Source organism: Aegilops tauschii, chromosome 5, assembly GCF_002575655.3.
Source record: "Aegilops tauschii subsp. strangulata cultivar AL8/78 chromosome 5, Aet v6.0, whole genome shotgun sequence".
In the NCBI taxonomy this organism is placed as follows: domain Eukaryota; kingdom Viridiplantae; phylum Streptophyta; class Magnoliopsida; order Poales; family Poaceae; genus Aegilops; species Aegilops tauschii.
The window spans coordinates 422,411,197-422,483,285 of NC_053039.3; the positions used below are offsets into that span (position 1 = coordinate 422,411,197).

The following is a 72,089-nucleotide window of genomic DNA, read 5'->3' on the forward strand; positions in this document are numbered from 1 at the left end:
CTGGACCGCGCCTCCCACAGCGCGTTGGTGACCGGTGAGTGGTACATCCCGGGCCACAGGCTGAGCGGCTTCCGCGCCGACCCGCACGCGTCGATCGCCGCGCTCCCGCCGCGGCCCCCTCCGCCGCGGAGGTCGGAGAACACCTTGATCGGGGAGTCCATGGGCGCCGGCGCCGGCTCCTGGCCCGACGGATCCCCTCCGCCCGACGACGACGACGCGGCTCTCGATTCGGCCCGCGGGACCCGGTGCGCGGACGGTTCGAGGAGGGGCGGGGAGGAGGTGGCGCGGAGGCGGAGGGTTCTGGAGAGCAGCGACGTCGCTGTCGAGGATCTCATGGCCATGGCGATCCCGAGGCGGCTCCGGCCATGTGGGAAGATGACGGAGGTTTGATGGCCAGTGGGTGCGGCCAAGGTGCGGTGGAAAGTAGGACGGACACGCCTAAAGCGGAGCGAGCGGTCGTCGGGTCTATCCTGGCCGTCGGATCTAGAGTGTTGTGTGGACTAACTGCGGAGAACCGTTGGATCTTCCACGGTTGGCTGTGGCGGGCTGTCCAGAAAGCACCGGTGCCTTTCATGGTGGGTGAAATGGGAATTCTCTCTTGGGAGATCGAGGAAATTCAAATAGCTAACATGGACAACCAACTCTTTCATTTTGTTCCCCAAAAAAACTCTTTCATTTTGTGAATTTTTTAAAAGATGCTTTATTTGTTGTTTGAACTTTGTGCATCATAATACTTAATTTTGTATCGAAATACTTTGTTCATGCTACTATGTGCTTTATAACACGGAGTATAATAAAGTTGGGTGTTTTGTAACGCCCGAATAATTAGTCTACAGTAATCCCACGCTAATGGTGCCACGTCACCACGGTTATTTTGCTAATCTACCGTTAGGTCAAACCGTTTAAAAATTCAAATTCAAATTAATGTCAACGATAAAAGTTTTTCAAAATTTAAAACAAAAATGTTCGGGAGGTGCCATAATTGCATAAGTAAATATGATGTAATAAACACATTTTTATAAAATGCCTAGATAAATTAAAATGATTTAAAACAGAAAAGAAAATAAATAAAAGAAAAGAAATTACAAAACAAAAAAAAAACCCCTGGGCCGTGGCCCAACTAGGCCAACCCATCAGGCCCAGCCGGCCACCCACTCCCCCCCCTTATCCACTCACCACCCCGCAAACCCTAACCCCATCCCACGATCCCCACTTCCCCCCACGTCTACCTCGTCTCCCTCCCAGCGCCGCCACACACCCAACACCCCCAGCACCAGGGCAGGCAGGCCAGCGCCCGATCCCCATGGCCTCGCCTCCCCCACTACTCTGCTGCGAGCCGAGGCCACCCTAGCCTCCTCCTTCTCTCCTACCTCGCGCCGCTCCCTCTCCCCGCAACCGCCCAACCGCGCTCGATGTCGCGTCACCGTGAACCCCATGGCCACCGGCCTCCCTAAGCAGGCCGACGCTTCGAGGGGCTGCCCCTCGACCTCCTCGACCTTCACGCCAACGCCAGCGAGCAGGAACTACACCAAGTCGTCGCCGTCGTCTCTTCTTCAACCTTGGCCGTCTCTCCGATCCCCGTCAAGCCGCTCGCCATCGACGCCCTTCAACTACCTCGACCCCGTTGCCTCGCCTCCTCACCTCCTCCTCGTCCCGAGTCGAGGCCGCCGTTCCGGCGCCGCGCCCTCGACCCCGTCGCCCTGCCGCACTTGTCGCCGGCGACCCGGACCGCCTCCCCGTCTCCGTCGATCGTCCCCGTCCTCCTCCCCACGGGTCGCCCCCGAGCCTCGACGCCCATGTGCCCCCTGCAAACGCCGGTGAGGCCCTCGGCCTCGGCCTCCCCTTCCTTTCGTCCGCGGTCACCGCGCTCGTCCACCTCGCGCCCGTGTAGTCCGCTCGCCTCCGCCCCGTCTCTACCTTGCGGTCGAGCACGGCCGCGCCCCTCGCCGCACGCGCTCCGGCACCCGCTCACGGCCGCCGCCACCCTACACCGTCCCGCTGCCTCCCTGCTCCACCATGGCCGCCGCCCCAATCGCTCCACCCGTGGCCGTTCCCCACTGCCGCCTCCTGCCCCGCGCACCTCGCTGCAGCCGCCGGCGCCCGACGCCTCCACTGGCTTGGGCAGGCGCCCAAACGGGCTGACGCCCGCAGCGCCCAGTCGCCCAGTGCCCGCTAGGCTCCCCCAGAGCCTATGACACATGGGCCCCACGCCCCCATTTAAATAAAAAAGAACTAGAAAATTAATTAGAAAATATTAATTAATTAATTAGATAATTAATTAACTTAATTAAATCTGTTAAATTAACATAATGACTTAATTAAACTAATTAAACCTGCTTAATTAGTCTAAGACAATGACGAACAGGCCCAACTGTCAGTTTGACCGGTCAATGGTCAAAGTTGACTGCTGATGTCATGATGACGCCAGCAAACACTATTCTGGATAATGTTGATTAAAATAATTAAATAAATCCTAAAAATGATTTAAATCTTTTAAAATTAATATAAAATAAACCGTAGCTCGGATGGTACATGAAAGTTGCTCAGAACGACGAGACGAATCCGAATACGCAGTCTGTTCGTTCACCTCACGTCCCTAGCATAGTGAACCTGCAACATTTCACCTCCGGTCCATCTGTCCGAAAACGTGAAGCATCAGGAATACTTTCCCGGATGTTTCCCCCCTTCGCCAGTAGCACCTACTACTACGTTAGGTCACCTCTAGCACCGCGTAATGCCATGTTACACTTTGTGATGCTTTGATTGCTCTATTATTTATTGTATTCCCCCTTCGTTACTTCTTTCCGGTAGACCCCGAGACTGTCGGCGACCCCCAGTTCGACTACGGTGTTGACGACCACTCCTTGCCAGAGCAACCAGGCAAGCCCCCCCTTGATCACCAGATATCGCCTATTCTTCTCTATACTGCTTGCATTAGAGTAGTGTAGCATGTTACTGCTTTCCATTAATCCTATCCTGATGCATAGCCTGACATTGTTGCTACAGTTGTTACCCTTACCTGCTATCCTACTGCTTAGTATAGGATGCTAGTGTTCCATCAGTGGCCCTACACTCTTGTCCGTCTGCCATGCTATACTACTGGGTCGTGATCACTTCGGGAGGTGATCACGGGTATATACTATATACTTTATATACATGACACATGTGGTGACTAAAGTCGGGTCGGCTCGTTGAGTACCCGCAAGTGATTTTGATGAGGGGGCTGAAAGGACAGGTGGCTCCATCCCGGTAGAGGTGGGCCTGGGTTCCTGACGGCCCCCGACTGTTACTTTATGGCGGAGCGACAGGGCAGGTTGAGACCACCTAGGAGAGAGGTGGGCCTGGCACTGGTCGGCGTTCGCGGATACTTAACACGCTTAACGAGATCTTGGTATTTGATCTGAGTCTGGCCATTTGGTCTATACGCACTAACCAGCTACGCGGGAACAGTTATGGGCACTCGACGTCGTGGTATCAGCCGAAGCTCTTCTTGACGTCAGCGACGGAGCGACGCGTGACGGATTGGACTGGAACGCCTGCTAGGCTAGGTCTGCTTCCGGCCGCCCTCGCAACGTGCAGGTGTGCAATGGGCGATGGGCCCAGACCCCTGCGCGCATAGGATTTAGACCGGCGTGCTGACCTCTCTGTTGAGCCTAGGTGGGGCTGCGACGTGTTGATCTTCCGAGGCCGGGCATGACCCAGGAAAGTGTGTTCGGCCAAATGGGATCAAGCGTGTTGGGTTATGTGGTGCACCCCTGCAGGGAAGTTTATCTATTCGAATAGCCGTGTCCCTCGGTAAAAAGGACGACCCGGAGTTGTACCTTGACCTTATGACAACTAGAACTGGATACTTAATAAAACACACCCTTCCAAGTGCCAGATACAACCCGGTGATCGCTCTCTAACAGGGCGACGAGGAGGGGATCGCCGGGTAGGTTTATGCTATGCGATGCTACTTGGTGAACTTACCATCTACTCTCTTCTACATGCTGCAAGATGGAGGTGGCCAGAAGCGTAGTCTTCGACAGGATTAGCTATCCCCCTCTTATTCTGGCATTCCGCAGTTCAGTCCACTGATATGGCCCTTTACACATATACCCATGCATATGTAGTGTAGCTCCTTGCTTGCGAGTACTTTGGATGAGTACTCACGGTTGCTTTTCTCCCTCTTTTCCCCTTTCTATACCTGATTGTCGCAACCAGATGCTGGAGTCCAGGAGCTAGATGTTGGGTAACGTAGCAGAAATTCAAAATTTTCCTACGTGTCACCAAGATCAATCTAGGAGATGCTAGCAACGAGAGGGGAGGAGTGCATCTACATACCCTTGTAGATCGCGAGCGGAAGCGTTCAAGAGAACGGGGTTGATGGAGTCGTACTCGTCGTGATCCAAATCACCGATGATCCTAGCGCCGAACGGACGGCACCTCCGCGTTCAACACACATTCGGAGCGGGGACGTCTCCTCCTTCTTGATCCAGCAAGGGGGGAGGAGAAGTTGATGGAGATCCAGCAGCATGACGGCGTGGTGGTGGAAGTAGCGGGATCCCGGCAGGGCTTCGCCAAGCGCAAGCGGGGAGGAAGAGGTGTCACGGGAGGGAGGGAGGCGCCAGGGCTTGGGGTGCTGCTCCCATGCGCCTCCCCACTATATATAGGGGTGGAGGGGGCTGGTTTCTTGCCCTCCAAGTCCATTGGGGCGTTGGCAAAGGTGGGGGAAAGAAATCCCATCATTTCCCTTCCCCACCGATTTTTATCCCCCTTTTTTAGGGATCTTGATCTTATCCCTTCGGGATATGATCTTATTCCTTCTAAGGTGGGATCTTCGTGCGCCTTAACCAGGGGTGTGGGGCTTGCCCCCACTACCCACGTTCATGTGGGTCCCCCCATGCAGGTGGGCCCCACTTCGGAACCTTCTAGAACCTTCCCGGTACAATACCAAAAAATCCCGAACATTTTCCGGTGGCCAAAATAGGACTTCCCATATATAAATCTTTACCTCCGGACCATTCCGGAACTCCTCGTGACGTTCGGGATCTCATCCGGGACTCTGGACAACTTTCTTTTAACCGCATACTAATATCTCTACAACTCTAGCGTCACCGAACCTTAAGTGTGTAGACCCTACGGGTTCGGGAGACATGCAGACATGACCGAGACGACTCTCCGGTCAATAACCAACAACGGGATCTGGATACCCATGTTGGCTCCCACATGTTCCACGATGATCTCATCGGATGAACCACGATGTCGAGGATTCAATCAATCCCGTATACAATTCCATTTGTCAATCGGTACGTTACTTGCCCGAGATTCGATCGTCGGTATCCCAATACCTTGTTCACATTGAGCTCATTATGATGATGCATTACCGAGTGGGCCCAGAGATACCTCTCCGTCATACGGAGTGACAAATCCCAGTCTCGATTCGTGCCAACCCAACAGACACTTTCGGAGATACCCGTAGTGCACCTTTATAGCCACCCAGTTACGTTGTGACGTTTGGCACACCCAAAGCACTCCTATGGTATCCGGGAGTTGCACAATCTCATGGTCTAAGGAAATGATACTTGACATTTGGAAAAGCTCTAGCAAACGAACTACACGATCTTGTGCTATGCTTAGGATTGGGTCTTGTCCATCACATCATTCTCCTAATGATGTGATCCCGTTATCAATGACATCCAATGTCCATTGTCAGAAAACCATGACTATCTGTTGATCATCGAGCTAGTCAACTAGAGGCTCACTAGGGACATGTTGTGGTCTATGTATTCACACATGTATTACGGTTTCCAGTTAATACAATTATAGCATGAACAATAGACAATTATCATGAACAAGGAAATACAATAATAACCATTTTATTATTGCCTCTAGGGCATATTTCCAACACTAGAGATCCCGAGGATGATTCTACATGGAGTTCGGCTTCGAGGAGTAGTTAGGAGGTCCCAGGCAGGAGGCCTTGCCTTTTCGATCGTTGCTACTTTTGTGCTAGCCTTCTTAAGGCAAACTTGTTTAACTTATGTCTGTACTCAGATATTGTTGCTTTCCCTGACTCGTCTATGATCGAGCAATTGTATTCGAGCCCTCGAGGCCCCTGGCTTGTATTATGATGCTTGTATGACTTATTTATGTTGTAGAGTTGTGTTGTGATATCTTCCCGTGAGTCCCTGATCTTGATCATACACATTTGCGTGCATGATTAGTGTACGGTCAAATCGGGGGTGTTACAAGTTGGTATCAGAGCCAACTGCCTGTAGGAATCCCCCTTTCCAACTCCTTGGCCGAAGTCGAGTCTAGTCATTGAAAAACTTTTACTAACATGGCTGTGCGGCTTACGGCCCCACGTCGCCATTGGGTGGTAGTAGGATATTTTATTCCTTGACCTTTACTCTGGGACTCTGAACTCCCTTCTATTCGGGTTAAATGATTTTGCTAAAACCTAACTTTAGGTTCTCGAAAATACTTCCTCCCGGAGAGCCCCTTTAGGCCAGATGATCGCCTGCTGCACCAGAAGATTCTGAAGACACTCTCTGATGCTTTCCCGAGACCCTTGTGCCCTTCGCCGTTGCGATCCCTACCACCGATAAAGCTTTATGGATGACTACATACTTTTGTCGTTCATACCTTCCTCCCCAGTTGCCCTTGTTATTACAAGGTGCCCTCAAATACTCACAGATGTTCCAAGCATCCTTTATGCTTACTACCCCGCAGTTCCTTGCCGCATGAATACCCCTACGAATAATTCTTCACCCTTATCGAGGAACTGTTCATTACTAGTTGATCATATGATCCACAAGGTACATTGATATACTATCCGGTCTTCTGGTAATTCTCTGCCAGCTGTTGTTGTGCAAATACTTGTCTGCTTGCATTATGGTTGCGTTCCATATGTCTAGCAATATTCATTAGTATCCCTTGTCATCGTCGTTTTCAGCCTTTGATTTGATATGTGGTGAATGCTCGCAATCCTCAGTCAAAATCCTAGAATTCATCCTTCCGGATCAGACGTCATTCTAAACATGAACTGGTTCTCGACCAACCGAATTGCCGTTGGTTGTACCTTTAAGTCTACTCAACTTATCCATCCTTAATCAGAGCGTCTGCTTCTGATTCTTCGTTTTGGAAACCATAAATTCTTTATATTTAAGCATCAGATTAATCAGGTGATTCTTGAATCTGATGCCTCTGCATTCTTTCTTCCTCTAAGTGAGTACCGATACTCACATTAGCTCCGTTGCGGATCGCCCGATCCATTGTTGGATTGTTATCCGACAGTGTCATTCATATTCAATCACCTTGTGAGTCATTCCCCTGATACATAGTGCCTTTGGTAAAATTGTATCCTCTGCTTGGCCAACCATGCTTTGCTTTCGAGCTTGTGTATTTACTTTTGAAACTTGTGGTATATGTTTCTAAGATGCCCCGATGGGTTGAACCTATGCCTTCCCTAATCCGTGTGAACCCGAAAGATTTCACGGGTCATACTTATCTGGTATTGCATCAGGTAAAAACTTTCAACAACTAATGTCATTTCCGAATACGAGAGGTGAATGAAAGGTTATGCGTTGAACAAGTGGGAGTCGACCTTGAACCCTGTGTTCATGCCCATGGACACGATGTATACCTTATCATGGAAGCTTCTCCTAAAATAATTATCCCCTTGTTATAAGTTCATCTTGTATCTGTGGACGTGGTTCCGACCATGTTTCTCCTTGATTCCATTTCTCGTGCTAGTTTGAGCACTTGTCTTCTGCAGAGCAATACCCTAGCCCAACCTCTACTTTGATCTGTCGTCTATTACCCCCCTGGTATCTCGAGATTATCATGGAACTACATAACTTCTTATGAGTTCTTCATCAAGTGCTACATTCTCACTGATTACAATATTTCACGGGCTCTGAGTTATTAAACACTCAAAGACAATGATAACTGAATCGAGTTCGCACCACGATTAAATAACTCTTGGTAACCTTCATTACTTATGAATTTTAACTAGATCACGTAAGTCCTAGCCTGCTCGGCTATATCATTATTGTGCTAAATTTTAACTGTGCTACCTGGTCCTTCTTTCCGGAGCACAATTTTCGACGATGAGCTAACCTTACGTCAATCTTCCTCGTCATATAATTTCTCCTTGAACAACAAACTTGATTTCGAGTTTGTGTCGTACCCATGGTTCCAATAACCTTTTGCTTCATCATTCCTTTGACTTGGTGTCATCGCCGATCGATTACATCTTCTTGAAAACCTCTCGACAAATTTGTCGTGATCATTGTCAACAATTTGACTTCTTCCAAGTTGTGTGTTGAAATTCATGATGAGAAAGACCATCCTTGCCCTCGATGATTAGTGTTATCATCGACCACTCTACTGCCTTCCCTCCAACACAAACTTGTTCGTGTTTTGTGTTATACCTTGAGTTCCTTGCTATCTAGCATTTGTTCTTCTTTACCTTGGAGTATTACCATCTTTTATGTCAAGGATGTTGTGAGGACTGCTCCACCTCTTAAGGAATTCTTGGTATTGTGACACTTCTCACCCTCACCATTCTTTCTTGGTCCCCGTGTTGATTCTAACCGGGATACCAACACGTGAACCATGTTGCTTGGATTCTGTACTTCTAGCAACCCTATTGCTTTGAAGTTAATGGTCGACATTTCATTCTTAGACCATTGGTTATCGAATCACCATTCTAACATTGATCCTGCTACCTAAGCCCATATTTCGGGTGCACCTTTCAACCAGTGATTAATTGTGTATGTTTTCCTCGAGCACACACCATTATGTCATTTGCTCTGACTAATGTTATCTCCTTGTTCACATAATTGTGGAAATCCATCTTGTCAGAGATCTCGATGAATTGTCGCTGAGACCTCAGCCACCTCCTCATCCTCTCCTTGGTTTAATTATGAACTATTGTTTCAGGAAACCGCTCCCATAGTTTATTTCCCGAGAATCTTGCAATGTCATTTCATCGATTTGTGTTGCACCTTTTCTTCTCGGACATCCTGAGTCTGAGGTATCATGACACCAATCGGATCTGAATCTCGGTCAGATATGATGGTTGGGACAACTTTCCAGGAGTTATGATGTTGGTCCTTTGATGACCCGGTAAGGTGGTGTCATGCCGAGTACACCTGGCCGGAGGACCTATTGTTATAGTTTCCATCTTAGCAAGGTTAACCATTCTTCCATGAGGAAATTGTGAGACTTATTCTATAAGTTGTTCCTGATGAATCCTTTGTATATCCAAGTCCGACCTTTGCTTGAAGACCATGTCAAAGCTATCTCGAAGCATGTCTATGGTACTCCGATTTTCAACAGGAATATTTGAAGCCCAATGCTAAATGTTTCCTGCTCAATTATCCAAACACCGCCGTATGGGTAATGTCATGAAAATTCTCTCCCGTACCTAAAAGAGTTTTCTACATTATATCCTGTCATGGATATCATGCTCTGCTTGTCCTTGGGAAGGATATACCCTTGAAATATGTGTTTAAACACATTTTCCTTTCCATTGTTCTGTTTAATCTGATAATCATATTTTCCTTTCCATTGTTTGGTTTAACCTTTCTGGTGATCTATATGATCTAAGCAGTAGTATTCTCCTGCTTATGTAAACACCTCGGTGTACAATTCTGTCAGTAAGACCCTGTTACTATTGTCGATGACATTCCGGTAACCACCGATGGACGAGAACCTTGCCTATTGGTCCGCCTCGTTCAACGAGCAGGAAAATGGTTCTCTTCGTCCCTCGCCCTTGGTATCGACGTTGTTGCCGACATAATCGACAGGCTACCCTCTGACATGCCTTGCTTGCATGATCACGCAAGACGTCTTCGCCCTTCCTACTTTTAACCCACATGGTGGGCCCATAACCCACAGTTCCACAGGATCGAAAACTGACTCTCCTATACAACCCTGTTTCTAATGGTTATTCCCCACGCTTGGCTTCGTATTTAATTCATGGGCCACCTTCCTAGTCATCTATTCTGGTATCAGGCGCAATACTATTTCTCGTTGCTCTGGACCCCTTTCACACTTTGTTCAGGCATCGAACGATTGTCTACCCGCTTAAACTTCTCATGGTACCTTCTTACTGGCTCTCGATATCTTCTTAAGTTTCAATTCGAGAGTTACTTTCCGCCACCTTCCCCGATGTTATTGACCAGTTAGTCAACCTTGCAGAGGTCTGTTCTTCCGGAATAACCACCCTTATTGTTTCGTAAGTACGATGGAGTTCCCGAAAAAAGGATGTCGACTTCATCATGATGATCTGAAGTAGAGAAATAAGGACATCGACGAAGCGGGTCGACTACTTCAGGGAGAGCAAAAATGAATGAGAAGATCCATTAGGATGTCGTAACCAAATCTTTCCCCTTGCTCTACCCCTTAAATCTCGGGACGAGATTTCTTGTAGTGGAGGAGAATTGTAACGCCCGGATAATTAGGCTACAGTAATCCCATGCTAATGGTGCCACGTCACCACGGTTACTTTGCTAATCTACCGTTAGGTCAAACCGTTTAAAAATTCAAATTCAAATTAATGTCAACGATAAAAGTTTTTCAAAATTTAAAACAAAAATGTTCGGGAGGTGCCATAATTGCATAAGTAAATATGGTGTAATAAACACATTTTTATAAAATGCCTAGATAAATTAAAATGATTTAAAACAGAAAAGAAAATAAATAAAAGAAAAGAAATTACAAAACAGAAAAAAAAAGAGAAAACCCCCTGGGCAGTGGCCCAACTGGGCCAACCCATCAGGCCCAGCCGGCCACCCACTCCCCCCCTTATCCACTCACCACCCCGCAAACCCTAACCCCATCCCACGATCCCCACTTCCCCCCACGTCTCCCTCGTCTTCCTCCCAGCGCCACCACACACCCAACACCCCCAGCACCAGGGCAGGCAGGCCAGCGCCCAATCCCCATGGCCTCGCCTCCCCCACTGCTCTGCTGCGAGCCGAGGCCACCCTAGCCTCCTCCTTCTCTCCTACCTCGCGCCGCTCCCTCTCCCCGCAACCGCCCGACCGCGCTCGATGTCGCGTCACCGTGAACCCCATGGCCACCGGCCTCCCTAAGCAGGCCGATGCTTCGAGGGGCTGCCCCTCGACCTCCTCGACCTTCACGCCAACGCCAGCGAGCAGGAACTACACCAAGTCGTCGCCGTTGTCTCTTCTTCAACCTTGGCCGTCTCTCCGATCCCCGTCGAGCCGCTCGCCATCGACGCCCTTCAACTACCTCGACCCCGTTGCCTCGCCTCCTCACCTCCTCCTCGTCCCGAGTCGAGGCCGCCGTTCCGGCGCCGCGCCCTCGACCCCGTCGCCCTGCCGCACTCGTCGCCGGCGACCCGGACCGCCTCCCCGTCTCCGTCGATCGTCCCCGTCCTCCTCCCCACGGGTCGCCCCCGAGCCTCGACGCCCATGTGCCCCCTGCAAACGCCGGTGAGACCCTCGGCCTCGGCCTCCCCTTCCTTTCGTCCGCGGTCACCGCGCTCGTCCACCTCGCGCCCGTGCAGTCCGCTCGCCTCCGCCCCGTCTCTACCTTGCGGTCGAGCACGGCCGCGCCCCTCGCCGCACGCGCTACGGCGCCCGCTCACGGCCGCCGCCCGCTCACGGCCGCCGCCACCCTACACCGTCCCGCTGCCACCCTGCTCCACCATGGCCGCCGCCCCAATCGCTCCACCCATGGCCGTTCCCCACTGCCGCCTCCTGCCCGGCGCACCTCGCTGCAGCCGCCGGCGCCCGACGCCTCCACTAGCTTGGGCAGGCGCCCAAACGGGCTGACGCCCGCAGCGCCCAGTCGCCCAGCGCCCGCTAGGCTCCCCCAGAGCCTATGACATATGGGCCCCACGCCCCCATTTAAATAAAAAAAAGAACTAGAAAATTAATTAGAAAATATTAATTAATTAATTAGATAATTAATTAACTTAATTAAATCTGTTAAATTAACATAATGGCTTAATTAAACTAATTAAACCTGCTTAGTTAGTCTAAGACAATGACGAACGGGCCCACCTGTCAGTTTGACCGGTCAATGGTCAAAGTTGACTGCTGATGTCATGATGACGTCAGCAAACACTATTCTGGATAATGTTGATTTAAAATAATTAAATCAATCCTAAAAATGATTTAAATCTTTTAAAATTAATATAAAATAAACCGTAGCTCGGATGGAAAAACTTTGTACATGAAAGTTGCTCAGAACGACGAGACGAATCCGAATACGCAGTCCGTTCGTTCACCTCATGTCCCTAGCATAGTGAACCTGCAATATTTCACCTCCGGTCCATCTGTCCGAAAACGCGAAGCATCGGGAATACTTTCCCGGATGTTCCCCCCCCTTCGCCAGTAGCACCTACTACTACGTTAGGTCACCTCTAGCACCGCGTAATGCCATGTTACACTTTGTGATGCTTTGATTGCTCTGTTATTTATTGTATTCCCCCTTCGTTACTTCTTTTCGGTAGACCCCGAGCTTGTCGGCGACCCCCAGTTGGACTACTGTGTTGACGACCACTCCTTGCCAGAGCAACCAGGCACGCCCCCCCTTGATCACCAGATATCGCCTATTCTTCTCTATACTGCTTGCATTAGAGTAGTGTAGCATGTTACTGCTTTCCGTTAATCCTATCCTGATGCATAGCCTGACATTGTTGCTACAGTTGTTACCCTTACCTGCTATCCTACTGCTTAGTATAGGATGCTAGTGTTCCATCAGTGGCCCTACACTCTTGTCCGTCTGCCATGCTATACTACTGGGTCGTGATCACTTCGGGAGGTGATCACGGGTATATACTATATACTTTATATACATGACACATGTGGTGACTAAAGTCGGGTCGGCTCGTTGAGTACCCGCAAGTGATTTTGATGAGGGTGCTGAAAGGACAGGTGGCTCCATCCCGGTAGAGGTGGGCCTGGGTTCCTGACGGCCCCCGACTGTTACTTTATGGCGGAGCGACAGGGCAGGTTGAGACCACCTAGGAGAGAGGTGGGCCTGGCCCTGGTCGGCGTTCGCGGATACTTAACACGCTTAACGAGATCTTGGTATTTGATCTGAGTCTGGCCATTTGGTCTATACGCACTAACCAGCTACGCGGGAACAGTTATGGGCACTCGACGTCGTGGTATCAGCCGAAGCTCTTCTTGACGTCAGCGACGGAGCGGCGCGCACCGGATTGGACTGGAACGCCTGCTAGGCTAGGTCTGCTTCCGGCCGCCCTCGCAACGTGCAGGTGTGCAATGGGCGATGGGCCCAGACCCCTGCGCGCATAGGATTTAGATCGGCGTGCTGACCTCTCTGTTGAGCCTAGGTGGGGCTGCGACGTGTTGATCTTCCGAGGCCGGGCATGACCTAGGAAAGTGTGTCCGGCCAAATGGGATCAAGCGTGTTGGGTTATGTGGTGCACCCCTGCAGGGAAGTTTATCTATTCGAATAGCCGTGTCCCTCGGTAAAAGGATGACTCGGAGTTGTACCTTGACCTTATGACAACTAGAACTGGATACTTAATAAAACACACCCTTCCAAGTGCCAGATACAACCCGGTGATCGCTCTCTAACAGGGCGACGAGGAGGGGATCGCCGGGTAGGTTTATGCTATGCGATGCTACTTGGTGAACTTACCATCTACTCTCTTCTACATGCTGCAAGATGGAGGTGGCCAGAAGCGTAGTCTTCGACAGGATTAACTATCCCCCTCTTATTCTGGCATTCTGCAGTTCAGTCCACTGATATGGCCCTTTACACATATACCGATGCATATGTAGTGTAGCTCCTTGCTTGCGAGTACTTTGGATGAGTACTCACGGTTGCTTTTCTCCCTCTTTTCCCCTTTCTATACCTGATTGTCGCAACCAGATGCTGGAGTCCAGGAGCTAGAGATCCCGAGGATGATTCTACATGGAGTTCGGCTTCGAGGAGTAGTTAGGAGGTCCCAGGCAGGAGGCCTTGCCTTTTCGATCGTTGCTACTTTTGTGCTAGCCTTCTTAAGGCAAACTTGTTTAACTTATGTCTGTACTCAGATATTGTTGCTTCCCCTGACTCGTCTATGATCGAGCAATTGTATTCGAGCCCTTGAGGCCCCTGGCTTGTATTATGATGCTTGTATGACTTATTTATGTTGTAGAGTTGTGTTGTGATATCTTCCCGTGAGTCCTTGATCTTGATCGTACACATTTGCGTGCATGATTAGTGTACGGTCAAATCGGGGGTGTTACATGTTTCTTGCATCTTCGTTCTAAAAGTTTGGACAATTAAATGTTTGACACACCTTTTTTGACAATGTAAAGTGTGATACCACCTATTCAAAACCTGGAGATGGAAAAGATGAAAATTGAGTGGAAGTGTATTCAAAAAAGAAATCATGTGAATGTAAAACAACTTATAGAAATGATAGACCCAAAACCATACATTCATATTAGAAGCTAATCTGAAGGCCTAAAAATAGTTTTATGCTATTTAACCAAGATCGATAAAAATACAAAATAGAACAAATATTGTGAAAGTGCTCTTTCGATCCCAAGCTCACATGCTCCCTGATGAACAGTACAATATGTTCATCAGGGAGCATGTGATCTCGGGTTCAAAATACTCCGCGTCCCAAAATACGTGCTAATCTCCATGATCTTCCATAACATGTGCACACAACCTTAATCACACAATGATGCACAAGAGGAAATGAGGTGGATAGATAACTGTTTCATCAACGAGAGACTCGGCTCCAACTGCACGCTAATAGCCTGATACTAGCTAAAATGAGTGTTCAAAGAAAATGTAATCTGAATAATAATAAGTTGAAGATCATCAACGACATCTTGTCATGGCGTTTGGGTTTTAGCGCCTTGTTATCTTTTTATCTTTATGTGATGGTGGCTTGGTCCCTCTTTCTCTATTAAAAAAATTGTATGCCTTATATGTTTGATATTTTATTTTCTGATATTTGCAGTTCCCGTAAGAACATCTTAGTTTTGTACGCACATCACATGTGGCATTGGCCTTTCCTCATCCCTGTCACGTCGCCCGACCGTTATACGAACGCATCAACCTCACCAAGTTGCACTACACTGTCAATATTTACCGTTGTCTTCAATAAATATGATCCGAAAAGGAGGGCTCCTCTCGGGAGCATGACAAGGTGGCATGGATGTGGATGCTTCTAGAGAGCAGTGACATCGTTATCAAGGATCTCATGGACATGGTTCATCGCGGGTAAATCCCAGGGCTGTTTAACACATGTGGTAACCGAAAGTTTGATGAAGAGTGAGTGTGACAAGACCGCAATGAAAAGTAGAGCACTTTTTCCAAATGTGTCCTTGATTGGTTGGAAGTGCTCATCCTTCATTCGTCCTTCTGGTGTTGGGAGCCCTAGGTATTTGCTCTCGAAGGACGACGACACAACACCCAACGTTTCCTTTATACCCTCTCTTATCACCTCTGGGCATTTCTCACGGAAGAGGATGGAGCACTTTGCTTTCACTTAACAGTTGCCCTGTGCACCTCTGAAAAACTGTCAACACCCATTTTAGAGTCTCAGCTTGGTCCACAATAGCCTTGAAAAAGAGAAAGTTGTCACCTGCAAACAAGATGTTTGAAATCCCGCGGCTGTCCCTTGCAATTTTTAGCGATGTTAGGTTCCATTGGTTTATCTCATGGTCAATCAGTTTTACTAACCGGTCTGCCACGAAAAGAAACAGATACGGGTTGAGAGGGTCTCCCTGACGCAAGCCTCTGGATGGCACAAAACGTTCCAACAATTCTCCATTGCATCTGACTGAGTACCTCACAGACCAAACACACTGCATAACCCATGTAGTCCACTTTCCGCAGAAACCAGTTTTCAACAATACCCCTTCAAGGAACTCCCAGTCCACCCAGTCATATGCTTTGGCCAGGTCATGCTTTGGTGAGGCTTTCTTTCCAAATGAAACACGGACAACTAACCAACTAATGCATGTGCTATCGATTCGCATAGATTGGGTCAATTTGCACGTGCTCATTTCAATCGATGATAAAGATAATCAGGTGAACATTAAGTGCATAGTGAAGTCAGTGATGGTGATAGAGCATATAGTTAGTCACTATTTTTTTTGATGAGAACATCACAACAAAGTCAATACCTCCTGCAATTGATGTGATGGGTAATTAGAGGCTCGACCATACTCTATGACCATTACTGACTAATTGTATGTGATGCCCTCATAAATATGTTGGCAAAAAGAAGAGGCTTTATCACGGGAAGTGGAGTATTTGGTCCCGAACTCATATGCTCCCTGATGAACAGTAGAATAAAAAATAGTAAATTAAATAAAAAATGTGTTTTTTATAAACTTCAATAAAATTTTGTGTGCTTGCAAATATTTATGATGTAATCACATTTGTGGAAGTCGTGGAAAAAAATCTATGCTCTAAAAATGCTATTTTTGATAGCATTTTGGAGTACTGTTTTTTTACCATGACTTCCATGAATGCCATTTCATGATGAAATTTTCAAGTATACGAAACATTTGTTGAAGTTTTCAACAAAAAAATAGAATTTTTTGAATGTGTTTTCATTTTTTTCCCATTTTACTGTTCACCCCGAGCTCATTTGAGCTCGGGAGTAGAAGAGCACTTTCGCTCTATCACCGTATGGTACACTGTGAATTGTGCAACGAAAGGCGGCGGCATGGCACGATGTTATTCCCATAATAGCAACTATTATGTTTAAGGATAATTAGATAAATTGAAAGGTGACATTGCAAATGTAATAGCTTATGAAGTTCAAATAAACAAACACGAACATCAAAGTTCTTGCCCAATTTGGAAAATGTGACTAAAATCGCAGCGCTTCAGTGCTATCGGTACGACTGAAAGCAAATCCACTGGAATCAACGATGCTACAATGAGTTAATTTGACTAAAATGTAGTATTGCTAAAGTTAGTACGGGACGAAGAGGATGTGGGTGGTTCCGTCGGCGTGCACCATGGCTTAAAATAGTTTTATGCTTATAAACCAAGATCGATAAAAATACAAAATAGAAGCAAATACTGTGAAAGTGCTCTTTTGATATGGAGCTCACATGCTCCCTGATGGCAGTAAAATCCTTGGTGCTTTTTTGGATTTTACTGTTCATCAGGAAGCATGTGAGCTCAGGTTCAAACACTCCGCGTCCCATATATTGTTATTAAACTACGTGTTGATCTCCATGATCTTCCATAACATGTGCACACAACCTTAATCACACAACGATGCACAAGAGGAAAGGAGGTGGATAAATAAATGTTTCATCAACGAGAGACTCGACTCCAACTACACGCTGATAGCCTGATACCAACTAAAATGAGTGTTCAAAGAAAGTAATCTGAATAATAAGAAGTTGAAGATCATCAATGTCATCTTGCCGCGGCGTTTAGGTTTTAGTGTTGCCTTGTTATCTGTTTATCTTTATGCGATGGTGGCTTGGTCCCTCTTTCTCTATTAAAAAAATGTGTGCCTTATATGTTTGATATTTTATTTTCTGATATTTGTAGTTCTCATAAGAACATCTTAGTTCCGTACGCACGTCACATGTGGCATTGGCCTTGCCTCATCCCTATCACGTCGCCTAACCATTATACGAACGCATCAACCTCACCAAGTTGCACTACACTGTCAATATTTACCATTGTCTTCAATACATAGATCTGAAAAGGAGCGCTCCTCTCGGGAGCGTGACAAGGTGGCATGGATGTGGATGCTTATAGAGAGCAGTGACGTTGTTATCAAGGATCACATGGACATGGTTCATCGCGGGTTAATCCCAAGGCTGTTTAACCCATGTGGCAACCGAAGGTTTGGTAAAGAGTGAGTGTGACAAGAGCGCATTGAAAAGTAGAGCATCCTTTTCCAAATATGTCCATGATTGGTTGGAAGTGCTCATCCTTCATTCGTCCTTCTGGCATCGGGAGCCCTAGGTATTTGCTCTCGAAGGACGACCACACAGCACCCAATGTTTCCTTTATACCCTCTCTTATCACCTCTGGGCATTCTCGTTGAAGAAGATAGAGCAGTTGCTTTCACCTAACAATTGCCCTGTGCATCTCGGAAAAACTGTCAACACCCTTTTCACAGTCTCAGCTTAGTCCACAATAGCCTTGAAAAAGAGCAAACTATCATCTGCAAACAAGATGTTCGAAATCCTGGGGCTATTCCTTGTAATTTTTAGCGGTGTCAGGTTGCCTTGGTTTATCTCATGGTCAATCAGTTTTACTAACCCGTCTGCCACGAAAAGAAACAGATACAGACTGAGTATCTCACAGACCGAACACACCGCATAACCCATGCAGTCCACTTTGCGCAGAAACCGGTTTTCAACAATACCCCTTCAAGGAACTCCTAGTCCATCCGGTCATACGCTTTGGCCAGGTCAAGCTTTGGTCAGGTTTTCTTTCCAAATGAAACACACACACACACACACATGTTGACCGAGACAACCAAACCAATTAATGCATGTGCCATCGATGTGCATGGATTGGGTCAATTTGCGCGTGCTCATTTCAATCGATGATAAAGATAACCAGATGAACACTAAGTGCACAGTGAAGTCAGTGATGGTGATTGAGCATACAGTTGGTCACTATTTTTTGATGAGAACATCACAACGAAGTCAGTACCTCCTGCAATTGATGTGGTGGGTAATTAGAGGCTCAACCATACACTCCATGACCATTACTGACTAACTGTATGCGATGCCCTCATAAATATGTAGGCAAAAAGAAGAGGCTTTATCACGGGAAGTGGAGTATTTGGTCCCGAACTCATATGCTCCCTGATGAACAGTAGAATAAAAATAGTAAATTAAATAAAAAAATATGTTTTTTTATAAACATCAACAAAAGTTTGTGTGCTTGCAAATATTTATCATGAAATGACATTTGTGGAAGTTGTGGAAAAAATCGATGCTCTAAAAATGCTATTTTTATAGCATTTTGGAGTACTGATTTTTTGCCGTGACTTCCATGAATGCCATTTCATGTTGAAATTTTCAAGCATACGAAACATTTGTTGAAGTTTTCAATGAAAAAATAATTAGAATTTTTTGAATGTGTTTTCAATTTTTTTCCATTTTACTGTTCACCCCGAGCTGATTTGAGCCCGAAGCAGAAGATGACTTTCGCTCTATCATCGTATGCTACACCGTGAATTGTGCACGAAAAGCGGCCACACGACACGATGTCACTCACATAATAACATCTATTATGTTCAAGGATGATTAGATAAATGGAAAGGTGAACATTGCAAATATAATAGCTTATGAAGTTCAAATAAACGAACATGAACATCAAAGTTCTTGCCCGATTTGGAAATGTGACTAAAATCGCAGTGCTTCAGTGCTATCGGTACGAATGAAAGCGAGTCCTCTGGAATCAACGATGCTACAATGAGTTAATTTGGCTTATCGATCTAAAAAGGAGTATATGTAGTATTGCTAAAGTTAATAATGATGGGTAGTTGGTGGCTGGATCCTTCGGTGTTCTGGGGTTGGCGGCTCCTGCTGGGCGTTGGTTCAGCCGGAGTGGAGTACCTCGATGACTTCTTGGCCATTTGCAACAAAAACAGTCCGGCTTCGACAGTGGTGTGCAGCGGCCTCGTAGAAAGAAAAATCTTCTTCCCAAGAATCTGGATGTATTTTCTTGTTAAAGTTCTTTGTACTCTCTCCTTTTCGGTTTATAAGCCTTAACTCAACTTTTTTGTTTTTCCAATTTAGAGGGCTCATCTCCATCTCATTTTTAATTTTCAATGCGCATTAAATATTTGCATGCAAGAATTAAAAAGGAACACACCAACATATGTAATGTTCCTACTCATCTAGTGGTCAAGCATGCATGCATTGTAATTAATCTCAATTAATGCATGAGTTTAATTGGGGTAGTTTTGTAAAGTACGAGATACATTCCTCCACTCACAAAATGCCTTGGTTGATGAGATTTGAGATTTGAGCCCTATAAACCGGAAGGGAGGGAGTTGTTTGTAGTGTTGGTGTTGACCGGCCCATTTGAAATTCCTTCGATATAAGGAAAAAAAATCCTGGAAACATCTAAAACAAACCAGGAAATCGTGGTGTCTTTTTCTGCAGGGAAGAAACGTGGAGATATTTTTACAGCGTTCTAGGATCCGGGAGCATACAAACATAATTCAAAGCTGCTGTCGAGTTGATCGAAATCGGAACAAAACCTCGGCCAGATAAATTAACGATTTCACCACCATTTGTTTGGTTTAAACTATTTTTGCAGCTAGTCAACAATCGGCCGTTGCCATCTGCCAAAAAAATCAACTGTTGCATCAGATATCATCAAACCACACAACCACAAACCTCAATAGTCTCGAGTTCTCGAGATCTTTTTTTCTTCTTCTGAGAAAGTGCTCGAGATCATTTTCCCACGCGATATTTCGAGAGGAAATCGGCGATGTTGCGGTCGGAGCTGCCGCCCTCGCTCACGGCCGCCTTGGCCTTCTCCCTCCACTCCGACGCCCTCCTCCGGTACTCCTTGCCGCCCATCACGTCCCTCACACACCTCTCCACCTCCCGCTTCCTCACCAGCCCGCCGGAGGAAAGGAGGGGGAGCCACCGAGCACTGCTGGCTCGCTGGGGTATCTGGGCCGGCCTGGAGTGAGGAGGCCCAGCCGGGCTCTGCTGCTGCTCGACTGCCCACTGCTGCTTTCTTTTCTTTTCTTCAAATAGAAAATGAAACAAGAAAAGCACATAGAGCTAGGGGAGGTGTTGGGGAGGTATAAAAATATGTCTGGGGTGCTGGAATTATGGAGGATTTAAAGAAATTGCTTTGGGCATTCTTAGAGGTAGAAAAATAAATCAAGTTTGAACTAAATTTAAACTTGGGCTATTTTTGAACCTAACCAAATCAACTCCAAAAGGACTGGAATTTTGCAGAGAGGTTTAGGACAAGATGCTTGAATATTGGGGAAAAGATGAACATTAATGGAGTAGGTAAAAGGTGCACTTGCAAAATGAAAGAAAGGAAAGGAAGGAGAAGTGGTGATGATGCAAGATTCATGCATGTAACATGCAACAACATAATATGTATGAAAATCACACCATGCACATGATGGGGATGGAATGCAAAATGACAAGAGGCACAAATGCAATATGACAAGGTGAGCATGGCAATGAAAAGAATAATCAACATAACAAAACAAGATGAGGCCAAACATGATAGAACCCACAAGAATTGGATGAAGTTCAAGTTGATATATTGCCCAATTGGGACATGTTACATCTGGGGTGTTACAAATCCGTTTTTCCTAAATTTGTTCTTCGCTCTCCTCGTCATCTTTTTCATCCAATGAGCTCATAGTTTCATCAATTTCTTTTTCCATAGACTCTTGCAAAATATTAGTCTCTTCTTGGACAACGGAGAAGTCCTCAATATATGGTTTACCATAAGCATTGGAAGCATAGTTTTCAAAGCAATATTTAAGTATGGCAAAATTTTCAGATTCGTAAAGAGTAGTATCATACTTTTCAATCAAAGTAGCAATTTCATAAGCACCCTTAAAAGCAACAAATTCTTCAATTTGTTCAACATCATAGTAGTTATAAACACCCTTAGCATAAGAAGATATAATTCCATTATCCGTAAACTCACATTGGAAAGGAAGGTGTTTTTAGGGTCTTCGGAACAACAAGTAAAATCATGTATTTCACATAAATTCGAAGCATAGCAATACAAACTATTAATATGATGCCATGAAAGTTTCCCTTTTTGAGATCAGCGGTGTCGCACAAAATGAGCATGCTCATCTAATGATTTGCCCTCAACTAAGCTAGTTGGGGTTTGAACACGAGCACATAGGGATCGAAGATGGTCCAAGTAGAAAGCTTCAGTAGGATTTTGGGTGGTTCTTCAACCATTGATTTAGTAGGTACAACAATTTTTTTGGTACTTTGCGGTTCCTACCCATAACTAAAGATAGAAAACAAAAGCACAAAATAAAAACTACTTAGTGATAAAGCAAACAAGTACACATGAGAATATTCACCCCACGCTATTGCTCCCCGGCAACGACGCCAGAAAAAGGTCTTGATAACCCACAAGTATAGGGGATCGTTTGTAGCCTTTTTCAATAAATAAGAGTGTCGAACCCAACGAGGAGCTAAAGGCAGAACAAATATTCCCTCAAGTTCTATCGACCATCGATACAACTCTACGCACACTTGATGTTTGCTTTACCTAGAACAAGTATGAAACTATTTTGCAAGAATAAAACTACAAGTACTTGCAAGAATAAAAGCATGAATAAATTGCAAGATAATAAAAGTGGATAGCTTTTGTCAAACAAGAAAGTCATTTGTCCCTAGGTGATCGATAACTAAACCGGTAATCATTCTTGCAATTTTATATGAGGGAGAGGCATCAGCTAACATATTTTCTCTACTTGGATCATATAAACTTATTATTGAAACTCTAGCAAGCATCCGCAACTACTAAAGATCATTAAGGTCGAAACCCAACCATAGCATTAGGTATCAAGTCCTCTTTACTCCCATACGCCATAACCCCCAAACTCGGGTTTATGCTTCTGTTACTCACGCAATCCACCATAAGCGAATCATGAACGTATTGCAATACCCTACAACGGGGATCCCTCCATTTACGTGAGACGGAGGGCACCATAGGACAACACCATAATAAAATATACAATCATACCACGATCACGATTAACACATAGGACAAAACGGATCTACTCAAACATCATAAGATAGCCATAGATCATTAGGAAATAATATATGGAGTTGAGCACCATGTTTAAGTAGAGATTACACGGGGAGAAGAGGTGTTACACCGCTGCATAGAGGGGGAGAAAATTGGTGTTGACGGTAGCAAGATTGTTGACGTAGATCATTATCACGATGATTGCCTCGGCGGCGCTCCGGCGCCACCAGGAGAGAGGGAAGAGAGCCCCCCTCCTTCTTTCTTCTTCCTTGGCCTCCCTCTAGATGGGAGGAGAGTTCCCCCTCTGGCCCCTCCGAGATTGGATCTCCCTCTCTGTTCTCTTTTGTTTCACGTTCTCCAGATCTGGCCGAAAACCGTTTCTTGTATTCCCGGAGATCCATAACTCCGATTGCGCTGAGATTTTAACACGATTTTTTTGGATATAAGCTTCCTTGCGTCCGAAATAGAGCCCCAACCGATGTACGAGGTGAGCACAACCCACCACCGCGCCTGGCCCCTGGGCGCGCCCTGGTGTATCTTGGGGGCTGTGGGCCCCCGTTTGCGTTGATTCCAAGTCCCAAAAATCACATATATTTCAAAATAATTCTTCGTAAATTTTTATCGCGTTTGGACTTCGTTCGATATGGATATTCTGCGAAACAAAAAACATGCAAAAACCAGGAACTGGCACTAGGCACTGGATCAATAGGTTAGTCCAATAAATCATATAAAATATTGCCAAAAATATGTAAAGTTGTACAATATTGGTATGGAACAATCAAAAATTATAGAAACGACGGAGACGTATCAGGCAGGGAGGAGCGCCGCGAGGCAGAACGTGTCTACGTTTATTCTCTACATACCAGTTCGATTTGGACGGCGGGTTGAATATCTAAAAACACATAGGCTTTTTTGCAAAAACGCTGACGACGTACGACCGGAAGCACTAAGCGCTTTATTATTAGGGAAAGTTTAAAAAAGATATAGATAAAAAATAATAACATCCTTTTAAATCCGAGTCGTCAATCTTTATGACGTGCTACATTCGTCCTAATTTATTAGTCCCCTTTGTAATTTGTGCTAAATTTTGATCAAAGATTTAACTGACAAAATGTTAACGCATGTCAAAAAAAATTATATCATTGGATTCGTATTTGAACATAGTTTCTAATGATATAATTTTTTATGACATGCATAAACATTTTGTTAGTTAAATTTGTGATCAAAATTTGATACAAAATACAATGGAACCAATAAACCAGTACGGAGGTAGTAGTAGTGTTGATAGAATAATTACTCCTCTAGCTAGGTCCTTCGGAAATCTAAATGCTCCAGCAGATCTATGGGGCCGAACACGTTGCTAATGGGCCAAGATGAGCACATACACACATCCGTCTTGGGGCGGGCTTGTCTGAATTGAAACGAGGCAAGCAGGCCTACCTCTAAAAAAAAAGGTATGCAGGCCTAACTGAATCTATAGCTGGCCAAACGGGTCGGGCTAGTTGGGCTAGCCCGATAGCGCGCAGTCACAGCACGGCCCAGGCACGGCACATATCTGCAGTCGACAGATATCTGCTCCTTTTGCTACCCCAATCTGTGTTGAGGTGTTGGTTCCTCTTAGTCGTCGGTCGTCTAGGGTTTCTGAGCCGGGGCAAAGATCTGTGGCGGCAGGGAAGGTGGTGGTGCGAGATCTGAAGTGCGGAAGGCGGGGCTGTTGCTGTCGCAGGCTGCGGGGATGCGTGGATGGGCGCATGATGTTTCATTGAGAGAGACGAGGGAGCGCCTGATTGGCCAGTCAATGGAGGCTCTGTCGAATGCAGAAATCTTGGCCTCACTGGAAGAGGAGGATGCAAGGAGAGCGATAGCTCAGGAAGCCAAGACTGATCCAAATGCCTACCAAGTGTGTGATCAGGAGGAGGATCAGCAGGAGCTCCTCTTGATGCAGAATATGGCGGATGATGACGATGAGTATGTCAAGTGTGAAGCAGCAGCGCCTAAAGAGGCATATGATCCAGCCTTTATTCTTGAGAATGACACGATGACGCCGAGGATCCTAGCGGACGCCGCTAAGGGGGAAATCGGCCTGGCTGATGAGGTGGCTGTGGCGACTAAAAGTGGACAGCAGAAGAAGAGAGTTAATCTGTCGACTGAAGAATTTTTGGCGTTACTGGAGGAGGAGCAAGCAGGAAGAAAGATAGCCCAGGAAGCCAGCACTGGTCCAAATGCCTACCAATCCTGTGCTCAATCGGATGATGATTGGTCTGATAAGGAGGAGCAGCAAGAGGTGATGGAGCTCCTGAAGCAGAATATGGCGGATGACTATGATGAGCGTGCCAAGTTTGAAGCAGCAGCGACTGAAGAGGCGGCTACTGAGGATGAGATAAGGATGATGAGGATCTCTGAGGAAGCGACTGAGGTAGCTGCTGAGGAGGAGATGATGATGATGGGATTGGGGGATCTGGCCGAGGAGGACGCTGAGGAGCTGACCAAAAGTGGAGAGCAGAATAAGAGGAGGAGGAGACGCAATCGGTCCGCTCATGACATGATGGTGGAAGCGAGAGACAAGCAAGGGAAACGTCCTCAGGAAGCCTTAACCGATCCATACGCCTACGAGGCCCGTGGTCACCGCATAGATTGGGACTGGATCTTCGCCAGACACTACGGCCCCTTTGACCAGATTAGTAAGTGTCTTCCTCTGATCATATCCTAGTTTGGCTGTCTCCTTTTACTAGCATACACCAATATACATCTCCTATTACCATGTCACTAACAGCACACTTATTTGCCATGCAGCGTCCATCCCACCCTCGTGTTTCACCCACCATCGCTTCCCTAACCCCTATGCCGAGCCACAGGAAACTCTTCAGATCTTCTCGATCAAAGTTGGAAAAATAAAGGAGCCCCTAAAGTGGCCATTGCATGTTTTTGGTTCAGTAGCTGTACGGGATGTGATGGATCACAATCGCATAATGGTCTTCCATCGGGAAAGGGAGAACTGCCAAACCCTCATTAAGAAGGTTTGTATATCATCCCTGCTGCTCCATGCATACATATGTCTAAATTGGTCTGTTCTTTCAGCTAACTTTAACATGATAAGAGTAGGCATATATGATTTAAAACACAAAGCAGTGCCTTCTCCTTGGGATGCATCAGTATGAATATGAGATCATGCTTAAATTGGAGTTGCTCTAACTATAGTTGCAACTAACTGCTAACTCATGTAGATGTGGGCACATAGATGCATTAGCTTGCAAAGTATGTGCTATAAATTTGATGTATGAAATAAATGCCAAACCATCGCCGAGGAGCTTCATATTCGCCGTGTATGAAATACTGTATGCTCTGCTCTTCAGCTAACTTCAATTATGATCAAATATTAGCGTACAAGTCTGATTGGTCTGAAGGTTCTAGAGATAATTCTGTTATGGTTTTCGCTTTATTTACCACTTCTCTGGTATCAGATAATTTTTTATTTAGCTTGCTTCCATTAATCGTGATGCCTCTTATGATTGAACAATCTTGATGCCTCTTATGATTGAACAACCTTGCTCACCCAACACAAATTATTAGCTCATGCCTCCTGGCTGATTTTGCTCATCTCAAGTTAATTTTACCCTTGTGCCTGCAGTAAGTTTCTGATTAAGTTTAGGAACAAGCCCCAGTTGAAAAGTGGATCATGTATAGGTTGACACTCATATTTGTCAAAATGCTGTGGTTTGGGTATATTTGGATATTGATGGTCCCAGTCTTATTATTATACTGAAGCATTGCTATTTATGCAACCATATATTGCTTGCAGGATCGTTTTCTTACGCTGACAGGTCCTACCCGAGGAGTTGTGGTGGATGTACATCCTACCTATATTGAGGTTGATCTGAAAGTAAAGGGCGCCACTGAATTGGAGGATATGGATTTAAGCTATTTAGTAGTCAGGTCTATGCCATGCAGCCCGTCTTATCGTGCTGTGCCTAGCAAGCTTAGCACATTGGAGTTGACATATATTCGGTTGCACAACTGTGTGGAAGCCGCAATCAGTGTCAAAGTCAAAAAGCATGGGTTATGGCCTGGCTGCAGGGGATTATTCACTGCCAGCACAGCTAGTTACGAAGACATGGAGATTTTGTTGCTTGCTTTTGAAGGTGATAGGTTGCCGGTTGATGCTAGTAGAAGGATTGAACTTTCACGACGTGTGGTCTGTGTCGAGCTTCATCAGCCTGAAGGTAAGCTAGTATTTTCGGCGAAGGCACTGCATGGTAGTGATGAGAAAAATGTGAGGAGAGTTCGCAAGACTTTTACTCCCAAGAGAGCTGGTAAAAGCAAGGAGAATATTAAGATTGGTTCCTGTGAGATGGAGGTAACTGTCACATGGTCCCTACTTCCCAGTTGCAAGTATGACTATGATAAATCTTTGGAAAGAGCTTAAGGTTGCCTTCCGTGAGGTGATGGTAACTGATAAAACCTTTAGACGTGAAGTATGACTTAGATTCAGGCGTGACTGGCTTTGGTATTGTGTTATGTTAGTCCAGTGGTACTGCAGTGGACGGTTGTCAAGTGCAAACCCCTGTAAACTTGTCTAAAGTGATCCTGTTTTGTACTGATGGCACTATTATGAGTATGTTTAGTGCTCCCTCCGTTCACTTTTGTAAGTCCTTTCAGACAGCTCAAAATAGGTTGTTTTGCACATTGTCTGAGATGTCTTCAAGGTCTTATAAAAGTGAACAGAGGGAGTAGTATTATAATTGCTGCGTGTATTGAGTAGCTTATATTCGTTAATGGCCATATGTGCCTTAGAACGTTATTTTGATGTGACGGCACAGCAGTCTCTTCCCGTTCAAATTTATTCGCTTCTTTATTTTATGCATGGCTAAGAAAGCGCCGAGTGAAAAAGAACTAGGATTCCTTGTCCTTAAGCGGTGATGCACCTGTAATAGTTTCTCGTTTGCCGATTCATAACGTCAGGTTTTGTTGCGGACCCATCGATGTTGTCTGCTGGGACGTCTATGAGAAAGATGCTGATGAATTCGTTTGGGAAGGTAGAACTTCTGAGCCGCGGAAGAATGCCAGTTGGTTAGCAATAGCGAAGGTCCACATGTTTCGATGATTTAGCCCTAGTGCACTCTGATGAACATGAGGCCATGGTTGAATCATGATTGAAGAGTGATGGTTTTGCAAACCCTAGATTAATTTTATTGAGCAAACAGATACTCCCTCCGTCCCATAATGTACACTCGTGCCAAAAAATGTCTTACACGGAGGGAGTAATTTCTTATTTGATCATGCCCGACCGACCGATGGGAGAGATTATAGAGGTGCATGTCAAATTTCCAGCAGGGTTTATAAGTGAAATTCGTACAGTTAGGGTGAAACTTAAGGTGCATATATGAGACTAGATGTGCTTTAGCAAATCCGGAAAAAGAAAAATCAACTGCTGCATCAGAGATCATCAGACCACACAGACAACGACCCCAACGGTCTCGAGCTCTCGAGATCACTTTGCCACGCGATACTTCGAGAGGAAATCGGCAATGTTGCGATCGGAGCTGCCGCCCTCGCTCATGGCCGCCTGGCCTTCTCCCTCCACTCCGATGCCTTCCTTCCGTACTCCTTGCTGCCCATCACCTCCTTCACGCACCTCTCCACCTCCCCCTTCCTCAAATAGAAAAAACAAAAAGTACAGATATGGCACATTAGTTGTTTTTTCAAAATCACCAATAAATATATTGCTTGCTCAAGTAATGGTCACCAGTAAAAAAATGATTATGCGATACATATATTCCTGTCCAAGGCATTCTTTCCAAATGAAAGACACAGACACGCGCGCGCGCGCACACATGCACACGTTGACCGAGGCAACCAAATCAACTAATGCAGGTGCTATCGATGCGCATAGATTGGGTCGATTTCCACGTGCTCATTTCAACCGATGATAAAGATAATCATGTGAACACTAAGTGCACAGTGAAGTCTGATGGTGATAGAGCATACGGTTAATCACCATCTTTTGATGAGAACATCGCAGTGAAGTCAGTACCTCCTACAATAGATATGATGGGTAATTAGAGGCTCGACCGTACACTCTATGACCATTACAGACTAGCTGTATGCGATGTCCTCATAAATATGTAGGCAAAAGGAAGAGGCTCTATCATTGGAAGTGGAGCATTTGGTCCCGAACTCATATGCTCGCTGATGAACAATAAAATCAAAAATAATTTGGTAAAACAAAAAAAAAATCTGAATTGTTTTGTGGTAAACTTCAACAAATGTTGTGTGTGTTTGCAAATATTTATCATGATAGGACATTTATGGAAGTCGTGGAAAAAAATCAATGCTCTAAAAGTGCTATTTTATAAAGCATTTTGGAGTACTGATTGTTTTTTTTTTCTTCTAAAGTGCCAATTTTGCAGCTCATCATTGTGCAAAGGAAGCTCTGAACTTGGCGTCTGCGAACACTGTTTTTAATGTAATCCCTGCTTTCTTGATTGCCCAAATGCAACCAGAAGTTGTATCGCCGAATGCTTAATAAAATGCCATCATGGTGATCTAAAAAAAAAGTGCTGGCGTTGACTGGCCCATTTGAAATTCATCCGATATAAGAAAAAATCCTGAAAACATCTAAAACAAGTCAGGAAACCGTGGTGTCTTTTTCTGCAGGGAAGAAACGTGGAGATCTTTTTACAGCGTTCTATGATCCGGGAGCATACATACATAATTCAAAGCTGCTGTCGAGTTGATCGAAATCGGAACAAAACCTCGGCCAGATAAATTAACGAGCTCACCGCCATTTGTTTGGTTTAAACTATTTTTGCAGCTAGCCAACAATCGGCCGTTGCCATCTGCTAAAAAAAACAAACCAACTGTTGCATCAGAGATCATCAGACCACACAAGCACGAACCCCAATAGTCTCGAGTTCTCGAGGTCATATTTTTTCTTCTTCTGAAAAAGTTCTCGAGGTCATTTTCCCACGCGATATTTCGAGAGGAAATCGGCGATGTTGCGGTCGGAGCTGCCGCCCTCGCTCACGGCCGCCTTGGCCTTCTCCCTCCACTCCGACGCCCTCCTCCGGTACTCCTTGCCGCCCATCACGTCCCTCACGCACCTCTCCACCTCCCGCTTCCTCACCAGCCCGCCGGCGTCCGGCCGCGCGCGCACGCCGACGCGCCACAGGTCCTCGATGTACTTGGCGTTGGTCGGCTGGTCCGACCACTGCGGCACGGCCACCATCGGCACGCCGGCGCTCAGCGCCTCCACGGTGGAGTTCCACCCGCAGTGCGTCACGAAGCACCCCACGGCGCCGTGCGCCAGCACCTCCAGCTGCGGGCACCACGGCACGATCAGGTCCCCCCGCGCCGCCGCCCTCGCCGCGAAGCCCTCCGGCAGCTTGGCCGTCTCCGTGGCGCGGACCACCCACAGGAATGGGCTGCCGGCGTAGCGGAGGCCGTCGGCCACCTCGGCCATCTGGTCCGGCCCCGGCGCCACGATGCTGCCGAAGGAGGCGTACACGACTGAGCGCGGCGGGCGCGCGTCCAGCCACGCCTTGGTCACGGCCGTCATCGGGGTGTGCAGGTGGAAGCCGTACGACGCGTCGTCGGGCAGGCGCTTGTCCAGGTACGCCGACGGCACCGTCGGCCCGATCGTCCTGGCCCCCAGCGTCGACGCCAGGTACTCCGCTTCCTGCACGTACGTAAGCACACGGACGTGGCCGGTGTCGTCAGTGCAAATGCTCGGAATCAATCAATGGCAGTAAACGTCAATTGATTGCACGTTGCAAGCGACGTGCTTGCACGTATGCTGCATTGCTGCATGCGACGCGCACCCTGACATTGAAGATCGAACGCACGTACGCTCTGCTTGAGACACACCCGGCATATGATGCAAAGGGCGGATTCGCGTGGCGCTCACCTGAGGCTCCAAGTCGAAGAAAGAGTTGACGAACACGTGATCCACGGCGTCGAGCCCGGCGAACTGGTTCATCAGCAGGTCGCGGAGGGACGGGTGGTGCGCGTCGCTGTCGGTCAGGAACGTCGGCACGTCGGCGGCGCCGAGCCGGGACGACAGTCCAGGGAGCTCGAGTGGGGAGTCCCCCTCGCTCACCGGCACCGGCATGCGCCCGGCCCGCGCGTGCGTGTACATGATGTCCACGGCGCACGTCTGGGTGAGCACCGCCGCGCACGCCGCGCCGTACCGCCGCGCCAGGGGCGCCACCCACGGCATGAACGTGTCGTACACCACCACGCGCACTGGGCGGCCACTCGCCGCCTCGGACCGGAGGAGCTCGTCCAGCGCCTCGGACCCGGCCGCCTCCAGCCGCTCGAAGTAGGGGCCCTTGTGCCCGCCCAGCTCAGCGGGCCCGCCGGCGTCGCAGCCGTCGGAGAAGACGGCGACGTGCACCGAGCCCGGGGACGGCTTGGTGGAGCCGACGACGAACCGGGTGGCCGCGACGGTGCACCGGACGCCGCCGTGGCCGGCGAGCCGCTTGCCGAACTGGAGGATCGGGTTGAGGTGGCCCTGGGCCGGGTACGGGACGAGGAGGATGTGGGTGGTTTCGTCGGCGTGCACCATGGCTACGGGCGTGTTGGTAACCAGCGAGCTCTGGGGAGAACGTTTCTTGGCTTATGCAAGAGTTTGTGTGGGAGGACGTGATAGACGCTTGGTATATATAGAGGATGGAGAAGAGCTCCACTCGATGTCAAAAAAGAAAAGAAAAAGAGAAGAGCTCCACTATAACTCTAAGAAAAACCATAGAACGGCACACAAACTACAGCCTACAGCCTACAGGTCACAAGTACGTCCAAATTAGAAAGTATTACCACCTCCAATCTATATCATTTATCACTCAAATAGATGTATCCAGTATTGAAATATGTCTAAATACGTCCGAGCGATAAATGATATGGATCGAAGGGAGATGAGGTGTATTTCCTGGCCGATCAACCTCACGGCTGGGTTTCCAAAAGAAAACTTGTACACTGACCGAGAGGGTAGGTGTAGTTGCGACGTATCTTCATTCTTAGAGATGGTTGTTATTTTCCTAAACAAGATGGTTTTACCGATTTAGACTCTTCGTCTTTTCCTTGGTTTTAAACGGAAAACGACAAATGCAATTTTGTGGGAAAGAAAATGCTTCTCACAACCCTTCTCTACCCGTTGCCATTGCACCAAAATGCTTGGGCTCCATCGGCTTGTATCACTAGTAGAAAAACGATTTTTAGTACCGGTTCGTAAGGACCTTTAGTGCCGGGGACTAAAGGTCCCCCTTTAGTCCCGGTTCAACACGAACCGGGACCAAAGGCCCACCACGTGACACGAGGGGCGCCGTGGTCTGGAGGACCTTTAGTCCCGGTTGGTAAGGATATTTTTATTTTTATTTTTGAAATAAAGCAAAAACAGCCCGCCTACTGGGCCGGCACGGCCTGCATACGACTAGAAACCCAATCTCTAGTTGGGCCAGCATGCAGGCCCATACGGCCCAGTGGGCCCCACAGGGCAGAAGACTTGCAATAGGCCCACAAAGGTCTGCTTAGAGAGGAGCTCAACACGGTAGCCGCGGCGGGGCTTATAAACCGGTGCGAGCTTCTCTCAACTAGCGAGGTGGGACTAAACATTGTGCACTGTGGGTGGTAGCGCACCATTTTTAGTACCGGTTGGTGGCTCCAACCGGTACTAAAGGGGGGGGGGTCTTTAGTACCGGTTGGAGCCACCAACCCGTACTAAAGACCGCCCGCCTGGCCGTTGGAACCGGCACTAATGGTCACATTAGTGCCGGTTCAATTACAAACCGAGACTAATGAGTTTCACATTAGACCCTTTTTCTACTAGTGTATCCTTGCTTCACAATAGGGCCTCTTGCTTCTTCTTTTTATCGTCTCTGGATTGCTAGCTTATCTTCATCTTTTTTTTCTTTATATTGCGAGAAGAGGTGGCAACAACATTATGATGGGCAAGGATATGTGGTAGCGGTAGGAGAAGATGGTGCGGAAGAGGGATTGTGAGAGAATATCGAAAGCCATTGAGCAACGGGTTGGTAACATGGGGGGCTCTGGGGGTGATAAAACCCTATGGACGCAGAGATGTAAGCCGGGGCTAGGGTTAAACTTGGATAACCAACATTTAAAAAGATGGTGCAGATGGCTGGATTGTGTGATCTTGATCACACGATCCACAAAATATCTTGAATGGCCTTTATTTTATCGTCGAAAAAAGTTTAAGGACCTTCATATTTGCACATTCTTATATTGTATATAGGTTACTCGGTGGCGGTGCTTGGAAACAATCTTAGCAAGATCTAAGATGAACTTGAACTCCGAGTCACGCCTAGACGGTCATCCAATGGCTTTCTTTATTAGAAAAAATAGCAGAATTAATCTATATCGTAGACTTTCAGTTATTAGTATGAAATGGCATTCTGCTATGGATCCGGTGCTCACCTTGGGTTGCTTAGAGCAACTCTAGCAGACCCCGCATCCCGACGGCCCGCAAAACGCGTTTGCAGTTCGTGCAAAACCGCTTTTGCGGGCTGGCTCGGGCTGGCACAGATGCAGACCCCTCAAACGAATCCGTAAAAAAGTATATTCGCGGCCGGCTTCCAGTCCGGCCGCTGCCGCCCCTTCCTCCAGCCGGCCGCGCCCAACCCCGTCGGCCGCGCCCCCGTCGCCCGCAGGCCATGCCCCGTCGCCCGTCGGCCGCGTCCCTTCGCCCGTCGGCCGTGCCCCGCCCAGGCCGGCCGCGCCCCATCATCGCGCCGACCGCGCCCAGCCTCGCCGGCCACGCCCCGTCGCCTCCGTCGTCCGCGCACAGCTTGCCGGCCACGCCCCGTTGCCTCCGTCGTCCGCGCCTTACTCTATTGCCAGCCGAGTCGTGCCCCTTTGCCAGCCGCGCCGGTAGGATTCCGGCGGCCAAGCTGAGGTCATGGGAGGCCACGGCGATGTCGAGCTCCTCCAATTCGAACCGGTGGCGATCGATTGCGGCGTCTAGCGGCCTTTTCCGGTGTGCGGTGATGAATTCCGGCGAGTTTAGGACGGATTCCGGCAAACTCCGCGGCGGCGTGTTTGCTTCGACGAGGTTTGACCGGTATACGGGGCCCCCTATATTCGGCCCTCCAACCTCCAAAGATAAGGGTTACGGGCATGCATTTGCGGTGGCCCTTAAAAATTTTACGGGTTGGACTACTTTTACGGTTTCTGTTTTGGACACTTTTTTCGCCCAAACTGTAAAACGTAATTTTTTTGCGGGTTTGACCACTTATGCGGGGTTTGCTAGAGATGCTCTTATGTACCCTTGCACAATGTATTGATTGTTCCGATAGAAATTGCAGTTCATTCATGATCATAAGTACCATGTTTTTTTTTTCAAATAAGTTGAAATAGTTTATCACTTTTTTTTGCAAAGTAAAATAGTTTATCACTGTCCACACTAGAGTAATGCATGTAGCCAAATTATTACTGCAACCCTATGTACTCTCTGCATTTCACAACACACCATTTTTTTAACACATAAGTTTGACAAAGTAGGAAGGAACTACTAATATGCAATGTATCTTGAAATGGAGGGAAATACTTTTCACTGATATCGTTTTCTCAAAAAACAGCACATGTAATAGTATTTTTGGCAGTTCATTTTTATAATCAAATTTCCAAGAGCCCATGCATGTTGTATGACAATACGTTTTCACATGCATCGTCATGCGTGGTGATCCCGAGGTACTACACTGACCAAGCTTTTTTAGACAATGGTTGAATCATGCTCCAAGATGCCCAAAGAACCAACTACATTGACTATTTTTTGTTCTGCCGGAACGACATTGACTGTTTTTTTTACGGCATGACATTGACTGTTGACGAGAATAGATGGATGACTCGGTCACAGGGAAGCATAAAACTAAAATGTACTCCCTTCGTCCCACCATATAACGTTAAAAATTAAAATGTATTCTTTCTGTTCCACAATAAAAGATTGTTTTTCAAGCTGAGAGACAGATAAAATTAAAACTCTCCATGGAGCCTTTGGTCGCCACTCCCGTACGTGCCAGCCGCGACGTGACCAGTCGACGAAGCACGAGGACACACCAGGGTCTGCATGTGGTGTCGTACGTACTTGAAGGCAGACCCTAATTAATTTACACGGTGCATGCATGCATGAGATGTCGACGTCGACGTGTTGGAACGCCCATGTCGATGTTTCAAGGATGAGGCCAAGCGTGCCACGCCCATGCATGTGTTGATGTTTCAAGGATGAGGCCAAGCGTCGCAGTAGAAGAACGCACGTGTAATTAACCTCAGGAAGGTCGATGAAGGATCCTATCTTGTCATCCTGGCGTACGTACGTGTACGTGAATTCAGCCGGTGGCACCCATCCGTCCAGTTGCTACAGGAACGTCCCTGGTACTACAGGATCGTGACCCAGTGCAACTGTGTCAACCCTAGGACCTAGTCCGTACGTGCCAATGTGCCAACTTATAATTGGCTAAAATAATGAGGCATTGCTACGTCAAGTCCATCCAGCCGGGCACATGTGTATAGCCTAAAGACTAGGTAGCATGTGTCGGTGCAGGCTTCGTCCTGGAGGAATATCATGCGCTAGAGGGTCCGATTTCGACCGGGCGTACGAAGATTTTTTTTAGACTTTATTACTCTTTTGCCGCCGGACTGGTTATTCGATTCAAACGTGAGGGGGAGAAGAGAGCCTCAGACAAAAAGCCATCGTCAACTACGGCGAATCAGCATCGCCGGCCTAGACGGAACCGAACTACCTGCGGCCGTTTTCTTGGGCGCCGCGAGCTGGATACCTTGGCATTTTGTTTAGTTCCGGCTCTGCCAGTCACCGATGACGTCGCCTCGTTGCTGTCAGCAGTGACATGCACGGCGCTGCGTCATCGGCATCCTTGACATTTCCGCTCACCGGCCGTTTCAACGGAGACTTCCGGTTGCATGCATGCGCTCGAGTCGCTCATCGGTTTCCGGATCTCGAGGCGTAGGTTTTCCCCAAGTTGACCCGGTCCCAGTCCTCCCGTTTGACATTTTTTCCGGATCTGGAGACAGACAAGTGAGTTATATGTAAATTCTTTTCCGCAAAGGCCCAAGACCATATAAAGTATCAAGGAGATACCTTTACATAAAAATAAAATTACAATAAACACCATGAGAGTGCAGAAAATCTTCTTCTTCTTCTTCTTCTTGCATCCACCGGCGGCGCGCCATGAGCATAGCTCGATGCTGTCTCTGGGCCTCCGCCTCGGCGGAGAAACCTTTTTTAAATCCAAAAGCTTGTAGAAGCGGCGTTAAACATCATCGGGTTGGATCCCTCCGGCTTCACCAATGCCATCAGGCACCACCTCACAAATACATCCACTCGAGCCGTCATCTCCTTCAACGACAACAACTGCCCTCCAGCACCTCCTCACTAGGCCGCACCAATAAGGACATCTCTCTCATCGTTGGCACTGCACGGTCTTTTCCCCGCGATGCACCCTGGCGTAGGCGCAAGGGTTAGGCACCGGGGTGGAGGCTAGAGTTTCTCGTCGTCCGCCTTGACCCTCTCTCTCTCTCTCTCTAAGAGTGGGATGTATGTAGTATGACACTTAGTTTCTCACATTAGTGATTTGGACAGTTTCTTTATGATCATTTCCTCGTCAACAAACCCATACAACTAGGTTTCTAAAAAGATTTCCAAAGAAAACTCCTACACAACTAGCTAGCGTGTGTGTACAATTGCAAATTTCTCGCCATTTTGACAAACAGTTGCAACTTTACTAACCAAGCAAGATTTGGAGGTTACCTTTCTTTTCATCTAGTTTGACCATAGAAGCCAAACACAATTCGACACGTACATGAGGTTAGGTTTAAGAGCATACCTCTCTTCGCTCTCCTTGACCAGTCATCATTATGCCAAAGCTAATATCTCTTGCTTCCTTTCTTCGTTGCCATTCATTGGCTCGCTTTTCAGCTTTTATGACCCTAAAGGTCGCACAAAACACTTCACCGAGGGTCATACTAGGAATTCCTTAGACTAGCCACAGTGGGAGTAACTTTAGCAGTAACATCGAGTCCAACTCAGCAAATTTGCTTATGTGGCAATGAATTAATGAGGAGAGAGGTAGTTTGAGTAACTTAGCTAGTTACTGTAACATCACATATCCCAATGCAATATGAGTCTATAACCTAATAAATGAAGCTTTGCATGACACCACACTTATTTTACTACTCAGTATGAAGGTAGTAACATAGTCTAGGGATATGTGTATGTTACTCTCCACTACGGCTAGTCTTAGCGGTAGGGAGGCGAGGAAGGTAATGATGGAAGTGACATCGCGAGGGAGCAGCAACAGGTCGATAATGGAAGCATATGAGGCGTGTTGGGGCAAGGGTTAAGCCTAAAAAGAACTTTATATGTTGGACCTTGATCTGACGACCCACAAACCATTTGCATATCTCCCTTAATTTTGGCCCAAAAAAATACAAGTCATTTTATTATGAATGTTTGCAGTGTGCAGAAGCTCGAGCAAAGTCTAAGCGGGTCCGGAGCCGAACTGAGTATCTTAGAGAGACCACCCCTCTCCGAGGTCTGCTTTTGTGAGAAATCCTTGATATGTATTTTCAAAGCTAAACGATGGCATCTCTTGCATCGATTCGTTAATCCTCCTTGGAGATATATCCTTGGAGGTGGGGATTGGTTTGCTGCTTATTCACAAAAATATTGAGGCAAAATTTTGTATTGTCTATAAAGTTATAAAAATCTTTGTAGTAGAAACCTTTGTAGTAGACTGAGCATGCTAAGGGGCTATTTGGTTCTAGGCCTAGGAGTGCCACACTTTGCCATGCCAATATTTCCAAACTTGTCTAAGCTTAGTTCTTCAAAACGAGAGCCGCAAGTTGGCAAGCCCGAGGGAATTTTGCCATACTTTTTTAGTGTATGTGATGTGGGACTCTAGTGTGGCTTGCCTAAAATGTGGCTTGAACCAAACACACATCTAAGTTGGCCAAACTTGCCTAAACTTAGGTGTGGCAACCTTTGGCAACCCCTAAGTTTGTTAGGTCCCTTGTCGTGGAATATGTCCACCTAGGTTCACCATAAAGATCAATCGACTCAATGTCCTGGAGGTGCTCATATGGGTGCGTGCATTCACAAAGGTGAAAGTGTGTTAGTATATTTGAGTGTCTATGCTTGTATTATGGTTTTAAAAAAGGATGATATATGAGTATAGACCGTGTTTCTTTTTGCAGCATTGGCAACATAATCAATGTTGTATTGTGCTCCCTCCATTTCATAATGAAGTGAATATAGATTAAAAAAATCAATCTTCACAAAATTTGACCAAGTTTGTAAAGAAAATATATACATTTAAAAATGGCATTAGATATGTAATGAGACATATTTTTATATTCTATGTATTTGACATTTTTCCATAGTATAATTTTTTTCTCGGTATATTTGGTCAAAGTATGTGAGGTTTAGCTTTTGAAAAAATTAAAACGCACAGTACTACATTATGAAATGGAGGTGTATGTTTTGTGAATACTATTGTATTGTATATTGGACGTGGCTACCTGGCGCCCGAGCGCCCGCTCGCGGGATCGAGCACTCTCCCCAAAAGGAAGGAAGGCTGTCACTTTCCCAAAAAAGCAAATCAGTTTCTCACACCACGTCCCCACGTCCACGTGATTCCGAAACCAACTGACATCCTAAAAGGAAACTACTTGACGTATTCACACTACTCAGGAAATCACCTACGATCTTGTCTCGCATGCATTTATTTGGGTTTCAAAAAAAAATCAACAGCTATAACTTTTGATTCGTGCATCGGAATTCAGATCCGTTTTCATCGTTGGGTTTCTCACGATGAGTACTTCAAAACTAGATCCCATATGGGTACATTTCGACAAACTTTTTTCGCGGGCAACTTTGGGTTGTATTGAGGCAACTATAGTGCTATAAGAAAGCAACTTCTTTTTTTTCTAGTATGACTGCCTATCAACGAAAAATCCTTCTAAGTTGGTTATCACAACTACCAAATTGACTAGCTCCATCTCTAAGTTGTCTACCATAACTAGCAAGTATCCTAACTCTATGCCACCCCAAACTTTTTACTGAGGCAACTTTGGGTGTGATAGAGGCAACTTTAGTGCAATAGGGAAGCAACTTCATTTTTTCCCTAGTAGGACTACGTATTAGGTTGGTTTATGGAAAAAAAGAGAAAACCACAATAAGGATGAGGCACCTTTAGTGCTACATATAAGAAATTTCATTGCAATATGTGTATCAATGAATTTTGCTAACATTATCACACTTTCCTACCATGGTTAATCTGTTGCCTACCATGGATGGTCAGTTGCCTAGCATTGATGCCTAGTTGCCTACAAATATGATGAAGTTGCTTATTATTGCTTTTCTATGTTGCGTACAAAACACTATGATGTTGCCTATTAGTGATGCTCAGTTGACTTCCATTACTATTTCATTTACCTATAATACACTAAAAAGTTGCCCATTGATGGGGTTATTGGAGGCAAAACAAGGACAATAACTCTGAGATTGTTATGCACTCGAGTATCACACAAAAAAGTTAGCAACTTTTGGGTTGTTCTTTGTAACTACAGTGCATTCAACAAGCAACTCATGTGTGTTTTTCATCATTATATCTGGAGATTTCAATGATTTTCGATGACAACTCGTGCAAAAATTATGAACAACTTGTGCAGTTTTGTGGGCAACTGTCTGATCCAGACCCCTATGAAACTTGTCGTCACCCCCTATGCAACTTCTCATCTGCCCCCACTTATGAAACTAGTCAACACTCATGATCTGGATAGCCAACACTCATGTGCTCAGTAGCTTTGGCTGTAAGACTCCCCAGAAAAGGAAGAACAAGACTCTTATACCGTCCATCCCCACATAGTTTTCAAATTTGGAAGCATGGTAGACAACTTAGCTCCAACAAAAACTTTTTGGCAGTGTAGGAAACTTAGGTCCCTTGATGGACAACTTTCATTGTATTTTGGCAATTGGGATCACCCGTAGGCAACTTCATAGTGTTGTAGGTAACTTGGTTTCTGAGGCAGACAACTTAGAAGCCATGTTAGACAACATTCCAATGTACGGTAAGAAATTTTCATAGTATGGCAGACAACTAAACTATCTACAACTTAGTTTCCAATGTATGCAACTTAGCAACCATGGTAACCACCTATTACACTACTGCACACAGCTAATTAGGAGGCTACTAGGAAAATTCACTAATAGATACGGTTCAATTCGTCTAGCATCAAAGTTGCTCCTACTTAGCACTAAAGGTTGCCTCATTTAACATCGAAGTTGCTTTTGAAAAAAAATTATCATCGGAACAATTCATATGGGATCTACTCCCTCTGTCCCAAAATATAAGGACGTTTTAAACACTACACTAGTGTCAAAAACGTTCTTATATTATGGGACGGAGGGAGTAGTTTTGAAGAGCTAATCACGAGGAAGCCAACGGTGTAGACAGATCATCATTTCGATACGCGGTTTGAAAGTTATAAGTTTTTGAATTTTTCTGTACCAAAATTAATGCGTGTTACGTCATCATTGGCTTCTTATGGTTGACCACACGAGGTGGAAAAAAATCAACATATTTTATTGTAGAGTATTTAGGTTGTATATTTGTCCGAGTTATTGTTGTAAGAAAAGAAAAAACATGCTGTAGAGGCCACTGCCTCAGACGTACGGAAGCTCCAAGAGGCAAAAACGATCCTTGCTCGCCATTCCCGGGCGCTATACGTAGCAAAGCCGGTGCGTTGCATTTGATGAGCACGAGCGCAGCTGCGTGCGGCTATGAGAGGACACGTACGTCGGTGTGTACGTTGCGACGTTGATGCTTCAAGGCAAGAATCAGTGCGTATGGTGCAGCTTGTGCTGCTGGCGACGTACGCTGATGCGTTTGGACTGTTGGTATGACGGCCGCGCGGCGTGGTAGGGCATGAATCATGCATGCATGAATGCCCATGTGTGATGCATGCGTGTATTAATCAGAAGAAGAAAGTTAATCTGAACAAGATAGGAGTAGCTAGTAGATCAAGTGTTCAACTTGATCGTCTCGCCCTTATTGTCCTTACAGATCCGTGTGTACATCTCGATTCAGAAGCCGGCCGTGGCGTCCAAACCATAGACGGCCTATAAAACTTTTCAGTCTGGCCACACATGGCACACGTTCTGACGGTACGCCACACATGCAAGTCTGGACATGCATGCCATTTACGACAGAGTAGCATGCATTGGTATTGGAATACGTGGTGTCGGTGGCTTGGTGCTCAAGGATGGAATCGTGCAAGAGGGGAAATGTACCTTTCGAACTTGATGACGTGACCTGCAAGAGCGACGCGACGAGGATCGGATCGGAGTCCCGTGGCTGTCATGCGTGCGTGGCTGGACGCGGTCGCCTCCTTCCTTCGCCGTGTCGTTCATTACGCCGCTGAAAATTGCACGAGCTGAGAACGCCAGCTTACTGACCGAGTGACCGATCGGTGAACCTGCGAGAGGGAATAATAAACAGTCGGCAAAGAGAACCTTTAGTTGGAAAGGTGCATGCCCGGACAGGACAGAACCTCTCTCTCGCGCGCGCGTCAACCCTCCGAATCATCACCGGCGTTGCATGGCATGACATGACAGCCACGGAACCTTAACCTGCGGCCGTTTTCTGCCGTCCGGCCGACGGAACCTCCCTGGCCGATGACGTCGCCTCGCTGCCGTCAGCGGCGCACGTACCGGCACCGGCGTGCATCATCCTCCCCGTTTCCGTTTGGACCAGCCGTTTTAAATGGCTCCGACCAACTAAATTGCCGTTTCCTCCATCGGACGGCCGGGAGTTATGTCAGGTCAATGAATGCGAGGGAGGGAAAACGTTGGCGTGGTGAATGAATGGGTTTCCGATCGAGGCCGCCGCGCCGTCTGTAACCGGCAACCTGCCACGCACGACATAGACGGGCTGTAAGCCTTTAAATAATATATTTTGGATGAGTTGGAATAAAAAGAAGAGGAGAGAGAAGGGAAACCGACTATATTGATTAACAACCGGCTGCAGCACGTGCTCTTAGGCATGTTGTGAGAGAGTAATGTGGGCCATGTATCAAAAAAGTATTACATATTTATATGCAACTATTGTACTTGCCGGTTATAAGCTTGGTTATAGATGATGTGGCAAGACCATATAGCCAGCAGCTGGCTATACTATTAACCATGCTCTCAATCGACCGATCTCGACCTCGTCTACCGCACAGAGAACAGTCATTGCGCTTCCTCGCAAAGATGACTACGACATGCAACGTCAGCCAGCCGGGCAGGCAGTCAAAAACGTGTCAGGCATGGCAGGACCAGGACGGACATCGGGAGGTGGCTGCAGACGGGGCAACGATTGCTCGCTCCAAATGCGAAATTACCGAAACCCTGAAGAGTTGTCTTTTCTTTTTTCCCCTTTCATCAAGTATATATTGCTCACCACATATGCCACATGGCGGTAGTTCTTTTTCACTTTTACTAAAAATCCAGCCGTATGTTTTTCATTTGGCTGTTGAATTTTATGGCTGTTCGATCATGCACGAACGTCAATGCTGTTGCATCCTTTGTTTTCGAGTAAATAGTAAAAAACTATCACATTATAGGCTAGAGTTAAGGAAAATTATCACTTTTCTTAATTTCTCAAAATGCTACCATTATTTTGATCAGTTATTCCAAAAAATACACAAGCGACTGAATGGTTAATTTTTAATCATGATTATGACATGGAGGGCCCACCTGTTCGGTTTGCGGGTCAACATTCTGATATAGTGACGGTGCTCATCTAAGGGCATCTCCAATGCTGACTCGCAAACCGAACATCACATCCGTCCGCGGACACGGATGCGGGAGGCGGCTATCCAAAGCTATCTGCATACATTTCAAACCGCCTTTCTACATATCGGACGAATTACATGCAACCGATTGATTTTCTTTCAAACCATACGAAAACATTCACATTTCAGACATTTTAACTAAAATATACCGGACTACGGTAAAACAAGTCTATGGCCGGCTGCGGCGAATCTCCATTCCCATGACATGTCTTCCCCATGTCTGAAGGCGACCTCCAATATCTACTTTTCCTCGCTGTCTTCGGTGCCTGCGGACGTGTCGGCCTCCACAGACATGGCTTCTTTCCCTACCTACCTAACGCATTGCCGCAATTTGCTCGCAGCGGAGTTGCCGGGCCGGAGATGGCATTGACCAACCTGGACGAGCAAGGAGGAGCTGGCAATGGCGGTGGCGCAAGATCCGGAGGGTTTGCCGGCAAGCCAACCTATATTAGCTTGCTCGCCGGGCAACCCAGGCCGCTGCAATGCTGGAGAACTCCCTCTTCTGCTTGTCGGAGGCCATGGCGGGTGTTGTTCAAGTAGATGGAGAGCAGATGTGAGGTGTGGTTCTTGCCTATCACCTGGCCACGTTTATATAGCCGGGGATGCGAGGAGCCAGCCAGAAAGGTGTTTAACACCGGTCGACACAGGAATAGGCGTGCGGCGCTTGGAGCGCCGGAGTAGGTTACTCAGCACATGCGTTGGTTTAATAGAGGTAGGTGGGCAAACACATGACATTTCAATGTTGAGAGAAGACGTGCGCATCGGGCGAGCAGCAGGCGGCGCTCTCAGCCGGTGAGCCGCTTCAATGTCGACTCCAGTGAGCGGTCGTGTCCACTCTTAGCCGGCATGAATGCGGGCACCTGGCTTCGGGCGGGAAAGCGCGCGGGCATGGGAGGGGGGGAGGGGGGTTGGTGAGCCATGGCAGTTAGAAGCGGGCGTGGCAGCGGTCCGGGCGCTCGCAAAGCCGCCCCTCCCCATATGAGTTTGTTTACGGTTTGCAGGAAAAAATACGTAATTACTGGTCGGCGGACTGATACAAACCCGCGTTGGATGGCAGAACACATCTGAACCACGTGGTCCGAACGGTTGCGGACGTTTTAAGGGTCGGCGTTGGAGATACCCTTAGCATGTTTACATGATGAATGCACATAACCACATCGTTTACAACTCTATGTGCTACCTACATTTTAAAGTAAAATGCATGGTGCATTTTAAAGTTTGACTTTGGACAAAACTAACATGCAATGTACTTCCTCCGTTTCAAAATATAAGTTTTTTTAGAGATTTTAATAAAGAATACTTTTCACAGATGACCAAAGTTCTCCTGGATTACAGATTCTCCAAGCCAGAGTCCAAAATCTCCTTTAGAGTATTTGAACTTGGAGAAAGTATGAGCGCATGCATGTCTGCTATCGTTTTCACATCCCGAGATGCAACATTGACCAAACTTTTTTAGACAGTGACAGAATCATCCTCTCTCGGCCTATCCATATTTCATAATGCTGCAAGATGCACCCAGCCAACCACGTTGACCATTGACCAGAATGGATAATGACTGGGTCACACTGAACGCAAGCCGGTTGTACCTCCAACAGAAAATTAAGACGGCCCGTCGAGAGCCTGTGATCACCGCTACCGGCCGTGGCGACGTGATCACTTCATCAGTCGACGAAACGAAGCATGCGTTTCGTGAGGACGGCCACACGACACGATCGAGGGCATGCATGCGGGTTATCGGGATGTCCTACTACTTGAAGGCAAAATGTAGATTCGACACGTGAGGCCGCCAGTCGAGCGTGCCACGCCCATGTCGGAAAGCTATGTGCGTAGAGCGCATGAAGGCGTCGAGCTACTGGAAGATGCTCATGGTAGGGTGTGCGTGTGTGCTTTTGTATGGATGATTATATGTGCGTGTCTGTGGGCATCTGCAATTACACTGTGTTTGGCAAAAAAAATAAAATTGCGTCCAGCTGCTAGAGGAGCGTGCCTGGGTACCATGGGACACGTGCGGCCATACGCAGTACGCACGCCCAACTGTGCCAACCCTATGACCAAGTATGTGTCGGTGGCCTCGTCCTCTCGAGGAATACCACGCGGTACGCTAGCTAGCTTTCGCCGTCGAACTCCGGCTATTCAAACCTCGTGCTGCATGCATGCGACAAGCACGCAAGAGGCAGCGCAAACTCAACTCTCTTTGTCAGGTGACCGCGGACAAAATCTCCCGTCAACCTCTGCTGCGCGCAGCATCACCGGCGTCGGCGTGGACGGGACCTGCCGCCGTTTCTTGCGGCGCCGCTGGACACCTCGCCCTTTTGTTTCGTTTAGTTCTCGCTCTGCCTTCCAGCGATGACGTCCGCTCGTTGCTGTCAGCAGTGACATGCACGGCCCAGCGTCAGCGGCATCCGTTCACCGGCCGTTTCCACGGAGACTTCCGGTTGCATAGGACATGCGCTCAGAGTCGCTCATCTCATTAGTTTTCCGGTTCTCGAGGCGTAGGTTTTCCAAAATTGAACCGGTCCTAATCCTCCCGTCTGACTTTCTTTTAAGTTGATTGATGCCGGCCTCTCCCTTTCCTTTGACGTGGCATCTTTTTTGTTTTTGGCTTTTTGCAGGTAGAACCATTTGTATTACTCAAAGGGTGTGGCTAGGTCTCAACTCAGTCTTAATCAAATGACATAATACTCTATACGATACTAAGAATGAAAAAAAAAAGTAAAGGGTGTGACTAGGTCTCAGTCGATTAAGAATTAATCAGTCATTCAGATGACATAACATGTAAAAAAGAAAAAAAAAGGAAAAAGGAAAAAAGTTTGTACGGATCTTATTGTAATCTCACGACTATGGCATCGATTGAGACATAACCAAGTCTCGGTCGACTAAGATTTAGCAAGACTGAAAAGTAAAAGAGAAATTTTGCACGAATCTCCATGCAAGAATCTCATGAATATAGCTCGACCGGGACATAACCAAACCTCGGTCGACTGAGGTTTAGCAACAATGTTACTCAAATCACCACAGGATTATTACAATCAGCTAAAGACAACTCGACCCGCAAAAAAGAGAAGCTAAAGACAACTCAAGAGCTCTCGGGGTCCCCGAGACAAGCCAAGTCATGGTTCTCCCCACAACACGAGTAAAGTTAGCTAAAGCATCACTAACCTTACATGAAGGAAACAGAAGAGTGAGTTAATATGACACTTAGTTTCTCACATTAGTGATTTGATTAGTGGTTTATTTACTAGCATTTTCCTTTTCTTTTGCGGGGAATTTACTAGCATTTCCTCATCATTTAACCTACACAACTTGGCTCCTACTATAAGGTTTCCAAAGACAACTCTGGCACAACTAGCTAGTCCGTGTAGAATTCAAACTTTCGTCGCCATTTTGCAGACAATTGCAACTTCTCTAACCTCGCATGATTTGTAAATTTCAGATTTTACCTTCCTTTTCATCTAGTTTGACCATAAAGCCAAACAGAATTCTACACGCAAATAAGGTTAGGTATTATCCCCTGGGTCTCCTCTGCCCGTCATCATTATGCCTAAGCTAATATCTCACTCTCCCCTTTTTTGGTCACCGCTCTTTGCCTGGCTTTTCATCTTCTATGATCCTAGAGGTCGCGTGAGCACCACACCTCGGGTCAAGTGGGAAGTTATAGCGGTAGGGAAGCAAGGACGGTAGTGATGGTAGAGAGATTATCAGCGAGTAGCAACATGTCGATAATGAAAGCTGATGAGGTTGTTGGTGCAAGGGTTAAGCCTAGAAAGGCCTTTATATCAAAGACGTTGATGGCTCAACCGTTGTATCTTGATCTATTGATCCACACACCATTTTCATATATCCCTTATAATAGCAAAAAAAAACACACATGCCACTTTATTATGTACATTGTAGTGCGCAAAAGCTTGGGCGAAGTCTAAGCGGGGGGGCCAAGCTCAACTTTAGTATCCTAGAGAGACCACCCCTCTTCGAGGTCTTCTTTTGGGGGAAATCCTCGATCCGGGTCTTCAAAACTAAACGATGACATCTCTTGCATCGGTGTATTGATCCTCCTTAGAACTATCTTCTTGGATGTGGCAATTGGATGTAGTGCGCAAAAGCTTGAGCGAAGTCTAAGCGGGGGCCCAAGCTGAACTTAGTTTCCTGGAGAGACCACCCCTCTTCGAGGTCTGCTTTTGGGGGAAATCCTCGATCCAGGTCTTCAAAACTAAACGATGAAATCTCTTGCATCGATGTGTTGACCCTCCTTTGAACTATCTTCTTGGATGCGGTAATTGGTTTGCAGCTTATTCGCGAATATGTCAAGGCAAAAGTTTCATCTTTTCTTTAAACTAAAAAAATGTTTGTAGTAGACCGAGCATGCTTTTTGTTCACACGGGTTCATTCTAAAGAATGACCGACTCAATGTCTTGGAGGTGCTCAACCGCTCGTATGGATGCGGACGTTTATTGCGGTGAGTGTATGTGTGAAAGTCTATGTTTATACAATGTTTCTAAAAAACGGTTTGAAATTTAAAAGGAAAAACTTTTGACACAGTTCTAAAAAAGGATGATATATGACAAAAACGATCCTTGCTCACCACTCCCGGGCGCCACGTAGCAAAGCTGGAGCGTTCCATGAGCATGAGCGCACCTGCATGTGGCTACCAGAACACGTACGTCTGTGCGTACGGTGCGACGTTGATACTCCTACTTGAAGGCAACAATCAGTACTAGGCACGGTGCGGAGCGACGTACGTTGAAGTGTTGGTATCACGGCCGCGCGGCGCACGTGGTAGACTGGTGGTGGCAGGGATGAAGCATGAATCGAATGCCCAGGTGTCATGTGGCTTGGCGCTCAAGGACGGGATCGTACAAACGTACGTTTTGGACGACGATGTAGCTACAGAGACGCGACGAGGATCATCCTAGTCCCGTGGCTGTCATGCATATATTGATGCATGCGTCGCTGCCTGCGGTTGCTTTCTTCGTTGGTTGGTCGTGTCGTTCATTACGCCGCTGAAAGTTTTACGAGCTGAGAACGCCAGCTTACTGACTGACCGAGTGACTGACCAGTGAACCTGCGAGAGAGAATGACCAGTCGGCAGGGGAATCTCAAATTGAGGTGCAAGCCGGACAAAAGCTCCGGCTCGTCAGTCACCACCGGCGTTGCATGAAAGCCACGGAACCTTAACGTGCAGCCCTTCTCTGCCGGCCGGCCGATGGAACCTCCCTGGCTGTCCGTCAGCGATGACGTCGCCTCCCTTCGTCAGTGGTGACACGCACGGCGCTGCCAAGGCGTGCAAAATCGTCCCCGGCCCGTTCCCGTTTGGACCCGCCGTTTTAAATGGCTCCGCCCAGGCCCAGCTAACCCCGTTTCCTCCTTCGGACGGTTCTCGGCTCATTTTTCGGCCGATAATACTACATTCACGGGCAAATTCCAACGAAATTTTCCGGCGGTGCGAGCGAAAACACGGGCGTCGTAAATGAATGCCTTGCCGATTGAGGAAAGGGAAATACAGTAGTAGTACCGTTCTCGAATGGCTTGCTCGTGCCATTAATCCAAAATTTCTAAAAAAAATCTTTACCTTAATATGTGTTTCGTTTCTTCGCAATATCTTCGTGCAATTTCAGGGCTCACTTTCTGAGTACATTGAGCATTTTAAGGCTTTAGCGATTTAGAGCGGGACAAGGATACTGAACCTGACCTTCACACTTCTCACGGTATACCATGACCATGGAATTTCTGTCGGTAGTAAATTCCTTGGTCATGGCTGGGAGGATTATTACTCCCTCCGTTTTTAAATATAAGTCTTTTTAGATATTTCACTATGAACTACAATAAAATGAGTGAATCGACACTCTAAAATATGTCTATATACATTCGTATGTAGTTTGTAGTGCAATCTCTAAAAAGACTTACATTTAGAAAAACGGAGGGAGTACTAGTTATGGAATTCGTCCTCCCGATAAAATGACCATGAGACCCGAGCACTATGGGATGTTCCTGGATTGGTAAGTTTATATAAATTTTAGCCCTGACGGATAGTTCACCCATGTCATAATTATTACCAAATATTAGCTCAATTGGCCACTAGTATTTTCAGCGAACAATTGACAAAAAGATAGTTATCAGCAAAAAACACTAGGCAGTTTAAAAAAATCTTAACAACAATTGTGGTCATTTTCTGCTTCTACTCACCGCATCGGCCTACCGTCTATCTTATGGTTTTAGCGCAATCCCAATGTTTCAAATACTTTAAATGATGAGAATCAAACTGTGGTTGGATGGTTAGAAGGACAGTGATACCCCCATCACACCCGGGATCAAAACTCAGGTTTGACGCTTTGTTCTCTCAGCTGAATATTCTTTCAATTAAAGGCGACGTTGTCGGATTTCGGGTTCCGGCAAAGCCCTTGAGGTTCGAACACTGGGGTGCGCACGAAGATCTCCCCTACCTAATCACGCCCTCACCCTCACCGCGATCTCAAGTCCTAGCTCGACGAACTCGCAACACAAGAGACATAAGATTTATACTGGTTCGGGCCACGTTGTGGTGTAATACCCTACTCCAGTGTGGTGTGGTGGATTGCCTCTTGGGCTGATGATGAACAGTACAAGGGAAGAACAGCCTCCTGAGGTGAGTTGTTCTTGTGCTCGGTGGACTTGTGTGGGTGAGGATGATCTGAATCCGTTCCTTCCTACTGTGGTGGCTAGTCCTATTTATAGGGGCCTGGTCCTCTTCCCAAATATTGAGCGGGAAGGGATGCCACAACGGCCAATTTGAAGGGGACAACTAGTACACGCTATCCTGACTAAAGGTGGTCTTCGCCTGCCAAAGGCTCTGGTGGTGACGCCGTCTTGGGCTCCACGGTGACCTCCGTCTTGCCGTCCTGCAGGTCTTGGTCTCGTTGCACCGATATGAAAACCTTTGCCTGATGCCTCGGGACTCCTCGCCTGCGCTTGCCCCTTTAGCACCAAAGTGGAAACGAGAACACTGTGCACGCTGGCGCCCGTCTGGCGCCCGCCTGGCCTTGGTCGTCATGGCTGACGTCGTAGGAACCTCGCGAGGTTTCCCTTGCCATGATCTCTCCGCCCCTCGCGAGCCAGCCTGGCCAGGCAGCTCCCGAGGAGGTCTTGTGTCGTCCGCCTCGCAAGGCTTGGCCCCTCGCGAGGGTCTTGAGTGTTTGCTGGTGAAGATGGGCCATACAAGGCCGCTGGTGGAGCCATGCCGTGGGCCGCAGGCAGGCAAGTCTGGGGACCCCCGTTCCCAAGACGCCGATAGTAGCCCCGGGTCCTAAGGCTCGCTCGAACTTGACTTCGAGGCGAAGCCAAAGGGCAAGTACGGAGCGCCGCGGGCCCCAACAGCCTGCGGCCTTGGTCGACGCATGGCGATTGATTGGACGTGGGCGTCTCCGCTTCCCCACGCTACCTCGGCAACTGCCCGTCTGACAAAAGGCAGGCGCAGGCAACGCTTGCCTTCATTGCTTTCCTTCGCCTTGCTCCAGATCCCCTTTCTCGCTTCTTGCTTCCGAAATCTCCAGATCCACTTCAATCCCCTTTCGAGCTTTCGACCAATGGCGCCCTGAAAGGCCAAGGCTGCTGCGCCGCCTGCTTGGTACGAGCCGGCTCTAGACGCGCCCAACGTCTCGGAGAAGAACCTCGCTGCCACGCGCCTGCTGACGGCGAGGGAGAGCAACGAGAAAGGGAAGACTGAGCTCCGGGCCGGCTCCGCCGAGCCGGAGGCTCAGGGGAGCACCTTCTACCCCTTCTTCATGAGCAGCGTCGTCGCGGGCCTGGTTCCCCCCTTCTCCGACTTCTTCTATGCCGTCCTCCGCCATTACAGGTTGCAAGCCCTTCATTTCCATCCCAACTCCATTCTTCTCTTGTCGATCTTCGCCTTCTACGGCGAGGCGTATGTCGGTGTGATGCCGTCCGTGGCTCTGCTGCGCCACTTCTTCTTCCTCCGAATCAACGACGGCCATACCTCAGGGTGTGCCAAATTCGTCGCGGCCGGCAAGGCCAATGCGATCTCGAAGGCTGGGAAGAAGGCCGATGGCTTCAGGAGCAAGTGGATCATGATGGATGCCAAGTGTGTCCACCCCCGGTTGAGGTTGCCGACGGAGATGCCCCAGTCTGACAAGGGGTGGTCCCGCGCGAAGCTTACTAACGACGGGGCGACGTCGGTGCTGGAGAAGATGACCGCCGACCTGAAGCCGGGCAACGCGAAGGCGGCGAAGCTGACGGGGGCCATGCTCCTGAGGGTGGCTCCGCTCCAGGCGCGCTCACGCCCCTTGTGGACGCTTGGGAGCGAAGAAGATAAGCTTCGCCTGAGTCCGGTGGCCTTGGCTACGAGGAGCTAGCCGTGGCTCGCCGCCTCTTGGTCGGGGACGACAAAGAGTATCCGCCGAGTGCCTTCGTTCCCTTGTTCCTTCGCAAGGACGGGGCGCAGGTTGTGCCTGCCATGCCCACCTTCGACGAGCGCGGCCTTTTGCCGCCGGCGCCCCTTGTGGTCCCGGAGGCGACTGCGCCGGTGGACGTGTCTTCTGGCGACTCCCGCAAGGAGGAGAAATAGGAGGAGAGCGAGGAGCGCCACTCGAAGGCGACTCCCGAGGGGATGGGGGAGACCCCCCCTTGCGCAAGGCCGACATCCTCCGCACTCTACCTGATGATGATGAAGAGGCCAGCGTCCTCCCGGAGAGAGAGGAGCCGCCCGTGGTTCCAACGAGGGGCATGTCGGCATTGATCTCCGGAGATGCTGCTTCTGCTGCGACACCGCCTGGAGCCGCTTCCGGCCCATCTGCTGCCCCTTCTTCCGCTCCTGGAGCCCGTGCGCCCGTGCCTCTGGCTACGAGGCTCTCAGGCTTCAAGCTCAACAAGCGGAGGGACTACACCACGGTGGACCAGTAAGTGTTCCTGCCCTATTTTTGTTCTTGCTTCTGCTGCTTGGCCTTGACGCGTCTCCGTTGTGCCATTAGGCCGACGCCCGCGGCGAAGAAGAGGAAGGAGGAGGCGGTGGTGCTGCTCGGGACCAACCTGCCTGCTGCGGCTGCGTCTCCCTCCGTGGAGAAGGACAGCGCAGGTGCTCACGCCTCTCCGGCTCGATCATCCTCGCGAGGCCCGTGGGAGCATCCTCGGGAGGAGTCAGCCCCCGTGGCCCCGCTGGCTCCGGAGGCACCGGTGGACGGTTCGGCTGCTGAGGTCCCCAAAACTCAGGAGCCCCCAGTCTCTCAGGCTATGGTGACGGTGCCGCCTCCTCCTCCTCCTGCTGCACCGCTGGTTCCAGGTTCTTCCGCATCCCCTGACGTCTTGGAGCGCGCTCTTTCTGAGATGACCCGACTGCGAGAAGATCTTCAGGGCGCCGACCCCCACCTGGTAGCTGGGCGCCTGGAGTGGTCTTTGGCTGGCTTCATTCTGACGTGCCCGTTCGAGCGGCGCTGAGCCAGGCCGTGGCGACCTCCGAGAAGGAGAAGCAGGTCGCCGCCCAAGAAGCGGCCGCTCACGAGGTGGCGCTGAAGAATGTCGAGGCCGCCCAGGATCGCTGCCGGGTGCTAGAGGCCGAGCTGAAGACCCTGCGCAACGAGCGTGCAGAAGAAGCCCGTAGCCGCAAGGCGGAGGAGGAGAAGATGAAGGCCCGGGAGGACGCCACCAAGGGTCGCGAGTCGAGCTGGAAGAGTTGGCGAAAGCGCAGGCCGCGGAATGCAGCTGGCTGAAGAAGCTGGAGCAGAAGGTGGAGGCGGAGAAGGTTGATCTTGACGCCAAGGCGAAGGTCTTGGCTGAGGACCGCGAGTCAAGCTCCTCGAGGTGAGGTCTCCGACGGCACTGCGGTCGCTCAACGAGAAGGGCCTGGAGGAGCCGCTGGCCGCCAGCAACGAGGGCCCCGCCCAGCTGCTTCCTTATCTGGTTGATGCGCTTGAGGACGTCGTGAGCGGTATCGGCCCCATGGCAGAGGGGGAAGCCCGCGTTCTTTCCTCAGCCGCGTTGACGCGCGTCTTCAGCCACCTCCATCTTCGTGATCCCGCCGCCCGCCTTGACGAGCTGCTGGAGCCTGTTGATGACGAGCACTGCGCTGCCGCAGCCGCAGCCGTGAAGGGTCAGGTGGAGGCCCTGCTGGAGAAGTTCCATGCCTTCGCTCCCGCGCCTTCGACCGGCGGTGCTACTGATCCCGCCACTCCGGCAGGCGGTGCAGGTGAAGGCGACGCCACCAAGGAAGGAGCGTCCCTTGCGGGCGACGACGGTGTCCAGGGATGACTTGCTCGCGGCTCCATTCCTGTTTAAACTCCTGCAACATGTACCGTGCCTCGTGGAGGCGTTTAAACTTGCGTTTGGTATTTGAAGAACAATATGTCTTGTAATATTTGCTTTGAGATTTCCTTCCCATTTGCTTTACGTTCTACGTCGGCAGAGCCCGACCCCGCGCATACCTCAGCCGCTGTTGGGTCTTCCGGATCACCAGGACGAGACCAAGGAGTGAGGGGCTACGTGGCCAGTTAGGCTCCTAAGTCGCGATGCTTGGGAGTCCCCCTTGACGCGCAAACAGCTTACGGAAAGGAGATGCAGGGGTAGGTCTAGTGTTCTAGGTCGGCAGGGCCTGACCCCGCGCATACCTCAACCGTCGTTAGGTCGTCCGGATCAGCAGGACGAGATCAAGGAGGGAGGGGCTACGTGGCCAGTTAGGCTCCTGAGTCGCGATGCTCAGGAGTCCCCCTTGACGCTCAAACGACCTTCATACCTTTGCCCTCGCCGAGGCTCGGCTCGGGAGGGGCGCACGACGACCAGGTCCGGGGAACCTGGTTGGGTGGCGTATGCTTGGGCGTGACCCGAGCGCAGCCCCCGTGCCCAGCCCCCTCGCACGACTCTCCCGAGGGGAGGTGTTGCGATGAGGCCAGACACTGAGTTCAAGGGCTCCCTGAGGTTGATACGGCGGTGAGGCCGCCCTCAGTTGTTTATCACCAGCGCGGAGCATAGCGCTTCCGCACTTGCACGGGCATAGTCGCTCCTCGGCAGTGTCGACGGCCAGCGCGGAGCATGGTGCTTCCACTGGTACGCGGGAGGGGACTCCCTACTGCGGAGAGCCCCGGGGCGTGTACAGCCCCGCCCTGACACGTGGCTTGCACGGCAGGGCTAGACGAGGTGTGTTTGGGCACTCGTGAGCTAGCGCGGGACTTACAAGGCCCTACCTCAAGGCGGGTTGCGCCTGGTCTTGGTTCTTGATGGCTGTGGTGGTCCTGCGAGATGGTTAGACAACCTGCGCCGAACGAATCTCCTGAGGCTATCACATGAGAAGGCCAAGCACCAACGACCCCAGGAGGTGACGTGAACGGGGCCGGCCCGCCAGACAGAGCTCAGCGGTTGGATTTATCGACGCTGCAGGGACGGGCCCGAGCACAGACGTCGTGCCTAGCCTTCTTATGCGAAGGGTCCTGAAGAAAGACGGTCGACGCGCGGCTCCCATGGTAGGTGACAATCAAGCGGGTGATAACCATAGATAGCTTGTGCATGGAAAGCGAACTAGCTCAGATAAATGCAAGAACAATACATGCCACTGGGCCGGACCCGAGCGGCTTGGGGATGATGCAGCCTGAGGGGCGCCCCCAGCAGAGTAAGCTAAAGACGTAAAAGGATACATGCCGCAGGGACAGACCCACACGGCCTGGGAATGAAGCAGCCTGAGGGGCGCTCCCAGCTAAATAAACTCGGAAGATGTCACCTGGTTCCGTTGTCGAAGGGGTGTTGGGGCAGCTGAAGACGCGTGGTGAAGGGGTTGCTCACGAGCCACCGGGACCCTGAGCCTCGGGAGGCTCTGGGGTCCGGGCGGTTCCTTGAGGACCGTCTCCATCTCCGCCAGGACTGCATGATGCAGTAGTGAGTGCCTTAAGCGTCGGCTACGTGAAACGGCGCCCCCGCACCCGCATTCTTTTTCCGCAAATTACATGGCGATGTGGTCGCTCATCCAGGAACAGTTCCTAGTTCCGTCGGTCAGCGTTGATAGGTCGCTAGTTGACCGGTCAAGCATTGACTTTTGAAAAAAAAGGAAAATTAAAAAGGTTTGTGAATTCAAAAAAGTTCATAGTGATTTTGAAAAAACAATGTTCAAATTTGAAAAAAGGTTGATGAATTCGGAAAGGTGTATCCATTTTGAATAAAATACATTCCTGGATTTGAACAAAGTTGATCAATTTATTAAAAAAGTTAACAAATTTGAAAAATTCATCAATTTTGAAAAAAAAGTTACACAAGTTTTGAAATAAAGTTCATGGATTTGGATAAAGTCCAATAATTCTGGAAGCAAAATCATGAATTTGAAAAAGTTCAGTTTTGAGAAAAAGTTTGGCAAAGCTGAATAGAGTTCATGAATTTGAAAAACATTCATGCATTAGAAAAAAGTTCATGGATCACGTCAAAGCTGAATAAAGTTTGAATTGAAGAATGTTCATGAATTCAAAAAGTTGACAAATTTAAGAGGAGTTCATGATTTTTCAAAAAAATCATAAAAAAATTAAAAGGAAAAATGAAAGAGAAAAAGGAAAAAGTAGAAGAAAAACAGCCAAAATATCCGGGGGAAAACCAAACAGGGAAACCGCTTTTTAGCGTTGCATTTTAAGGAGGATGAAAAATAAACTAGGCACACCAAGTTAGGTGTCCCACTTGGTGACTGCATTTGGTATTAAACCAAGATCTGTGGAGTTTCGAATCTCGTCGTGCAAATTTTTTTCGGAGGCTATTTTTACCCAATCTCGCAAAGCTTTTATTTAAATCATCACAATCTTTACAGGGACGAATGCGAGATCACCCGGGTTGACTCACCAAACATGGCCATCAACACCGAGATTAAGAGCATGCTTCCCTAAATTGTGAGCATCAATGTTCGAGCTCCTATACTCATTACTAAAAAAATCAACTAGTAAAAAGACTAGAATGATCTACAGTTTCTCGAATTATCGCACCTTAACTTGCCGCACTTCTCTGCTTGATGTCGTCGATGACAACTTTTCCTCGTAGAGATCATCCGCCAAAGACTGTGCTTCCTGAACGGGGAGGGCTTCCAGTGTGGTTGGGTCAGAGATTCCCACAAAAGTGATCGTCGAGGCTCCAATGTAATTTCCATAAAATCCCCGCACAGCGGCCACAGCTCCCACCTAAGCATTCCTGTTAAGATCAACATTAATTTTCTTCATATTCTCTGGTGATACAACCCATCAGCTCTGCCTAGCCTGGATGCTCGGCCCTTTTACTACTTGTGGCTTCATCATCGCATGTAACTCATCTATCAATGAGTTGATGGAAGCATTAGTAGCAAACGACGTCTAGTATATGTCCTTGTGAAGCACTTTTCTCCTTGTGCTCCAGATCACCCGCTGGGATACACCGAGGCGAGTGAAATATTTATGTGATAATGGACTCTGCATGTTAAATAACCAGTCCTGACGTTTGGATTCGAGTCATTTTACGGTGCATCCGGACGATATGGACCGTCCATCGGAGCGAATTCGACGGTCCAGATCCGATGCAATATGCTGATGTCACGTGTATTATATCAGACCCCGAGGGGCATTTTCGGGAGAAAAAATATTTCGAACTGATCTGATTTTCCCTCCCAAATATTTCGAGGGAATTCTCGGTACGAATTTCAGGGCTATTTTCGGTTCGATATTTATCCCGTTCGCTAGGGTTTATTCCTCGCCGCCACTGCGATTTTAATCCTCGCCGGCAGGATCTAGCCGCTCGTCGCGGCCCCTCCCTCCCTCGTCGCCGGCAGGATCTAGCCGCGCGTCGCGGCCCCTCCCTTCCTCCACCCCAATTCCCTCGCGATCTCGTACCACCTTTTCAACGAACACGAGAGGAGGCCCACTGCCCTCCCCGCGGCGGCCGCCGGTGAAGAGTCGGCGCCATCCCACATCCCAGTCCTCCATGCGGGTGCCTGTAGCCACAAGGTTATAGGCAACCTCTTTCCCACACCCCAATTGGTTGTTTGCGTCCTCTACATATCATTTCTCAGCCATGGCTGCAGCTTTGATCTGGCCATGCATCTCGTCCGATGGCAAGGTGGTTGGGTATGGATCATGTTCTGCGGGACTAGATGAAGCCGGTCGCCGGCCTCGACGGCCAGCCCCATTCGTCCAGCCCCGACTGCTTGATCTACGAACGTTCAATCATGCATTCAACATGTATTCTTTCAATTTGGCTGATAGGTGAGATTTGGAGATCAATAGAGATGATAAGCTATTAATTTCGGAATGTACTATAAACAATTCATAGCTTATGTTGCTCAATATTTATGATGCTCGCTTCTTCTTGTGCAATTGCTGGACTCGGATCAACAGACTTGGCATGTGCTTTATATGAAAAATTAGATTCACATGGGATATCCACCTTTTCAAGATTGCTGTTAAGTCTTATTATGATGTTTTAGCCTTGTTAAAGGGAGAGTAATGGTCCTCACAAAAAGCAGAGAGAAAGGAATGAGCATTTGATTCTTCCATATGTTGCATTTCATTCTTCCGTGTTTAGTTATGTCCAACATTTGTTACATGCACACACTTGACAAGGTTAGTACAAGTAGTAATTTTTCCTCTGTTTTGTAGGGCTATGACAGAACATGCTATGTGATTCCCTGAGGCAGGATGGATGTACCATGGCCACACCACTGTGCTCCTGAAGGTGATCGCTTCAATACAGCGTTGCAGCACCTGCAGAGGCCCCCTATGGTACGTGCTTCTACTCTTGTTATCCTATGCTCTATTTTTTTGGCTTTGCGGCCTGCCTACGAGACATAGCTGGGATTGCGTGTTGAATCAGGCAGTATTTTTGACTTTTGTTGTGAGGCTATGCTCATGCTTTAATAAATTTTTCTCTCGTATGAAAATAGACATATCATAATCCATTATTCTTCTAGGGTTGCCCCAGGCACCATTACTGTCACATGGTAGTAAAAAGCAAATATAGATTTCTACGAGATCCCGTAGAGACCAAATTTATTTCAAGCAAAATATAGTAACCAATATTATTGAAGTTTTACAACTTGACTCATGTGAAATGGACTAAGAACACGGCTAGGAAATCTTCTTCGGGACTAAAACCCAACCACACCCTACTCTATCGCTTTATGGCCAAGTGTACACTCCACATGTAAGAATGAACCACAATGCTGGACTAACTGCTTGCATCCTCGTCGTCTTCAACCGCAGCTGCATCCGATTGCCTAGCATGGTACTGCTTGAACCTAGTCCTGTATTTCATTTTGTTGTAGGGTGAATGGACAAGCACAACAGGTAGCTCTCTTCTGAATTTGTCGATGTAGGCCTGCATGCGAGGATATGTTAGTATCATTCCATATGTTTCAGAAAATGACAGAATTTTAGGTGTTACTCTACGTACTTCGTCATATTGCAACCTCAGTTTTACTCCCGTAAATAATTCGATGTTCTTCAGCATGTACAGTGCACAACAAGAACTGCAACATTTTATGTTGTTAGATCAGCATTTCAGATATTAACAATCTAAAACAAAAACAAAAGCTAATATTGTTGACTGACGTCTCATCGGATTTTGGCACATTAATATTCCGTACTGGCCATTGCGTCACGTTAATGTCTTCCCATGCATTGCTTTCAATCCCATTGACTCGCATCGCTGCTCTCAGATGTGCTTCCATCCCACATACCTGCAAGCCCAATGGGATGAGAAGTTGCCTACGACTAATACTTACATACGATGTTAAATCCTTTCTTATAATTAAATATGTTGAAATTCTCACCACGTTATTTACTTCTCTGGGTATCATACAGTGGAAAAGTGAATCAAAAACCTGAATCTCCTGGGGTTTACGACCACAAGGAACCAGTGGGTGTTTAAACTATTCGTAGGTAGGAAAACCTGGAGTGCACAAATAATTAGATCAACGTGCATAGTAATAAAAAAATCTGTTCTACGTCAGATTAAAATACCATATCATGTTTCAGGTAGGTGGTGCCTTGTGTTGTTCCAGGAATGCCTGCCAAAGCGTCCTCGTAGCACTCCTCTATCCTACTATCTCTTTCGAGCTTAGCGACGTCGGCCACCCTCTCAATGTAAACCAGTTGGCCGTCCCTTGTGTCAATTGGTTGATCATGACGCATGAGCTGGATCGCAGCATCAACCACCTACCACAATAATCAAGTTAATTGTATTGTACAAAAATGAAACTTCATAAACTAATTTGTGAAATACTATCTTACTTCGTCACCCAACCATACGCCATCTTCAGATTCATCTTTATGGGTGAGGCATTGCAAATGCTTTGATAGCACGACAATGTCATCAACTAAGACCATTTGTTTTTCACGATTTGTAGTGTCGATCAGTGACGCCACGAAATCCCGTCGAACCATGTCTAGCTGGTCCCTCTGGGTTTTAGGAACTTCTGACCTCTTTTTTAAGTTGCTAGAGCCGATTTTCCTCTTTTTACTGTTCATCTCCTCAGAATCATTTGTACACTCTGATGGAGTCTTGTTTTTCCTTTTTTTCTTCTCAGTGTCGTACGAAGCATACTCGTCATTCTTAAATAATTGCAATACCATCCTTTTCTTTTCGCCCCCATGATTTGGTGGCGTCGATTCAACCACACTTACTTGTTGCTGCTTTTGAAAGGATTCATCATGGCTGTCATCATCTGTGAAGGCACGGGGCTCTTCAGGATCTCGCGATCCCGTAGCCTTCACAGAGTGCTGCTTACTCCGTCTGTTGAATGGATTCTGTCAGACGAAATAAACCGCGTGTTAGCCTTTAGCAGATTCTTGCTCAATTATAGGTAAAATGTGCATCACCTGGAAATCTTCAAGGCTTGTGGTGGCTTTGGAATGCATTTTCTTATCAAAACTAGGAGCTCCCTGGATATCATCCACCTCTTTCAAAAGCTTATGAACACCACTGAGATCCTGTTTGATTTTTGCAGCAGCTCTTTCGAATGCTTCATCCTGTACGTGGAAGATCAAATGTTATTTCTGAAACGACAATGATTGTTTCATAATTAAGTTAACATGCGTACATGAAAATCTTCATCAAGGTTCTTCATGGGGGGCGCCATGTCATCATTTTTTATTCCCTGCTTACAATCGTGCTTAGCAGCGACCTCCGTGACATCCTTTTGTTTCCCCTGGTCAGAAGCCTGCTCAGCATTCTCAACAGAGGCCTCCATTGGGTGTGAAGGTGCCCCGAGGTCAGATAGATGTATGTCCTCCACTCCTGGAAATATTCCATCGTGTTTTTTCTTTAAAAAATACATGTTAGTCTGGGGTGTTTTGATAGTAAACTAAATTAGAAAAAAACTTGTACACGTAAATTTCCAATTATATATACTAATCTCATAATTCTAGGCTTACCTTCAATTCTTTGATGAGGTCTTCCGTGAGCTTGCCATTTGTACGGGTACGCCTAAGGCACTCATCCATTTTCTTTTCAAGGGTGCACATCCTATGGTTTTGTTCTGTACCGGACTGATACGTCTCCAACGTATCTATAATTTATGAATTATTCATGCTATTATACTATCCTTCTAGGATGTTTTATATGATTTTTGGGACTAACCTATTAACCTAGAGCCCAGTGCCAGTTTCTATTTTCTCCTTGTTTTAGAGTATCGCAGAAAAGGAAAACTAAACGGAGTCCAATTGACGTGCCACTTGACGGAGATCATTTTTGGACCAGAAGAAGCCCACGGAGTACCAGAAGCAGGCCAGAAGAGTCCCGGGATGCCCACGAGGGTGGGGGGCGCGCTCCCCTGCCTCGTGGACATCCCGGAGACCCCCCTGACGTGAAATCAACACAAAACTCTTCTCTATATATATATATATATCCAAACTTCCAGAAAGAAACCTAGATCGGAAGTTCCACCGCCGCAAGCCTCTGTAGCCACGAGAAATCAATCTAGGCCCTCTCCGGCACCCTGCCGGAGGGGGCCATCATCACCGGTGGCCATGGAGGAGTATCCCGGAGGGGCCATCACCATCATGAAGGCCAAGGACCAGAGGGTGGAGGCCATGGAGGAGGAAGCACAAGGGGGAGAACCTCTCCTCCTCTCTCTTGGTGGCGCCAGAGTGCCATCGGGAGGGGAATCATCGCCACGGTGATCGTCTTCATCAACATCACCATCATCATCACCATCCTCATCTCTTTTACACGGTCCACTCTCCCGCACCCCGCTGTAATCCCTACTTGAACATGCTGCTTTATGCCACATATTATGATCCAATGATGTGTTGCCATCCTATGATGTTTTGAGTAGATATCTTTTGTCTTTGGGTTGATTGATGATCTAGATTGGTATGAGTTGTATGTTTTATTTTGGTGCTGTCCTATGGTGCCCTCCGTGTCGCGCAAGCGTGAGGGATTCCCGCTGTAGGGTGTTGCAATACGTTCATGATTCGGTTATAGTGGGTTGGTGAGTGACTGAAACACAAACCCGAGTAAGAGGGATTGTTGCGTATGGGAATAAAGAGGACTTGATGCTTTAATGCTATGGTTGGGTTTTACCTTAATGATCTTTAGTAGTTGCGGATTCTTGCTAGAGTTCCAATCATAAGTGCATATGATCCAAGTAGAGAAAGTATGTTAGCTTATGCCTCTCCCTCATATGAAATTGCAATAGTGATCACCGGTCTTGTCAACAATTGCCTAGGACAATTCCGCACACCGATCCACCATTATTCCACACTCGCCATTTATAATATTTAGTAATATATTCTAACTTTATGATAACAGCACCTACTTTTATATTTTAGCTCTCCGATACCATGCAAAGTTATCCTCTTCATACCCACAACGTAGTTTTATTTCTCGTTGCTAGTTGGAAGCAAACGTTCGGTGTACGTAGAGTCGTATCAGTGGCAGATAGGGCTTGAGAGAATATTGATCTTACCTTCAGCTCCTTGTGGGTTCGACACTCCATACTTATCACTTCCACCTTTGGAATTTTCGACGATGATTCCCTGCACTTGGGGATTATCAAGCTCTTTTCTGGCGCCGTTGCCGGGGAGCAATAGCGTGGGGTTGATATTCTCGTGTGTGCTTGTTTGCTTTCTTCACTAAGTAGATTTTGTTTTTCCTTTTGTTTCTATTTAGTTGTGGGTGAAACATACAAAAAAAATTAAAAGAATGAGAATACATTTTTTTACTTGCCTCTCATGCCTAAAAAGTTTTTCAAAAAGAGAAGTTATTGGAAAGTGATGCATTGAAGAAGTGAGGGTCGACCTTGAGCACTTGTGCTCATGCTCACGGAAACAATGTAGAATTTTTCATGGAACTTTCTCTGTAAATAATTATCCCCTTGTATATATTCATTGTATTATAAAAATAATGTGCCAAGCTTTGGTTTTAGGATGATTAGATTGCTTGTTTACTATGTGCAGAACAAAAACAGAAACTTTGGCTGTAGTGCATGAATTTACATTTTTACTGGAAACTCAAATGGGTCTGAAACTTTTTGCACATTACTTCTGTACAAATTGTTCAAATTGTCAATTTAGTTCATAATTTTAGGAGTTACAGAAGTTTACTAAAATTCCAGATTACTACAGACTGTCCTGTTTAAGACAGATTCTGTTTTTGATGCATTGCTTGCTTGTTTTGATGAAACTATTGATTTCTATCAGTGGATTAAGCCATGGAAAAGTTATATTACAGTAGCTATAATGCAAAAACAAAATATGAATTGGTTTGCAACAGTACTTATTGTGGTGATTTGCTTTGTTATACTAACGGGTCTCACAAAGTTTTTGTTAAGTTTTTGTGGATGAAGTGTTCGAAGAACGAGGAGTTACCGATGTGGGAAGAATAAAGAGAGGCAAGAGTTCAAGCTTGGGGATGCCCAAGGCACCCCAAGTAAATATTTCAAAGGATACTCAAGCATCTAAGCTTGGGGATGCCCCGGTTGGCATCCCATCTTTCTTCTTCAACAAATATCAGTATACCTCGGTTTTTGTTTTGTTCACATGATTTGTGCCCTTTGTGTTTTTGTTCTCCCTTTAAGAACCATGCTAGTATGAGATGTCCCTTCATCAATTTATAGAATAATTCATGTCCTTCACTTAAATCTTTTAAGTATGATCTTATAGAATTGCTTTTTGTGCTTCACTTAAATCTTTTGAGTATGGTTTTATAGAATGCTTCATGTACTTCACTTATATATTTTGAGCTTGGATATTGGTTAGTCTATGTTAATTGTAGAATGCTCCATGAACTTCACTTATATCTTTTGGAGTATGAATAATACTATCATTTAAAGTGGGTTTGGAAGAGTGTCAACTTTAGGAATTAGTGATCCCACTATTTTGGAGGATGTTGAATCTTAGTGTGATATTTATGAAAGTGGATTTGGGAGAGTGTCAACTTTAGCTAGTAATGACTCCACTATTTCGGAAGAGGTTCCAATCGAGTATGAGAACAAAGTTACTATCCGTGATGCTACTGAAAATTATTATGAGGGAGGAATAGGAGTTGCAATAATATCAAGTTTCCTCTCTATGTGCTTAAAGTTTTGAAGTTTTATTTGTTTTGCCTTCCTATGCTAGTTGATTCTTGTTCCCATAAGTTGTGTGCTCACAAAATCCCTAGGCATAGGAAGTAGGTTATATTTAAATATGCTAGTCATATTCTTCAAGATGCTCTCATTGTGCTTCAATTCTTTTCTTTTATGTGAGCATCATTGAAATCATCATGCCTAGCTAAAAGGCACTAAAGAAAAGCGCTTGTTGGGAGACAACCCAATATTTACCCTTACTGTTTTTGTGTGTTTACATGATTAAGCTACTGTAGTAATCATGTTTTATAGCTTTTGTTCAATAAAGTGCCAAGTAAGACCTTTGGAAGACTTGGGTGAAAGTTAATGTGATCTTGCTGTAAAAAAAACAGAAACTTTGCGCTCACGAGATTAGCTGTCATTTTTTTACAGAAGAGTGCTTTTGAGTTGATTCTTTTTGCAGAAGTTTAATAGACAAATTCCTCACGTACACCAATTTATTTCATAATTTTTGGAGTAGCAGAAGTATGGTTTATGTTCAGATCATTACAGACTGTTCTGTTTCTGACAGATTCTGTTTTCATTGCATAGTTTGCTTGTTTTCTAATTTCTATGACTTATATTTCTCACTATAATTTATAGAAATGATATGGTACAGTAGGCATTGTGTGAGAACAATTATGAACATTGTCTTAGACAGTACCAAAGTGAATGGTTTACTCTTTATCATACTAACCTATCTCACGAAGTTCATTTAAGTTTTGTGTGATTGAGTTTTCAAGTTTTGGGTGAGATATCGATATGAGGAGAATAAGGAGTGGAAAGACCCTAAGCTTGGGGATGCCCAAGGCACCCCAAGTTAATATTCAAGGAAGACTCAAGCACCTAAGCTTGGGGATGCCCCGGAAGGCATCCCCTCTTTCGTCTTCAAAACTATCGGTATACCTTACTCGGAGCTATATTTTTATTCGTCACATGATATGTGTTTTGCTTGGAGCGTATTTTCAATTTTACTTGCTGTTTGAATAAAATCATTGGATCTGAAATATTGAATGAAAAAGAATCCTCCCATGGCTAGTTAATTATTTGACTACTCAGTGTTCTTCACTCATATCTTTTGGAGTAGTTTGTCATTTACTTATGTGCTTCACGTATATCCTATGAGTAAATAGTTGAATAAATTGAATGTCATAAATCTGAATCTATATATGTTTCATATGCTTATAATATGGGGAGTAATGACTTCACACATAATAAGTATAGGTAGTAAACTTGTTGAAAGTTAGCAAACGTAGAATTGGTCACTTGAACAATTCATGAAAGAATATTGAAGGGAGAGGGATTTCACATATAAATATACTATCTTGGACATCTTTTGTAATTGTGAGCACTCATTAAAATATGACATGCTAAAAGGTTGATGTTGGACAAGGAAGACAATGTAATGGGTTATGTTTTCTTACATCTGAAATAAAGTATATTGTCATGGATCGCCCAACACGTTGAGCTTGCCTTTCCCCCTCATGCTAGCCAAATTCTTTGCACCAAGTAGAGATACTACTTGTGCTTCCAAATATCCTTAAACCAAGTTTTGCCATGAGAGTCCACCATACCTACCTATGGATTGAGTAAGATCCTTAGTGTAAGTTGTCATCGGTGCAAGCAATAAAAATTGCCCTCTAAATATGTATGATTGACTAGTGTGGAGGAAATAAGCTTTATATGATCTTGTGATGTGGAAAAAATAAAAGCGACGGACTGCATAATAAAGGTCCATATCACAAGTGGCAATATAAAGTGACGTTCTTTCGCATTAAGATTTTGTGCATCCAACCCTGAAAGCGCATGGCAACCTCCGCTTCCCTCTGCGAAGGGCCTATCTTTTACTTTTATCTCTTAACCCAATGCAAAGAGTCATGGTGATTTTCACCTTTCCTTTTTACATTTTATCTTTTGGCAAGCACCTTGTGTTGGAAAGATTCTGATATATATATCCAATTGGATGTAAGGCATCATGAACTATTATTGTTGACATTACCCTTGAGGTAAAAGGTTGGGAGGCGAATCTATAAGCCCCTATCTTTCTCTGTGTCTGATTAAAACTTTGAACCATAAATATCGCGTGAGTGTTAGCAATTGTGAAAGACTAAATGATAGTTGAGTATGTGGAGTTTGCTAAATCAAAGCTCTGACATAGACTCTTCCTGAAAATAAGATGAATTGTAATTGTTTGATGACTGAGAATATTGTTTGTTAGTTTTCAAGAAAGTTTATGATCTATACTTTAAACATGTGATTTGCTTGTTACTTGATCATGAAAAGTTTTATGAGATGAGCTATTGCTATGACATATAATGATGCTAGAAAAAGTGATTGGAATTATCATTGATCAAACTTATGCACTTGCTAGCATTCACACTTCATAAATTATTTCTTTTATCATTTAGCTACTCGAGGACGAGCAGGAATTAAGCTTGGGGATGCTGATACGTCTCCAATGTATCTATAATTTATGAAGTATTCATGCTATTATACTATCCTTCTAGGATGTTTTATATGCATTTATATGATATTTTATATGATTTTTGGGACTAACCTATTAACCTAGAGCCCAGTGCCAGTTTCTGTTTTCTCCTTGTTTTAGAGTATCGCAGAAAAGGAAACTAAATGGAGTCCAATTGACGTGCCACTTGACGGAGATCATTTTTGGACCAGAAGAAGCCCACGGAGTACCAGAAGCAGGCCAGAAGAGTCCCGGGCTGCCCACAAGGGTGGGGGGCGTGCCCACCCCCTAGGGCGCGCCCCCTGCCTCGTGGACAGCCCGGAGACCCCCCTGACGTGAAATCAACGCAAAACTCTTCTATAGATACCCAAACTTCCAGAAAGAAACCTAGATCGGAAGTTCCGCCACCGCAAGCCTCTGTAGCCACGAGAAATCAATCTAGGCCCTCTCCGGCACCCTGCCGGAGGGGGCCATCATCACCGGTGGCCATGGAGGAGTATCCCGGAGGGGCCATCACCATCATGAAGTCGAAGGACCAGAGGGTGGAGGCCATGGAGGAGGAAGCACAAGGGGGAGAACCTCTCCTCCTCTCTCTTGGTGGCGCCGGAGTGCCATCGGGAGGGGAATCATCGTCACGGTGATCGTCTTCATCGACATCACCATCATCATCACCATCCTCATCTCTTTTATGCGGTCCACTCTCCCGCACCCCACTGTAATCCCTACTTGAACATGGTGCTTTATGCCACATATTATGATCCAATGATGTGTTGCCATCCTATGATGTTTTGAGTAGATATCTTTTGTCTTTGGGTTGATTGATGATCTAGATTGGTATGAGTTGTATGTTTTATTTTGGTGCTGTCCTATGGTGCCCTCCGTGTCGCGCAAGCGTGAGGGATTCCCGCTGTAGGGTGTTGCAATACGTTCATGATTCACTTATAGTGGGTTGGTGAGTGACTGAAACACAAACCGAGTAAGAGGGATTGTTGCGTATGGGAATAAAGAGGACTTGATGCTTTAATGCTATGGTTGGGTTTACCTTAATGATCTTTAGTAGTTGCGGATGCTTGCTAGAGTTCCAATCATAAGTGCATATGATCCAAGTAGAGAAAGTATGTTAGCTTATGCCTCTCCCTCATATGAAATTGCAATAGTGATCACCGGTCTTGTTAACAATTGCCTAGGACAATTTCGCACACCGATCCACCATTATTCCACACTCGCTATTTATAATATTTAGTAATATATTCTAACTTTATGATAACAACACCTACTTTTATATTTTAGCTCTCCGATACCATGCAAAGTTATCCTCTTCATACCCACAACGTAGTTTTATTTCTCGTTGCTAGTTGGAAGCAAACGTTCGGTGTACGTAGAGTCGTATCAGTGGCAGATAGGGCTTGAGAGAATATTAATCTTACCTTTAGCTCCTTGTGGGTTCGACACTCCATACTTATCACTTCCACCTTTGGAAATTGCTACGATTATTCCCTGCACTTGGGGATTATCACGGACTCCCGCACGAGGGAGGCAACTTCTTGCAAATCAGTCAATACACGTCCGACGAGTACCTTAATCTGAGACTTTGAAACAGTTAGAATCATATAACTTCATACTAGTTGGAATGTTACAATATATATTTGTGCCTGATGTAACTCATTTACCTGAGCGCCAGTCTTCGGTTTGGCCAGCGTACCATCTCGTGCTGGAATGAAAGGCCTCATCAGGTCCTCAACATACTGCAGTTTAGTGTCGTTAGTATGATTTAGAAAATATATATGTTACATAATCCAGGCAATGTGATGACATTTTACGTCTCCAATTCCCAGATAATTATTCTGGATTATATTGTCAACCTTTTTTGCCTTCTCCTCGCTCCAGTTCTGGATCAGCGGCCTTAACCTTGATTCATACGAGATGCTAGAGTCCAATTGGTGCACTCTGAACTTCTCGTAGTACCATGTCTGCATGACAACAAAAGCAGTTTACAAACATTCCCGTACATTATGTAATGTATGTTAGGTAACGGATAATTGTACTACTACGAATTACCTGCAGCAGTCGTAGATTCCCCTCCAGAATTGCCTCACCATTTACAAAATTCTTCACGCTATCCATAAGATAGTCAAGCGTTAGCTGTCCAAGATTTGTGCCCTTTATCGTCTCAACGTTTCTAACAATCCCAATATATTTGTTATCCACATACTCCTCTTTTGTTCGGCATACATATTTTCCTATGGTGTACAAGACAAATGGCCTGACAAAATTTGGTGTGCTGTCGACTTTCATCTTGGCAAGCAATCCTTTGAAAGTTATTTTGGTGTCATTACGGTCTTTCAGTTTCTTCCACAACTCCATATTATCATCAAGATTTAAAGGGATGTGCTTCTTCCCATGGAAGGGCATGCCTGTTATATGCGCTACATCTTCTAGTGTGATCCTACATGGTCTCCCATTGATGATAAAGGCATCCTGCTCTGCATCATATGAATTAGCGATGGCCAGGCAGAGTACACGTCTAATTTTGATGCTAGGTGTCTTGAGAAGTCCACCCAGTCCTATCAACTAGATGTACATCCTTTGCTGCGTGTTTCATCCGTTTATGAACTCCTCATATGGCGGCAAAGAAGCATCCTAGGTTCAATGGATGTGCAAGTGTGATTAGATTCAGCATGGTATACAATTTAAACACTCATACAGACGAATACAGCTTATATATACCAACATAAAAATTGTGCTCTATGCTACTGCATGAGGTACAAGCATGCTGAGTTCCATGTATGTGCAAATACTATCATGTGATTCAGCTTGGTTACGTTTGAACGGTCATCTAAGGTAATCTCCATTGCAAGGCACTTATCTGAAATAAATAAAGATTGGAAAATAAAAAACTATCCAACCGTGGTCTCCTCAACTCTAGGCGCTAATCATGGTCAGTAGTATGGAATTAAAACATGGGCCATCGATGCCTTCCATAACTCGTGCGGAAGGAAAAAAAAGAAGGCAAGCGCCCGCTGCACTAATTGGCATCGACAAGACCAGACCCTAAGATTTAGCCTGGAATTAATCAATGAACTGCCAATCTGGTAGGAAACAAATCCTAGCGCCCTCCCCTAACGCCCCCAACTTGAATATGCAAACAACGAGTGGGGTCGCAGCAAGAGATCAAGGGAGGACGATCGTGGCACGAAAAATAGCAGCGACTGATATCGTGGGGAGTTACCAGAGGATTCATGTTTGGCTCCGTCGTTCGGTCTTGCTGGATTCCTGGGTTGCTCCGTCCTTCTGTCTTGCTGGTTTGGGCGGCGCAGAAGGACGAACTATGATCTACGAGGTTTCAAAGGATCCCTATTTATAGGGATCGTAACAACCCGGGCATATATCTACGTATAGATTTCTTTGGTTGGAGGAAATCAAGGGAGGGGACCCACCTGGTTGAATATTAGGGGGGCGTGGAGAGTTTAGCAAAGGTAAGTTATGGTTTAAAAAAACCAAGGTAAGTTGCGTAACAACACGTAGGTCTCCTGAGAATCACGATCATCAAAAAGATATTGTTCCCGTTTCTTTGAAAATCAGCCAAAAGAACTGCACCACTTTTATTATTGCTTATAAGTAGTTCACTGGACCTATTTTAGGATGAAAACTGGTTCTAAAGTCAACTAAGATAGAGTCTTCACACGTGAAGTATTTTACTCTCTTGTGAAGCTATTTTATTGCCCATCCGATCTTGCATGCTCATGCTCATACCTTTTTTCCTCGTATATGTGAGACCAAATTTTGTTAATAATACTGAATCATGTCTGGTGTTGCTCAAGATGGCACGACACCATGGTTTTCACTTCGGTGAGATTTCGATGAAATAACTGAACTTCATTCAGCACTCACTGCACTATTTGCCTTTCAGCCAAAATATTTCAGCCTCACTGAATTTCGGCCAAAATATTTCAGCACTCGCTGAAATTTTTCTGAAACTTCTAACTAGCGATGTTAAAAGAATTCTGAAACTTCTAACTAGCGATGCCAAAATATTTCAGCACTCGCTGAAAATTTTCTGAAACTTCTAACTAGCGATGTTAAAAGAATTCTGAAACTTCTAACTAGCGATGTTACAAAAATTCTGAAACTTCTAACTAGCGATGTAATTGTTCTGAATCTTGTCCAGACTCCGACGACACTTAAATATAAATTTAAGAATTCAGTTAAACTTCCTAAGCTTCAAAAGTTCTGGTTGTAAAAAGCAAATATATGTTTCAGCGTCTCCCATGCAGACCAAATTTATTTCAAGAATAGTATTTGGAACCAGTACTGTGAAATATTACAACTTGATTAATCCGCACTGGACTATGAACATGGCTAGGAAACCTTCTTCGGGACTAAAACCAAACCTCACCCTACTCTACCGCTTCATAACCAAGTGTACACTCCAGATCTAAGAATCAACCACTGCTGGACTAACTGCTTGCATCTTCATGATCTTCAATCGCAGCTGCATCCGATAGGCTAGCATTGTACGTCTTCAGACTTTTCATGGACTTCAATTTGTTGTAGGGCGAATTAAGAAGGACCACATGCAGCTCTCTTCTATAATTGTCAATGTATGCCTGCATGGGAGGATATGTTAGTATCGTTCCATATGTTTACAAAATTGACAGAATTTTAGGTGTTACTCTACGTACTTGGTCATAACGCAGCGTAAGATCTTCTCCCGTAAAGAATTTGATGTTCTTCAGCATGTAGACTGCACAAGAAGAACTACAACAATTAATTCTGTTAGCACCATTTCACGTATTAACAATGAAAAACATATTTAGAAGCTAATACTGTTGACAGACTTGTCATCTTGTCTTGGCACAGGAACATGCTTTACTGTCCATTGGGTCACGTTAATGTCTTGCCATGCATGGCTTTGTGGTCCATTGATTCGCAGCGATGCTCTCAGATGTGCTTCCACCCCACGTATCTGCCAAAGTCCATGGTATGAGAAGTTGCTCATGGTTCAAGGTTAGGTATGATGCTAAATGATGTGTTATATTGAAAGACGTTTAAAATCTCACCACGTGAACCACTTTTGTGCTTACTACGTAGCTGAAAAGTGAATCAAGAATCTGAATCTCCCTCCTTCTGGGGTTTACAACCACAAGGAACCAGTGGGCGTTCGCCATGTTCATAGGTAGAAAAACCTGGACAACAAAGATGATTACATCAACATGCATAATAATTAGAAAAATAAATGTGTTTATGTCATGGTTAGATGGTACCAGATCATGTCTGAGGTAGTTGTCTCCTTTTGTTGTTCCATGACTGCCCGCTAAAGCGGCCTCGTGGCAGTTTTGGATCAGCGTCCTTAACCGTGATGCATACGAGATGGTATAGTCCAATTGGTGCACCCTCCACTTCTCGTAGTACCACATCTGCATACAACAAAAACAACTTAGAAAATTTTCCATAAAATTAAATGTATGGTATGTTAATAAATATTGTATTACTTACAACAGTGCTAGATTGCCCTCCAGATTTGCTCCACCATTTACTAGTCCTTCCTTCCCATATCGTTGCACGTAGAACTTTCCAACACGAAAATTAGCGCAAGTTCCATTACAAAGAGAGGCATTCACGACTAAAAACTGAAGGCATGACGATCTCCCTTAAGTTTTGCTAAAGCACATCTAGATGTGCTCTAAGTATTGCTTATCTAAGTCCTATGTCATTGATTTTATGCTAAGATTCGTGCAAGCATTTTTTTGTCCTTTTTTCATTTCTTTCTAGCCACACCCATATCCCTTCGGTATAATGGGATTGCATGCAGACTTGGGAAGGACGGAGTATACAGAATACAAGGATTTCGATCGTTACCGGAGGATTCTCTCGATGGCGACCGGCTCCATTGCCGTTCTCTTTCATCTTTTGCTTCGCCGGCTTCTCCGACGTCACCGACCTGGGAGCTACTTTGGGCGACATGCGGTGGTAATTCGGTGTAGTCATGGAAGGCTAGGTGTGGGGTGGAAGTATACGATCTATGCCGTGAAAAGCTTCGTATTTATAGGGGATTCTCTAACAACCGATCACAAGGAAATATTGGGAATTTGGGATCTCATGAAGAGGTAGTTTTAGATCATGTAATGTTTATTTATCGGGGATTCTCTAACAACCCACCACAAGGAAATATTGGGAATTTGGGATCTCACGAAGAGGTAGTTTTAGATCACGTAATGTTTTTTAGCTAGTTTTCTTATTTTGTGAATTTTTTAGAAAGTTTAGATCAGTAATCTCAACCGTGAAGCGTTTGGGCTTCTTGTGCTTTCTTATACGGGACTATTATAATGGGATGAGCCCATTTGAAATGTGAACATGAGAAAGGAAGCGAGGACTCCAACGGCTGCGACGAGCCCCGTCCCAATTATTTGTGAAGTATTTTACTCTCTTGTGAAGCTATTTTATTGCCCATCCGATCTTGCATGCTCAAAATCATACCTTTTTTTCCTCATATCTGTGAGACCAAATTTTGTTAATAACACTGAATCATTTCTGGTGCTGGTCAAGATGGCACGA

The 72,089-nt window shown here is 46.4% G+C and overlaps 3 protein-coding genes across 3 annotated transcripts in view; 1 reads left to right on the top strand and 2 right to left on the bottom strand.

Annotated features, from left to right (window-relative positions):
- The window catches only part of LOC109774098 (acyl-coenzyme A thioesterase 2, chloroplastic), a 4,216-nt gene extending 3,772 nt beyond the window's left edge, over positions 1–444 (bottom strand). Inside the window, exon 1 of the mRNA XM_020332820.4 lies at positions 1–444. This exon is cut by the window's left edge and continues 217 nt beyond it. Within this exon, the coding sequence (XP_020188409.1) occupies positions 1–341 (341 nt within the window). The 5' untranslated portion in view covers positions 342–444.
- Positions 445–24,356: 23,912 nt separating this feature from the next.
- Positions 24,357–27,420, top strand: LOC109764289 (uncharacterized). Its single transcript, XM_020323132.3, has 3 exons — positions 24,357–25,379; positions 25,492–25,715; positions 26,498–27,420. Exons 1-3 carry the CDS (start codon positions 24,434–24,436, stop codon positions 27,119–27,121), a joined length of 1,794 nt encoding a protein of 597 aa, XP_020178721.1. The 5' UTR covers positions 24,357–24,433; the 3' UTR covers positions 27,122–27,420.
- A 2,006-nt stretch (positions 27,421–29,426) lies between these two features.
- LOC109764304 (UDP-glucosyltransferase UGT13248) lies at positions 29,427–31,333 on the bottom strand. The gene is made up of 2 exons (XM_020323144.4): positions 30,602–31,333; positions 29,427–30,373 (listed from the first exon to the last, which is right to left on the bottom strand). The coding sequence occupies exons 1-2, from the start codon at positions 31,259–31,261 to the stop codon at positions 29,654–29,656; spliced, it is 1,380 nt and encodes a 459-aa protein (XP_020178733.1). The 5' UTR covers positions 31,262–31,333; the 3' UTR covers positions 29,427–29,653.
- Positions 31,334–72,089: the final 40,756 nt, after the last annotated feature.

Excerpts from the sequence above, each read along its gene's own strand:
- LOC109764289 (XM_020323132.3), top strand. The coding sequence starts at position 24,434 with ATGCGTGGATGGGCGCATGATGTTTCATTGAGAGAGACGAGGGAGCGC. Across the intron at positions 25,380-25,491 it reads CGGCCCCTTTGACCAGATTA|CGTCCATCCCACCCTCGTGT; the intron begins GTAAGTGTCTTC and ends TTTGCCATGCAG. Across the intron at positions 25,716-26,497 it reads GCCAAACCCTCATTAAGAAG|GATCGTTTTCTTACGCTGAC; the intron begins GTTTGTATATCA and ends TATTGCTTGCAG.
- LOC109764304 (XM_020323144.4), bottom strand. The coding sequence starts at position 31,261 with ATGGTGCACGCCGACGAAACCACCCACATCCTCCTCGTCCCGTACCCG. Across the intron at positions 30,374-30,601 it reads TCTTCGACTTGGAGCCTCAG|GAAGCGGAGTACCTGGCGTC; the intron begins GTGAGCGCCACG and ends ACGTACGTGCAG.